The sequence below is a fragment of the Zeus faber genome, assembly GCF_960531495.2.
Source record: "Zeus faber genome assembly, chromosome: 18".
Lineage (NCBI taxonomy): Eukaryota > Metazoa > Chordata > Actinopteri > Zeiformes > Zeidae > Zeus > Zeus faber.
In genome coordinates, this window is record NC_137210.1 from 7,376,058 (window position 1) to 7,448,146 (window position 72,089).

The following is a 72,089-nucleotide window of genomic DNA, read 5'->3' on the forward strand; positions in this document are numbered from 1 at the left end:
GAACCAACGCCCCCCCCCCCCCCCCCCCCCTTCCCTCCTCCTCCTTCCCCAATCCTTCGGGTCTGGCTTCAATATGGGCGCCTGTGTACTCGCATTGTGATGATGTGGTCAGGGAAACCAGATTCTCTGAAGTGTACCTTCACTTAGCCGTTCTATTTCTTCCCTGGTTCTGTGGGTGTTTTTGTCGCTGCCGCTCATGGCTGCCATTCACCGCAAAAGGGCGCGGTTTTTTCCATCTCCCCCACCCCCCTCCTCCTCCCCCACCAACTCCACCCCCCACAAACTTCTCGCTGACCTTAAGCGAACGGCTTGAAATGCGAGCGAGACCTGAAATCACTGAGTACCCCACCCCACCCCGGAGTGGATTCCATCGTTGTTCTTTTTTTTAAGTGTGTGTGTGTGTGTGTGTGTGTGTGATCAATGTGATTGAAGGGTAAACCTGGAGATGCCTACTGGAAACATTCCCCACCCATCTCTCTCTCTTTCTCCACTAGCCCTCCGTCCTCCTCCCACTTCCACTTCCACTTCCTCCTCCTCCTCCTCCTCCTCCTCCTCCTCCTCCCCACCTCAATTTATTATCTGCCCTGTGATCCTGAAGGAGTCAACGATCCTGACCCAATTAGTGCAAGCCTTCCAGGCGAGCGACGGAGGAGGGGAGACGCCATCATGGTCCAGCTCCCATATCCTGTCATGTCGCGCCCCCCGCCACCCACCGCACTGGAAAGGGAAAGGGAATTTTAAAAAAAACACACACGCAAAAAAACCCCTGAGATGCTAATTAATTAGCACGGGCATCTTGGTCGGCGATGCTTACTCGGGAGGAGAAGGAAAGAGGGAGGGGGGGGGGGTATCAATGGTTCGTCAGTTCACATCAAGAGACCCCCATTGTCACCTCCTCCTCCCGGGCACGCCGGACACTCACCCTTGTGCACCCCACCATGGATACCCCCGACCCACCCCCCGCCGAATCCCCTCTAAGCCAGTGAGCTGGGCTCGCAGGGGAGCGCGTCCACGGTCACTCCGCAGGACAAGTGGGAAGTCGGAGGGAAAAGTCCAAAATGGTAAGTGGTGGAAAGGATGGCGAGGAGGAGGAGGAGGAGGAGGAGGAGGAAGAGGGATAGCGGCCCCGCTGTATTAACACTCCCAGCTGATTGCCAGCGAGCTGAAGGATTAGCCCGGCAGAGCACTAGGTGATGTATTCCTCCTGTGAATATACAGTAGAATGACTTTAATAATTGAGTCTCCTTATTTGAGATCATTAGTGAGCCATTAGGCATGGCAATCCAGACCCTTAGATCATTGTAGGCTTCTAATTAAGTTAAAATGCTGATGCCGGGACAGGCACGGAACCAGTGATGTACTGTGTACACGCAGAGGGGCTGAGGTTAATTGCAGACATAAATGGGAAATTATAGCGTGTACACATTTCTAATCGGGTTTCACTTACAACTGCACTCAGGGACACACCCCGAAACACTTAGTCAAGAAATGTACAATAAATACTATACGGTAGAGACACAGAGCGCACGAGTCGTTCCCCATGTATTTACCTGTGGTTCTTTCAGGGGAAACGGCATATTTGTTCATTAACGGTGTCATATTTCATTGTAAGGGATTAGGTTTTAGCGGGTTTGGAGGGTGCCGGGTTGGTGATTTGTCCAAAGAATTCATCTGCAATAACCTGTCTCGCTAAACTTTCGCTTTAGTTACTCTCTCTCTTGGCTCCTTTCCTCCATTCTCGACTCTTTACGGAGTCGGCGTTGATCCCGTAAAAACTCCGTAACCGCGCCTCCGGTGACACCCAGTGAATGACCCATGCGCAGTTCACCACCCACCTGGAAACAAGACGCCCCAATCTGGAGGCAATTACCGTGACTTACCCGCAACAATTTCCAACGACTGCTTTGCTGCACATTTTTTTCTTCCCTCCCTTTATTTACAGCTCGACGACGCCTCGTGACACACGCGTTATTTCTTAAGAACCGAACGGCGGCGTGAAAAAAAGGCGCGACGGCGCCACGTGAGGCCGCGTATCGGGCTTCCACGTACCCATTATTCCTTCTTTCCTCCCGGTAACCCGTCGCCGCGGATGCGTTTGGACGTGGCGGATTAAAGGCATATTTCAAGGAAAATCCTAATGCCTTCGCTCGCGAGTGAGACGAGGATAATTATTCGAAATGATTACGTCAACGCGGATGCTCGTCAGGACGCTGCTTTTTTCGGTTAATGAGGTTAAGTAGTATGCATAGCACGCTCGTGCCGCGCCCGCGCCCTAATGGCATATGGCAGGGCAAGATGTTGGCCATCACAAGTCATCAAGTGTTCGCCGGGCCAAGTTTTAATAAGTGACGGATACATCCCGATAGATACAGGCGCGTTTTGACCTTAATAATGAAAGATCCCCTTCGAGGCGGAGCGTATATTAATTCGAGGAAAAAAACCCGAAATGAAACAAAGGAGCCTCCATCGTGCGGAACGTAACCGCTCCGTGCTACAAAGGTGGAGCACTCACAGCTCGCTTGCGTTTCGGTCTTTGTGTTTTCATGGCATGTTCAAGCCGCAGATAACATCACTTCAGCTCCCTCTCTCTGTTTCTGGAAATACCAGCTCTCAGAACACCGCAGCAGCGCAGACTAACACGCCTGGCACCCTGACAATACCTTTTGGATGCAATTATGCTCTGAGAGGCCCCGGCGCGGATCCCTTTTTTTTTAGGGCAAGGAGGGGACTTCGATCCCACCTCGGAACACTCCGTCAAGAAGCCCACTGACAGCTTGGAGCGGGGCCCCGAGCCGCAGTCCTTCCATCTCTGTTCCAGGCCTCACTCCCATAGCGGGCCCAGCAGCCTGCGGCCTGCTGCCTCCTCCTCCTCCACCCTGCTCCACAAGTCTGGCCCGCCGCTGTCCCCTGGCCAAGCCTCAGCACAAGGAGAACTCGGCAGCTTTTGTCGCTCTCGCTTCTCCCTCCCGGACGCTGCCTTCGCTTGCGAGTCGCGAGTCCTCGTATGCTCCCAGCTCCGAGGTTAAGGTCTCACTTTCCTAATGGAACACCTTCCCAAAGATCTCGCTCCCAACAGGGGGAGGACGTTTCGCGCCGGCACGTTGTTCACCGGGGTCCCGATCGATGCGGACTCTCGGCTTTCGCAAAAAACCAACCACCCTTCCTCCCCGACCGCAGAGAATGTAGTTCTTACATGAATTCCAGTGTGGATCTGGGTTTTCCCGTGCCAAGCTCTTCTGGTTTCCCTTCCCCTGTCACAGCTCCAGCTCTCCGCTCAAACCTCGAGCCCCGCGTTACTTTTAGAGTCGATTCTGCAATGCCCGCTGTGTTGAGTGTCAAATTTTGCGGTGTGGGGGGGGGGGGGCGCCTTTTGGTTGTGGCCGAACCTGCGCCGTAAGAAGCACCTAAAGACAGGGTTCACGAAATAACATAGTGCTGCTGCCAGAGCTGAAATGAGATACACCTTCAGCCAGGGGCCAAAGAAATACACATGAAAAGAAATAAACCCTAGAACAGTCGTTCTCAACCTTTTTTCGTATCAAGGACACTCAATATGATGTCTATGCATTAGGCCATGGACCCCATTTGATAAGATATTGTCTCTGGGAGCCCCTTCCATAACTGCCCGTGTCTTTACAATGCAGGAGATAACAGGGAAACTATGACCAGAACAGTCATTATCATACATTCTCTAATGTTGCTAACCAAGGGAAATATTGGTGAAGTTTAGAAATCATTGTGCTGGGAATGGGATGCCCTGGAAGCTCTTGAGGGACCCCCTTGGGTGTGTGTGTGTGTGTGTGTCTGTCTGTCTGTCTGTCTGTCTGTGTGTGTGTGTGTGTGTGTGTGTGTGTGTGTGTGTGTCCACTGCTATCGAGGACAACAAATAAATGGTTTTGGGGAATTGGATTCAATCATTTTCCCTTTGTCTTTGTCTTTGACAGAGTCCTTGTGTGCTCGTCGAAAAACCTGATGTCCACTCAGGGCATCAGCATCGTCTTCGGCCCGACCCTGATGTGGCCCGAGTTGGATTCGGGGAACATGGCCGTCAACATGGTCTACCAGAACCAGATCGTGGAGTTCATCCTCATGGAGAGCCGCGAGATCTTCAACTTCCCCCGGGATTAGCGCTGCGTGTTCCCCGCAATGCGGGACTCCGTCCAACCACGTCCTAGAAAGTCTTAAAAGTCTGTAGGTTTTTTTGTTTTTTTAGGAGCCGTGTGTGTTTGCCGGAAGACGCCGAGCTGCCGATGCTTCTGAAGGTCTGAGAAGAAGATCCGAGAGAGATGCGCTGACAGGTTTCACTGTTTGGATATGTTTGTACTCCAGAGCCTTTCTTTCACCTTCATTTTTTTCCTGGGGGAGGAGGGTTGGGGCGGGGGTGTTGACTGGGAAAACAGGCCTAATGGCTCATGATCAGTTCGTAAACATACAGTACCTCCCGATAATGACATTCATCTGAGTAGAAACATGTACAGGCTTGATGCGAATACAAACAGACGTATTTAAAGGCATATCTTTACCGGCTGCAGTTTTCGCCAAATGAAGTCCCTCTATCCCCGCGTCCCGGGTCTGCCCCTTAAGCGCCAACCCTATGGAACGTCCCTCCATTTTTTGTGTATATATTTTTTTTTTTGTTTGTTTGTTTTTGGGGGTTTTATTTCTTGCATGGTGGTGCGAATCACCGCCAAGACCAGGGCTGTCCCCACCGAGCCCAGCATCGGAGGGGCGAGCGGCTGCTCAGCCCTCCTCCGACCCCCGCCCCCTTCCCCCCAAAAACCAAACGCAATTAAAGTGCAGACCAGCGTAAACTATGTATCGTAAGCGAGGCGCAGTTTAGGGATAAAAAAAAAAAACAGACGACAAATTATCTTCCCACAAATGTGAATTTTGTGGGGGGGGGGAAGCGTGTTCTTTTTTTTTTTTTTTTTTGCTGCATACACTATTACATTGATAATCTTTTATCTGGGGGGGTGACATGCCTAATTTGACAATTTTAAACTTTGAACAAGGCTTGATGAAGGCTGAATAATGAACTGGAATTAACATAGCATTGCGTCGAAACAAATCATGGTATCCAGATGCTGCGTTATTACTGTGTTATTAACTGTGCTGCCATTTGTGTCAATGAGCAATTGAATTTTTTTTTTTTTATGAAATGAATGACATAACATTATTTCACATGATCAGAGTCACACTGAAACAAGTGTTAGTGCTGGGAGTGGATTGGGAATACATATACTGTATATACTATATATACAGTGTGTATGTATATATATATCAGCCATAATATTAAAAGCACCACAAATAACCTCATATATACTGTATGTGTAGCTTCCCCTCATGCCTCCAAAACAGCTCTGACCCGTCATGGCATGGACTCCACAAGACCTCTGAAGGTGTCCTGTGGTATCTGGCACCAAGACGTTAGCAGCAGATCCTTTAAGTCCTGTAAGTTGTGAGGTGGGGCCCCCATGGATCAGGCTTGTTGTTCCAGCACATCTCACGGATGCTCGATTGGATCAGACCCTAACCCCGACCATCCACGTGATGTCGAAGAAAACGTGTTCAGACGTCATCTAATAATAATAATAATAATAATTAATAATAATAACTTAAATTTGTATAGCTCGATTAAAAAAAACCCAAGGGACAAGGCAAGGGGGGGTGGGGGAGAAGGAAAACAGATTAAGGGGAGAGAGGTGCAGGAAGAAAACAGACCAGGCCATCTTCTTCCATTGCTCCATGGTCCAGTTCTGACACTCACATGCCCAGTGTAGGAGCTGCGGCTATGCAGCCCCATGCACTGTGTGTTCTTAACCCTTTCTATCATAGCAGCATTCACTTTTTCAGCAATGTGTGCTACAGTAGCTCTTCTGTGGGATCGGACCAGATGAGTTAGCCTTTGGTCCTCATGCAGATCAATGAGCCTTGGGCTATGACCCTGTCGCTGGTTCACCGGTTGTCCTTCCTTGGAACACTTTTGGTAGGTACTAACCACTGCATACTGGGTACATCCCACAGGACCTGCCGTTTTGGAGATGCTCTGACCCAGTCGTCTAGCCATCACTATTTGGCCCTTGTCAAAGTGGCTCAGATCCTTATGCTTGTCCATTTTTCCTGCTTCCAACACATAAACTTCAAGAACTGACTGTTCACTTGCTGCCTGATATATCCCACCCCTTGACATATATATATATATATATACACACACACACACACACACACACACACACACATATATATACACATACTGTATCCATACATACATACATACATACACTAGATATGTTGTATATTGTTAACTAATGGGTTTTTTGCTTTGGAGAATAACTCAACTTTCCATTCCTATACAATAAAGCCGTTGATCATCTGTGATACACTATAAACTGGAGGTTGTATTTCTTGGCAGCTTGACCATTAAAATGGATTGTTTTAATTACTTTTTGTATGTAGTAAGAACATGGGTCTCAGAAATATACTGATATAAGGCTACAGCCCTGTCAGCGGTGGGCTGACAGGGCTGGTTAAAATAAGCGATAATTCAACACTAAGGTTTCTCAATCTATTTTCATCCACCTTTCCTCGACTGATGTGTATTGATTTTTAGTGATTTTAAGAGCAATAAAAAAGGTGATGCTGTGCGTAGGCTTCTTCCACACTACCAGATCTGTACACAGTCAAATGTTCAGGCCAAGACCGAACCTATGATTCTCACTTTCTCTCTTTCACCCACATATCACCCACTCTCGTATTAGGCGTGGGGCAAGGAGATTGCTTCCGATAATTTCCGATGACGGACGAGCCCTGGTGGAAGGACGGCTGACTAATGGAGCCCTTCCTGGAGAAAAACAGTCAATCAGGGTGTGGAGCCGTGGACCTTGTGGTCTGATGATGATCACAGGGCTCCTATCGCGCTGTCTGTCAGCTCCTATTCCACATGCCTGGCCCTCAAAAGCTGAACGGCATTAAAAGATGCGACCATTTTGGATATGTCGCTGCTTGGAAGCCGTGCAACGTTGGAGCCGCACAACATGTCGGGAGCATTAAAACTACTAATCCTAACCGCTGATGTACTCGAAGAACACTGGTGGCTTAAAGCTCACGGTTCAGTCACGGCAAGAGCTACCAAGATGCACAATTTATAACGGTAATAACGGTTGCCCAGGGCAACCAGATTTGGGCCACTGTCAACCATCTCATGTGGTCTGGTCGATCCATGGTAAACCACTTTTGACCACAAAAATGGTGAAATGCAATACAAATGACTGATCCTACATAGAGGATGATTATCGGTCTATTATAAAATGATTAAAATTCGGCTACCATTTTGTCAGTCTTGGCAACCAACAGTTGATGCGTGGCAGTTGCCAACTTGGCAACCACTTCTAAAAAGTTAGCGGCGGGGCCCTGGTGATTAAGCTTTCAACGGATGTCAAGGTAGGAATTATGTCTTTTTTTTTTTTTTTTCACAACTGCCTGTGGGATTGACAGCGCCCTCTGCTGGTGAACAGAGGTGGAGAACAGGTGTTCTCCATCACTCTGCCACGGCCGCATGAAACGCCCTCCCAATGCCTTCATTGAATTTTAGCTTTCTGTTCCGGTGGCTATTTTGGGGACCAGTGTGGGGAACGCCAGGTACAGCGTAGGGGTTTTAAGAAACTGCCTCATCCACCCCGCCTGTTCTCACGGGGCACATGGGAATTACCCGCACTCTTCTGATTAAAGGGACGGAGTTAAAATCTCTAATGATATCCACGGCATATTTTTTGACAGTTATTCTAAATCTTATGGCCACCCCCGGAGCGCAAAAGGCCTTTTGACTGGCACCGGTTTACAGCCCACAGCGCGATACAGATCGGGGCCGACGGAATCCGGGCTCCGTCCTAGCCGGCGCGGGTGCGCGGTTTGAGCGATCTATTATTATGGCGGAATTGTCAGTCGAGCGGAAAGCCATTTGGGAGTTTCCGCAGGAGCCTACCTCTCGGACAAAACAAAGCCGGGAGTCAAAACCCAGATCTCATATTCAACCAGGCATTTCCACGGCGGCAAATGTGATTTGTGTAAATACTGTCGAAAAACCTTGCTCCGTCAGCATATGGATCCAGTGCACAAATAATCCCCATGGAAAAAAAAATACTATTGTGGCCGTGTGGTGCGGAATGACAGTGCTTCACATCAGTTTCAAATCAGCCCGGCGCTTTCATATTGGCTAACAGCAGTTTCTTTTTACTGTATACCCATTAAAAAAAGCCCAATGCAAAGACTCTGCCGGTATGGAATTTCTCTCTCTCTCTCTCTCTCTCTCTCTCGTGCCGCGATAAGAGGGTCTGTAATTATGGGTAAAAGCCATTTTTCTGTATTTTATTATTCCCTAAATCAGATGTCTCATGCCTTGGCAAGAGGCACTGGGAACGATGGGGGAGAGTGACATACTTTCAAAACTAAACTCGCTCTGCGGTCGTGTGTTGCGCTAAAGCTCGGCAGAGGAGAAGGGAGAGCAAAAAGAGAGAGGGAAGAAGGGGTAGAATGCGCTCCAGCTTTTGGGCGACCTCCCTCCCTCCTGGCACGGAGACACTTCCGAAAGACCAAAAAGCAAATGAACAAACAAAGAAAAAAGGGCGAGACCGGCGGCCTTGGATCCGAAGGGGTTAAACGGGGTCAAACACTGATTGTTTGATTTTGATTATCTTTTTCTTTTCTGCATCCAACATGGCTGCTGGAGTGAGTGTCACCAGGAGCCAGCTAGTAATGTGTGATGTGACGGTGGCTGTGTACCTGTTTAACAACCGTTCGGACTTAGGACCAGCTCTCTTACCAGTCGGTATTGTACCGCGGCGTATTGTACGCAGGCCGGCGCCTCAGCGTGAAGCATCTTATCGTGCATCACCCTTTCTCAGCCTCAGTCTCGTTCGTTCTCACAGTCGTTGAGGATTCACTACACTAGCATTCGCAATCTCCAAGACTGAAATAGCGTTGAGGGGGCGGGTCCTCGCTTATCGACCAATTCGCTTAACGACCTAGTCGTGAGAACGGAACTTGGTCATTAAGTGAGGAGTACCTGTAGTTCACAGTTTCAATTCAACACATTTGAGAAACACGATCTCACAAAATGTCAAGCAATACGGACCATAATGTTGTGGTGGCGGGGCGGTGTGGTTTAAGCAGCCACACCTGTCTTGGGTCTAGGTCATTGGGCCGGGGATCAGGGTGGCCGTACACCTATTGCTTGTTAGAGTTATCAGCGAGCAACAGGTAAAACCCCCATCCCCACACACACACACAGGGGAGGAGCCCTTGTCATGACATGTTTTCCATCGGCTCCGGGTTTGTTCCACATACCCGACTCTCTACAATAAAACCGGTGTGTTTTCAACCCCATCACTGTATGTCTGTGTCGGAGGGCCCTGAAAATGCCGATCGGATGGCGTGTGGCAGGCGGATCTGCTACAAATTTCTTTAGGAGGGATAATGCAGGTGGCTGCGCAGGGGGCCGAAGAGAAGGGGGTACAGTAGCTCCATCTCCATAGTAAATACTCAGGACATGCCCACTTTCTCAAGTCACACCCACTCTCTCAGCCCATGGTTTGTGTTGGGAAGCTACAACATGGCTGATAGGCTGCTTAGAGAGGAGCGAGAGAAGAAGCCAAATCAGACCAAAACCGAAAAGAAGAGTGGTGACGGAGCAACAACGCGCCAAAAGAAGACACGCCGTCGGTCAGCTCCTCCTCGAGCTCCCATGTAGCTACGAGACACGGGATGACACAACCGCCGCCATCTTGGAAGTGTGGGAAGCGCGGGCGCTATGTTTTGGGTGCGAGCGCCAAAAGAAAGCCTCTCTGCTGGAGCAGAGCTGCTATTTGGTAAAACAACTGTCGGGGCGGCTGCCTTTTATTTATTTTTTATTTTTTGGATCGCCCTCCCTTTGTTCCTCTCTGGAAGACGAGGCTCGCGGTAATGGACGCCCGCCCACCCCGCCCGCCCGAGTTAGAAGAGAGAGAGGGAGAAACAGAGAGAGAGAGAAATGAAAGCGTAGCAGTAGAGTGTCCCTGCGCTGAGGCGTGCCACGTTCTAACCACCGGCCCCCATAAAAAACAAAAACGCTCCGGCAGCTCAATATGGCGGCATATTGATAGCATATGACTGTGTCACTTGAGGACAACTCCTTCGACTTCTTTCGTTTGCCTCCCCCTTCCCCCCTGTCCTATCAGGGAACACCGGCGTAGCACGGGGCCCATATGGAAACGGTAAAAAAAAAAAAAAAAAATGGTCGTCGTCTAATTACGGCACCTTTTAATGCCGCGTCTCCCAGGAGGAGGAGGAGGAGGGAGGTCTTCCTCCTCTGAAGCGCTCGCGGAAAAATTGAGGCTGGTCTCCTCCCCGCTCCCCTTTTATTAAATCATGTACCTTTCAAGCATTTCTTTTTTTTTTGCGTATTCAAATCATCTCCCGAGATTGCGGGTGACAGTCGGAGACGCCTTTGATGAGTCAGTCTCCTTTATTGCAGCGTTTAAGGTTGTTGTTTTTGTCCCTTCGCTATTATTTGTGGTGTCGGGCGTACAAAAAAAAGGGATTTCAATGAAATTTCGAGATGTTTTTTCTGCTTTATTTTTGGCATTAAAAAAATTGATATTATTGGGATTAATGTTATGGGTATAGGGTATACATTATAAATATGAATTGTTAGTATACAGAAATTGTTTTATATATTCTATTTCTATTTTTGGATTTATTTGGCTATAGGTACATATTCAACAGTTTTTTACTTTATTTAAAATTTACTTCACTTTTTTATATTATTTTATTCTCCTTGTTTCAGCATTTTTTTTAAATGCTAATCATCTGTAGTGTAATGCACCAAACCTCACCGTGACAAATTCCTCACATATTTTTCCATACCTGGTATTACTGCTGCTGATATAAACTCTCTTTGTAGTAAGTATAAAGCACAAGCTATTTGTTATCAATACGGAATAGGCACAGGCCGTCTTTCCACATGGCTTCGTCGGGCAATTGCCTGGAACCTCGTATGCAAGGGGGGAATTTGTGGATTATTTTTAAATGTATTTTTTCAAAAAAAATGTTTCCTTTGCCACGCCAGACAAAAAGTGTCTCAAAGAGATAAGTTGTTGGATGAGAACTTCAGTGTTGGAGGACTTGGAGGTTTGATGGCAGGTAAGGTTTTGAAAGCCGGAAAGGCAAGTTGCATGATGGTTCAGACGCTGCCTGTCAGCGTTGGCGTCGCAGGTTCGGGTCCTGATTTTTCCATCCAAGTCCTGTTTCGCGAATCAAGTCATTGGAGGAGACAACAAAGTGTCCTGCTGGGGTCCAGCTTTATGATGAATTGCCCCTGGCCCTAATAGGCTCTGTGCACACCACTGCACGAGAGCCATTGGTACTTTTACTCCATTTAAAGGTCTGCGTATCGCACCACTGATAGCTAGATAGGAAGGAATTGGCCCATTTACCTGTCTATATCATAGCAAATCAGGTATATAATGGAAATTGCCCATGAAAGATGTACAGTAACGTAAATAAATATAAATTAACAAGGAAAGAAAATATATAAAAACACATCAGGGTTTGCTAATTATCCTCAACAGGTCGCCACTATTTACATAGGAGGGAGTGGTTCAGGATACAATCCGTGCACAATCTTGAACAAAAACTCTTTAATTCTATTTGGAATTACATATTCATGAAGGCAACGGAAAATAGTGTCCCAATGTTTTCTATTCAAATAAATCCATTTGTATTTGCAGATAGGAGTACAAACAGGATCAAAACTATTTCTAATAAAAGAGTGAACACTCTGTCCAGTATACACTGATCAGCCACAACATTAAAACCACTGACAGGTGAAGTGAATAACATTGTTCATCTTGTTCCAATGGCACCTGTCAAGGGGTGGGATATATTTGGCAGCAAGCGAACAGTCAGTTCTTGAAGTTGATGTGTTGGAAGCAGGAAAAATGGGCAGGTCTTGTGAGGTGTTCCTGTTATGCAGTGGTTAGTACTTACCAAAAGTGGTCCAAGGGATGACAACCCGTGAACCGGCGACAGGGTCATGGGTGGGGTTCACTGATGTGTGTGGGGAGCCAAGTCTAGCCCGTCTGCTCCGAAACCCACAGAAGAGCTACTGTAGCACTAATTGCTGAAAAAGTTAATGCTGCTATGATAGAAAGGTGTCAGAACACACAGTGCATCACAGCTTGCTGCGTATGGGGCTGCGTAGCCACAGACCAGTCGGAGTGCCCATGCTGTGCCCAAGCTGCCACCCCTGTCCACCGCTGAAAGCTCCTACAATGGGCACGTGAGCGTCAGAACTGGACCGTGGAGCAGTGGAAGAAGGTGGCCTGGTCTGATGAATCACGTTTTCTTCTACATCATGTGGATGGCCGGGGTTAGGGTCCGATCCGATCGAGCATCTGTGCGATGTGCTGGAACAATGTTTTGACTGATTGGTGTAGAGAACCTATCAGTGGGATCTGTCTGGGCCTTGAGTCCTCGTCTTCTAAATTCAAAGGGACCTTGACAATGCTCATGCTAATAAAGCCGTAGCTTCTTTCACCAACGGGACGTTGGGGCTGGTTTGACACCGGCCCCGTCAGCCACTGGCGTACCACAACAGGTCCTTCCGGGCGATGTGGACTTAGTTCCTTATCCCGCACGCGCACGCACACACGCATTAGCATAAACAAATTTCCCCAGAACCAGCGTGGCTTTGTCCTCCCCCCCCCGCCCTTTCTCTTAGTTTGTCGCTCCGTGCTGGAGGTGTTGTTTCGGCGCCGCAATCAGACGGGCCGCCACGGAGCCGAGAGGACGGAACCCGCCGCGCCGCTGAGGCGTGAAATTAATGTCGCTGTTCTTTGTTGATAATCCACCGGTTTCCCAAAAAGGGCCCCGAACCAACAAACCAACAGTTTTTCTGACTCCTTTTTTTTTTGTGGAAAAAATTTTCTTCCCTCTCTCTTTCAACCCCCCTCACACACCCCCAGCCCACCCCGTTGTTTGTTGACTGAAAGGAAATTCTCATTTCGGTGTTGGGCAATATCATCGGCGAATAGAAGAAAACTATGCAGCCGCAGCCGGATAATTCCCATATTTATTTATTTTGTCGAGAAATTGCATTAGCCTTTGACACAAGACGAGGAGGCGTTTCAGGCGTTAGTGAGTTGTTTTCCTTGAGGTTCTTTACCAAAGTGTGAGGCTCAGACGAGCGAACAGGCTGCGGCTTGGGGCCACGATCAAGTCATTCACGACCTCCAGCCACGAAGAAAACGACGACGATGATGATGATGCTGCTGCCGCACTCGTCTCATCCAGCAAACCTACACATTAAGGAATGAGACGCCTTGCCTTCATTTGACCCTCGGCGAGTAACAGAACAGAACAAAAAAGCTTTAATTACAGAGGAGAATCATTCTCATTCGACTGTATGCGTGCGGAGAGGGATGGGGAGTGACAACAGGCTGGAAATCCAACACCCCAACAAAGGGGATAACACTCCGTCGGTTCCGCCGGGGGTCCGGGGAAGGGGGGGGGGGCGTAGGTTCTGCCAAGGCTGCTCAGTCTTGCTTCTGCGACCACAGGGCAGCTTTCGCCTCAGCACCTACAACCCTCCCTCACGACTTAGCCCATGGAAATAATAATAATAATAATAATAATAATAATAACAACAAATATAGCTACAGGCAACAATACATGGTGTCCAGGTTAGTTGGTGTGACGTGTGACGAAACGATGTACAAGCTGTATTTGCAATACTGAAGAATTGATTCATGTCAATGTTATAACTAACTACAATTCAAGATGACATGCAACCAAATTACTTGTCTGTAATGAAATGTAGCCTTGTGTTATTATGGCAACAAATCTGGCTTTGTTGTTTTGTTTATTGCCTATGACACCTCTTAAGTGGGATGATGATGATGATGTCACTGAGCTCCTCAGGACAAGCCGCTGTGTTTGCTCTGCATGCACCACCATCCGGAATGTCCTGTGTCGCGCAATGATGTTGCAGCACTTGATGCAATGGCGCAGTCACGATTCTGCGATGACCAATCAGTAGTCTGCAGTGTTTTGTCGTGGCCTTTGGTTTGAGAAAAACACAGTTTTTTAACTAACTTCTCCTACAAATATGGACCGATGCGGATCAAACTTGGACCACAGCATGTGTGGACTGCCCCAAATACAACTATCATTCATTCGTGTCCGTGGGTTTGACGGTTCCTGAACGTCAGACACTTTGACATGTGATAATGAATGGGTTCCCGCCCTTCAGGGTGGAAACCTAATAATAATAATAATAAAAATAATAATAATAATAATAACAATAAGACGATAATAAAGTAGCAAAAATAAAAAAAAGCGCCCAGGCCCTTTTCAGCGTCTTACGGCACTGAGAAGCAGCCACACAGTGAATTACTAAAATAATAAAAATTATGAAAATTGTAGAAAGATTTCGGAAAGGGCTTGAACAGGAGTCCAAACAAGGATGGGGAGGCAGTCTTGAGTGACAAATCAGAAGCTGACAAATCCTACTAAAGAACCAACACACATATATATGTATATTACTGAGCCCTAATAACGCACAGGCGACACATGACACCAGCTATTTAAAGCGACATCTATTAACAGGCCAATGAAAAAGGTTTAATGTGTTCACCGTTTTATGGACTTCACAATAAAAGCTTTATGAGTGGGGTTGGCATTTTCACAAACTGGGAGACTCACTGCATTGTTATGGAGGGGTATTTTTTTTTTTTCGTTTTACGGCAGCATTGGGTCACGACCCCGGGTCCGTCAGAGGCGCTAAATGACTGATGATGTGAGACTCGTGAACAATTCGTCCGTATCAATCAAAATCTTTGAAACAACTCGAGAGTCGGTAGTCGGAGTCACCCCAGGCAACTGGCAACTGCGGCCGCTGGCGTTCATTCGCTCTGGAAAGGAGAGAGAATGTCGTCATGCAGACTGAATAAAACGGACGAGGAGTCGGAAAAATCGAAGAAATCTTTTTACAGCCACTCGCAAAGAGCCGAATCTCCAAAAAGAGCCTAAAGTAATGTGAAATAAGGTGAAGGAATTTGGCATAATTCATATTGAATTTAAGTGACTTATTTCCACTTCGCATTCCATTAAATAAATACATTTGACAGAATTTGACGGGGGAAGTGACTCTTCTGACTTTTGTTACACCGACTGAATCAAACTGGCGAAGAAAAACCAAACAAATCTTTTTTTTACCGAGTCACCCGTGAAGCGCTGAATCTCAGAAAAAGAGCCAAACTTTTCCTCACCGATGTGGTGGGCAGATCGAAAATATGAGACGTGGTGGGCAGATCGAAAATATGAGACGCACCTTAGCACACTCGAGCGTACTCGGGAGCGTTTTGTTCTTCTATCTTTTAATAAAAGCATTGCTTGACTTCACACAGCTGGCTCGGGCTCGGGCTCGGTGGAGTCGTAACGCGGAAAAAGAGGAAAGGTGGGGGTGGCCTTTGGATTCCTCTTATGAGCTCACAACAGCCCCGTGGTGTTGGGCAGAATGTGCAACCGTGACCCACTTTAGACGCCGCCGTCGACGATGGCGGCCCCAAATCTGAGCAGAGCGTCCCCGCACATCATCTGTGGGAAGGGCAGCATCTGCAGGCCTCACGCTGGCACTGGTACAGATCCTTTTTTGCCATATGTGTTAATTTCTATTTCTGGGTAAATGGCTTCTGTGTGCGGCTGTGCGTCAGGCCTCGTATCGCTTGTTAGAAACCTCCTCCCTCCTGAGAAGAGAACGTACAGTCCTCGTCTTTGTTAGGGGATGAAAGATAATATAGTATTTGTGCATTTACAGTAATATAAACTCAAGTTTAGCATGATTAGACAAAAATCTCAGTTTTAAGCGATTTAACCAGAATCGGGGGCCCTCCTTTACAATTCGTTCCTTTTGCTCCCGTTGTTTGTTCCGTCCGGACAGAATGTACCGGCGGGTTCAAGTGAAGCAGACGACTTTGTACGGACGCAGGCAAAGGGATGACTCAATGAATTTGCGGAGAGACAAGACGCGGAACTGAGACGACGTACGGGAACGGGGCAGCACGGACGGGGAGATTAATGCGGATCATCGAAGAGTGGTCACGCAGCGCGCCGCCAACGTAACGGCATTTAGACCTTGATTATGCCGCCAGTCAAATCGACCAATCAATATTTCAGATCGGATTATGAAGTGCAGGGCCTTGACTTTGGTGTTACACAGACGGTCTCCTCGAGCTTTTAAACCACTTAAACCAGATCTTTTCACCTTGATGTTTGCACACAGCGACCAAGGAAAATCAAGATGGAATTAAAAGGTGTAGTCATTTCCAACAATGGAATTGAATTATCTTAATACTAAATACACTTTAACCGTGGACCTTAATCTATCAATATGGACATTTTCTACAGTTATTTTGGGGGAACGACTGCAAAGGGACCTCACCCAAAAATATAGTGTTCCTAAGATTTACACCACGTTATAATGAGATATTACATAAAAATGTAATAACTGAACCCATTTATGTTCCCTCCCAATCCAGGCAAGTTGGTGTCACTTTAAAGTACTATATTCCTAGTATAGGTCTTGGGCTTTGGGTTAAAATATAACTATTTAAGTAACTTAAAACCAAAAAGTTGGGACCTTGAATTCATCGGACCGTGAGACTTTTTCCTCTGCTGTTTTTTGGGGGGAGATTGACTTAGACTTACATGATTTGGACAGGACTAGGAGTCCTCTCCTTTTCATTTTTTTTCCATTTTGTTTTTTAAGAAAGAAACGGCTTCCACAGCCCCCAAAACTTGCCAAGAACGTGTGAGATGGTTTGTATGTGATGTACGGCCGTGGGCTTGTTCTGAGGTCGCTGCTTCCTGTGGTCAACCTTCCGCTGTTAGTATAGTCGTTATGTATTTACAATAATTTAACCAAACTTGTATTTCATCGAAAAACACATAGCTCGTATTTGGTGTGCTAGAAAATGTACTTAAGATGTGCTTAAATATATAAAAATATATTTAATATCTAATATATATATTTTTTTTTCTCTTATAATTCTAAGTATACTTAAAGAGGTCTCTGAGGTCCTCAAAAAATGTTTTTAAAGATTTTTGCTGAAAATACCACCCAGATTATACCTCCGAGCCATTCCATGTGTCCAGTCCACCCTGTCTGAAAACAGGCTTTCAGTGGGAGGAGCCACCCACCTGAGACCCCTAGTTCTGTGAGCCAATGGGGTTTAGGGCACGGATTCCGGATTCCGAATCCCAATTCCAATGAAGTTGGGACGTTGTGTAAAATGTAAATAAAAACAGAATACAATGATTTGCAAATCCTTTTCAACCTATATTCAATTGAATACACTACAAAGACAAGATATTTAAGTGTTTGGGAACTGAGGACAATAATTGTTGAAGCTTTGTAGGTGGAATCCGTTCCCATTCTTGCTTGATGTAAGCCTTCAGTTGCTCAACAGTCTGGGGTCTCCGTTGTAGTATTTTGCACTTTATAATGCGCCACACATTTTCAATGGGAGACAGGTCTAGACTGCCGGCCGGCCAGTCTAGTACCCGCACTCTTTTACTACGAAGCCACGCTGTTGTAACGCATGCAGAGTGTGGCTCTGCATTGTCTTGCTGAAATAAGCAGAGACAGTCCCTGAAAAAGACGCTGCATGGATGGCAGCATATGTTGCTCCAAAACCTGAATGTACCTTTCAGCATTAGTGCTGCCTTCACAGACGTGCAAGTTACCCATGCCATGGGCACTAACACACCCCCGTACCATCACAGGTTTTTGAACTTTGCGCTGATAACAATCTGGAGGGTTCTTTCCCTCTTTGGCCCGGAGGACACGACGGCCACGATTTCCAAAAACTATTTGAAAGGTGGACTCGTCAGACCACAGCACACTTTTCCACTTTGCGTCAGTCCATCTCAGATGAGCCCGGCCACAGAGAAGCCGGCGGCGTTTCTGGGTGTTGTTGATGTATGGCTTTCACTTTGCACAGTAGAGTTTGAACTTACACTTGTAGACGTAGCGACGAACTGTGTTCACTGACAATGGTTTTCCAAAGTGTTACCGAGCCCACGTGGTAATATCCTTTACGGAATGATGTCGCTTTTTAATGCAGTGCCGCCTGAGGGATCGAAGGTCACGGGCATTCAATGTTGGTTTTCGGCCTTGCCGCTTACGTGCAGAGATTTCTCCAGATTCTCGGAATCTTTTGATGATATTATGGACTGTAGATGATGAAATCCCTACATTCCCTGCAATTGTACGTTGAGAAACGTTGTTCTTAACCTGTTGGACTATTTGCTCAGACAGTTGTTCACAAAGTGGTGAACCTCGCCCCATCCTTGCTTGTGAACGACTGAGCCTTTCGGGGATGCTCCTTTTATACCCAGTCACGACACTCACCTGCTTCCAATGAACCTGTTCACCTGTGGAATGTTCCAAACGGGTGTTTTTTGAGCATTCCTCAACTGTCCCAGTCTTTTGTTGCCCCTGTCCCAGCTTTTTTGGAACGTGTTGCAGGCATCAAATTCAATTAGTTTGAACATTAATTATCTTGCCTTTGTAGTGTATTCAATGGAATATACGTTGAAAAGGATTTGCAAATCCTTGTATTCTGTTTTTATTTACGTTTTACACAACGCCCCAACTTCATTGGAATTGGGGTTTGTATTTACCTACACTGATTTCACCTTATCAGTCCACCAAAATCTGTTTCTGAACAAATTTGAGGCAAGAAATAGGCAATCCAGTTGCTGAATCTTCACTCATATTAGAAGTACAAGGACTCACTTAAAAGTTTGTTCCGACTTTCACTGTCCTGAGCGGTGCGGAGCTTGGAGCCCCGTGGGATACGGCGGGGCTTGGGGCTTTTTTGTTTCATTCAATTACAGAAATGTTGGAAAAATAAAAAATAAAAAATAAATGAATACATCTTGGTTTTGTTTGGAGAAAGGCAGAACAGATCACGCACCGCAGCCTAAAGTACGTGGACACACCCACACACGCACAGAAAGGAACACACAGCAAAGTACATTTTTATTTCTTCCATCGTCTGCAGTGTTCTCACAGATAATTGGTATTAATTCCCCTTTCTTTTAAGAGATTTGTGCTGGTCTCCGCAGCCAACAGAGCACTTCCTATGATTAGCTCTTAGCTTCAATGCTAGCGGGTCAGGCTGTACTCCAGGCATGAGGGGAGTTACTCAGATTGAGGGTGGTTGTAATTCGAACGTTTCTCAATGCTACGTAGTACTGAGACACAAAGCTGAACAGCTCCTTTTCGGATGTTTTAGGATGTTCTCTGAAAGACAGCTCACAATAAACTGACTGGGTTGTCTCATTTGTGTGTGTTAGTAGGTCCATCAGAGACCCAAATGTATGTGCACTGAAAAAGTGAGTTTTGCATAATAGGTCCCCCTTTAAGTACATCTTAAGTTAGGTTAATAATTCAATATCAATATAATATTTCAATAATAAGTGTACCTCAACTTTAATTACATCATATTCATGACTAGTATGCTAAAGCTGTACTTTAAATTACTACAAAAAATTATATGGTAGGAATATACTTTGAACACACTTTATAGAGTAAAATATATACTTTCAGTACAGAAAAACAAGACTTTCTTCCATGTGGAATCTGAACCTTTTCCGCAATAAGATCTTGAAGATCTTTTTGAAGGATTTCTTTCGAAAAATGTCTTACAATAGATAGGACGGGAGTGAATACTGAGTGATGCAATGAATTTTTCCTCAAATCTGCAAAAATCTCCAAATCCTCAAGTTTAAGGTATTTGATCGTTTCAATTTTATGACAATGAAATGACGGGTAAACAATGGAAAACAAACCAAACCCAGAAACAACATGTGAATCATTGCTATTCGGAAATTTGGCGGAGAACCCTTTTTCTCTTGCAATATTTCCCTGGGATACCCTAAAACTGCCGTGGAGCACTAAACGCTGGTGACAGTGCGCTCTGATGGTATGCACGTGCACGGCAGTGCAGGCCGCATTTACATAGCGCCCTGACAGTGTGTTCTTTCGGCGTCCCCTCCGCCCCGTGATGCCCGTGCGCGGCAGAACCGGCCTGACACACTTTGCTTCACGCGAGAATAAATCGCATTAACGTTGCCACGCCATCTCCTGACTACCAGGTGGAAGAGAATCACCACGGGGCAAAGCTGCTCACCGCGTTATAGCCGCCCGATGTCGCTTCTGCGCTCTCGCGGATCGCACACGCGTTAGCGCTAAATCGCTGCGATGCGTCTTGTTTAGCGTCTGCTTAATTTGTGGCTACGAAGGGTTAGCCGTTGTATTAGCTATCCTGTCGCTTAATATCTCGGAGAGGCTGGATGTGGAATACCAGAGGGTGTCTATGGTTGGGAAAATAAAGGTTTTTTTGTTTTTTTAAAAAGGATGCAAGAAACCACCCTAAACCACTGATTTCAGATATTGAAGCGATTAACAACGATGGCTGACAACTTTCTATTTTTGTGTCTCTAGTTCTTTTTTTTTTTTTCAAACCTTAGTATCCGAATTCACCATTTGACACAGTGCGTAGTGGACCCCTTAATTTGGAGCATGCTGGGATGTCCTGCTCAAATAATGAAAGCGTCGGGGAGTATTCTGGCAGAGCTTGAGTGTGAACAAACTAAGCCAAATCGCATCAAATTAACCAGAAACCCTTTTGCTGGAAAGCTTGTTGCCAGTTCTAAGCGTAAAAAAAACAACCTCTACCCACAAATTCTTTATGCCGGCGTGCCAGGCCGGCGGTTTTCGGTACCGTTTAAATGGTGTGTACACTTTTCACTCTCCTCTTCCCAGTCGAAAAAACGTAGGGCTCAAGTTTGTAAACAAATCGTTAGGGTTTCCATTACCGGGGCACTCAGCGACGCGGGGATGTTCCGAGATGTCTGTATTGACGTCACCCATCTGGATCTCAGTGAGATCCAGGGACACCCCCCCCCCCCCCCCAAAAAAAAAAAAAAAAAACCTGGCCATACAATGCAATACAATATGATATGAATTATGTCAAAAGTAAGCGGGGGCCTCTGGGTCTCCCTCTTGTGTGGCCGACTCTGCAAAAACCCACCGTCGCTTGGTGTTCGAAGCTAGAGGTGCATCCACCCATCCACCATCCACCTCCTCTCTCTTCCCTCTTCCCCTCCCATCATCTTGTGAGGATGTTGAAAGGCACGGGGATGGGGATGGGGATGGGGATGGGGATGGGGATGGGGCTGTGGGTAAAGCGCGCCCCGGGCTACAGCGGCGTGTCGCGCTCGCTCGTGTGGGTGGACAGTTTGATGCTACACGCTCGGGGGGGGGTGGACTCTTACCTCAGAGTCCATTAATAACCAAGATGGGCTCCCCTCCAGCTGCGCCGGCCCCCCCCACCCAAGCCCCAGCCCCGGCAAAACACACACAAACAGACGCATAATGTAAAGGGGGGGCATCGGAGCGCTGCTGGGGGGGGGTGGGTTCTAATTTTCAAACACTTAACTCTGTCTCTTTTCTTCTGGGATCTCTTTCATTTCCTCTCCTTCCTCCTCTCCTCTTTTTCCTCCTCCCCCTCCTCCGGCGTATAAGTGGCAGCTAAGACGGGGATTCTTGGCCGGCGTCAACTACCGACTCCATCGAAGATCAGATTCCCCGTCGCCGCCAGCGACACCTGAGGGAGCCGCGCTTGGGAAAGCGGAGAGAGAGAGAGAGAGAGATAAAAAGACGCGGGGGATAGCGCTGCAGCTCCAACAGGCGGGCAACGCTTATCTGGTTAACAATGGCGCTGTTAACCTATGCACCTCTCAGACGCGCTTTATTGAAGCTGTATCGATGATTTACATTTTGGAAAAGGGAGGGAGCACGCACACGCACACACACACACACACGCGGCTGGCTCGGAAAACCAAACCGTGGGCAGGGTGGAACGCACCCACCCCCCCCCCCCCCTTCTGAAAAAAGGGATCAAAGGGATTTTTTTTTTCTCTCCTGCGAGTAATACACTGATTCCACCATTCCAGTATGTACAATGAGCTGCCATGCATTAACTTTCACAGAGAATTCATCTTTTTTTCCTCCGCGTAACGCCTTCAAAGAAAGTGGAAATCGGATTGACTTTTGTCGGAAAAGAAAAAGAAAAAGAATTACCTTTAATGCGTATTCTTTAAATCTCGAAAGAACATGAAGGAAATCCAGTTGAAACCCAGCAGATGTTAAGAAATGCAAAGAAGAATGAAAAACTAAAAACAACAACCGCTCATTACTGGCTCTCTCCAGACAGTCTGAGAGGTCTATTCGGGCAACAAAATAGAGAAAAAATTATTCCAGAGGCTCCCAGGCCCAAACCTGGCAACCCAGGTGGAGAGGCACGGAATAGCATGTCAGGCCACAACTTGGCTGCCGCTCTGTCGGTGCGGTAAGAGGGGAAAAAAACACACACACACACACACACACACACACACACACACACACACACACAGGCAGGGTTGCAGCCTTACGTCTTCCAGTACAAAGGATAAAAATGGATACAACCGGATATATGAAGTGGCACCGCCTTATGGGAGACATGAAAGCTTTTACACGTTCTCCTTATTCCTTTCTTTCTTTCCTTTCCCCCCCTTCTGCTTCCCCCCTCAAACCACACACACACATACACACACACACACACACACACATGAAAGAGTCTCCCTCGGAGCACGTGAAGATGGGGGACGTTTACAGGTCCCGACACAATGTCTCCAGTGCGGGGAGGTGGGGCTGGCTTTGATTTGGAGCTGGAGAGGTGCACGAGACTCGCCGTCTGCGAAGCGCAGCCACCGCCACCGCGGGTTTGCGGCCAGTGGCGGCGTGTCAGCTGATGACGACGCCGCAGGGGCCTCCCTCGCTAACTGCCCTGGCAGACGCCCGTTTGACGGTAAGGGCCTCTGGATCCATCTCGCCGCCAATGGAGTGAGCCAACACGCCCCCCTCCCTTTCTCCCCCTTCCGGCCCGGTCCGGTTCGGTCTGGTCAGGGACCAGAGTGGTGTTCCTCTCGGGTTCCCAGTAGGTTCCTAAAGCTCTCCTCCAGGGCTGCCCAGGAATAGGCGGCGGTGTCCACCTGGAGGAAGCCCCAGGGCGGGGAAATTAGGAGCTGTATTTTTGGGACCGGATAAATTCCACTTTCTGCCACAATTGGAGCTACGTTACCTTCACGCGGTGTCTTCTCGCCGTGTCTGGTCTCTTGCAAAAACCCTGCAGCTTCTTACACAGCTGCTCAGGTGTAGAGTACAGATATTCAGCTTCAAGGGGGTGCACACACGTACACGCGCACACGCGCACACACGCACACACACACACACACACACACACACACACACATCTTTAATGGAACAAAAACCTCAAAGCACCAAGCCAGATACGGCTCACTTTTTATAATTAAAAATACATATTACGCTGAACTGGGACAGGTTTTACATAATTGAACCCATATTCTTTTTAAAGATTCACATTATTTATGCAAATCTAATTGAGGGGAGAGAGCCCGGTTATGGACTTAGGAATCAGGTAAATTAGGGCGATATCTTGGCGCCACTCGCGCTCATTTACAAAGGGAATCCACTGCGAGACTTCTTCCTTTCTCAACTTTTTTTCGCAGAAATAGCACATCACCTTTAAAGGCGACGGGTCCTTGACAATTTAATGGGATGTCACATAGGGCGCGCTTGTCAAGAAATAATTCACGTTACCTGGAAATATTTCCGGATACACCAAAGCCTTGGGGCAGAGCGGATAGCAGCCACAATGCACAGCCTCTAACCTACAGCAAAAAAAAAGGACAAAAAAAGTGCACTGGCATTGCAGTTACCACTGATTTGTTTTGACCCCAACTTATAAAAAGCCATTTGCAGAAAATGTCTCTCATAGCCAAAGACGTGCTGAACCCCCTACCACAGCTGAACTGGAAACAGTTTCCAATAATTGCTTGAGCTGTACGGCCTCATCGCGATTGGGTGCCATTGTGGCACTGTTGACACTGGTCTCTATTCATGGACATTTCATAGTAAATGCTGTTCCGGACAGACGGGTCGACGGGGGGGATCCAGACGTTTCCCGGCAACGCTGTAACGTAGAGTCACATCCTGTTCTGGAGCACCCGAGGAAGAAAAGCAACTCATTTAGCTAGACGTCGACGCCAACCGAGCGGCTGGAATGGACCTAAACCTACTGTCACAAAAGGGAGACGGGCCAAATCCTAATAGGTTATTAGTTCATTGTTACAGGCGGTAAGTAGGTAACAATGTGGAAGTTCTGCGTGTGGATCTCTTCCCAGCACGAGACTAAACTTAAACTTATCGGAACGCTGCTGACCACCATTGTTAGGCGGCGTAATCATTTTCCACGCCAAGACCCGTTATTTTCACGAGGTGACGTACAAAGAACTGGGACTAGTGATGAAAACTTTTGCTCTTTTTTGGAGATTTGGCTCTTTACGAGTAACTGTAAAGAGATCGGTTCAATTTTCCGACGCTTCATTCGTTTGTTTCAGTCGTTGTAACGAGAGTCAGAAGAGTCGGTTCGGAGTTTTGAATGGAAGAATGATTCAATTCTGTCAAAATTATCTATTTGATGGAATGCAAAGTGTAAATCAGTCACATTCAATATTGATTATGCCAAATGCCTTCACCTTTTTTTCCCCATTAATTTGATCTTCGGTAATTATTTTATGTTCGCGAGTCGAAGATTCACTCACTCACTACCCTCTCTCTCGCCCACTCACTGTCGAGTCTCAGTGAATGCCTGTGTGACTGGCTGCAGTTGCAGAGTTGCGAATGACCGACTTTCCCGACTCCTGAGTCCTGCCCCTTAAATGTGCAATCTGTAGAATTTACAGAACGGACTTGGTAGAAATGGAATATAACATTCATATGTATGTTTTAATTTGTGTATAATCCCATGAAAATAAGAATCGTTGTGTTGGCGTTAGAATGAGACGTTTTTATCTATATAGGGAGCAGGTACGCTTCACAGAGGCCGCCATGTTGCTCCGCCATGAGGAGGGGTATTTAGTCGGTTCCCATCTGCAACCTCACCGTTAGATGCCACTAAATTCTACACACTGCACCTTTAAAAGATTTGTTCGCGAATCTTGCATCACTAACTGGGGCTGACCAAACTCTTTGACTCGCAGCAAATTGCCATGAGTCGCACTCCGTCTAGGGAGAGGTAACAATTTGCCGGATGTTAGCAGCTCAAGCTAATGCTGAGCACTGAATTAATATATGAATATTCTGGGGACGTGAATCCGTCTAATTTCGAGGTGAGAGGAGTCCACAATCCCCCTGTGGCTTTCAACAACAGGCAGGGTCTACGGGAAGTGACTTTTAAGGTCAGTTCTGTTGTCACGGCGTGATGTGTAAGCGCGCAAATGGTTATCAGGCTTTTCATCTCAAATATAATTAGCTGATCATTTGCGCTGGGTATAATTACTTCATCACTGTGGGGCATGGATAGGCGTCCGCTCGCATCGCCTGTGCGTAATTAATCAGATTAGTGGCTGAATTCAACAATAATGAGGACGATACGCATTGGCGACACCTCAGCTGGGGCGATACGAGTGGACCGCAGCTGCTCTCTAGGGGCATTGGCTCTTCATGTTGGGGAGTGAGGTGACGACTTTGCGACGGTAGGGGTTTCAAATCTTAGGCGACGTTGACGAAAAGCAAAAGGCTTTTCTCTCCTTGGAGGGTTCGGTCTGTCAGGCAGAGAAAGAGCGGAAAATGAATAAATAAGCGTCTGAGACGTTCACAATGTTTCCCTCCACCTGAGAGTGGCGGTGGGGCTGTGTGGAAACGTCTCCCGTGTGTCTGTCTCCAACTCGGAAAACAAAGCGTGTGAATGAATCGGGACGCTCACATGCGCTGACAGGCATAGAGAGAGAGAAAACATACGCCGCAACCGCTAAAGTTGACTATCAATAGAGCATGGTGGGTGGGCTTGTGTGCCATGGTTCCCCTCGGTTTCGGATCAAAAGGAGCGGGAACATGATTGGGAATGGTTTGGCCCCAAACAGAAACCCCCCCGCCCCCGCCCCCCGCAAACGCAGAAGGACAGTCTTTTTTTTTCCCAATTCCATAATTAGCTACAGCAACTTCATTACTGCTGGTTTCTTGCCATGGTTTTTGTCTTTTTGTTTATTTTTTGTATCTGCATGAGGGGAAAGAAAAATAATTTTCACGGTAAACACAATGAATATCAGTCTTTGTCTCCATTTCCAAAGTTTCAGGCTTGTCTGCCAACACTGAAGCTGACACTTTGGCCACGAACACTACAAATGACTTCACTTGATATCACTTTGCAAACTACAAATCAATTAGTCATGCACGTTTGTTCCTTGGTAGGCGTCAAGCTATTTTTCTTTTTTTTAAAACCTCCTATGTGATTTGTCATACTTTTTGAGACTGAGGTTTATATTTTTTTAATGTTTAATGCCCCCGGCTGAACGCCGTTGTACCTCGACAACCGTTTCATAAAAAATACATTCGAGAACCGAGACTTCGAATGGCTCCGTCTTCAAATGTGAATATCTAGAGCGCACGTAAGACGCCTCACACTTTTGAAGACGTCTTCATTTCAACCGATTTTACATTCACAAAATGGGGGCAACCTGGAAAGATGACCACTCCAGTATGGACCCAAGCGAGTTGACAGCGTTACCAGGGCTGATATCACTGTGGAACCAACTCACACTCCATTAGGCGCTGAGTGCGTTCGCATGCACACTAATACTCTGATTACTGAGGAATAATCATGCTGTGGCAATGATTCGATTGAAGTGTTTACATGCATTAGCGCGATTATGGCAGCCCGTTTGCACGTTTCTTAATCATCGCGTTTCTCCCCGTCAAACTTAAACCCTTGGTTATCAATAGTGTAATTTCATCTAACTTTATCTAGTCTGGGGCAGATTTCCTTTTTTGACGGAAAATGTTTGGAGTCAGTCCGTGAGCACCGTCTTTACTATATTGACTTGAATGCACATTTTCTGGTTGATCTGATTACTGCCTTAATCAGAGAACTGCCTTGATAGTGGTTCAGTGGGACTATTCATGAGCAATAAAGTAGCAATACGGAGTAACACATGTACAGAGTAATTGTTGAGGAGCTATTTTCCACACAGAGTTAGAAAAGTGATCAAATAATATTTGAATATTGATTCCTTCCGTAACATTAGGAACATTAGCGAGATGTACAGTATGTCGGCAGAAATACCAGGGCTAAAGCAGAAAGGCCAATATATTATTTTCTCTCTGAGTTGTAAGAAGAGACATTGGTGTGGTGTTGAAGAAGTTGCCAAAATTGTTGCCAAAAAAAAAAAAAGGCAGGGGGGAAGACTTACAAGTACGTTTACTTAAGTTTCTTCTCACATTTGTCAAAGCCTGTCAAAGCACTGACGACGTCAGCGTCAACAAACCAGACCAGACAAAACCAAACCAATAGAGTGTTCTGGTGAGGTCATCTCTTTGTAGGCCAACCCGTTAGTTAACTCCGCCGTGGCCCCCCCCAGCCAAAACAATTTTTCCCCTTTTCGGTTTTGGATTGAATCTAAATACTGTATGAGCCATGCGGATAACACAGGCACTACTACAGCGTCCAGTATTATGTTGTAGAGGATCATTTCCACAGTGAATCCCACTTTTGAAATGCAGGTTATGAGTAAAATGCTCCAATGGATTGCACCACCAAGCATCAAATTAGACCGCGACCACTCACTAAACCCAAAAATGCTACAATTCAACTACAGTTTCAATTAGGGAAATTAGGCGGTCCCCACCACCAACAATGAAAACAGCATAGAGGAACACAGATATAACACAAATACAGTGAATAGCTATTTCGATGAGTGTCAAGAGAGTCGATGGGCAAGACCTTTTACCAGGAGCATACACACAGCTCCGTCTCAGGATTCTTTTTCGCTCTGATGAGTATCATCTGAGTATGACATAGCATTATATGGTATTGAGCAAAGTGAGGTGCACTCACATGGCCACGCCGAAAAACTCGTGCTTGGCGGTGGAGACCACAACGTCGGCCTGGCACAGCACTTGGAGGTAGTCGGCCTTGCTGGGCTGGAAGCCCCAGTGGAGGATACTCGACTCCAACTGGCCTCTGGCCTCAGCAAAGATCTCTGAAGAAGAAAAAAAAAATGGAAGGATAGGTTGACGAGCCGGTCTCTTTTGCTGACGACAGATATCTTTGTTGCATTTATGATTGCCGTCAACTTTCATGATTCGATATGTCCACCGCTGATTGAGTGAAATGCCAGAGGACTGATGGGCTTCACCGGAGCTGCTCGGTCCGGTATCTCAATCTTTGGGGGCTTTTTTTTTTTTTGTTTGTTTAACTAAGGTCCGTCAGCGGGGCCAATTAGATTTCCATTTGAGGGAATGCTGTTTAATGGAGAATGAAAGCAATGAAACAATGCGGCTCAACGCATTATCATTTGGAAGCCATCTGCCGTGACATTTTGTGTTTCTAATGAGTTCCATGCCGCTGTGTCCTCGCTAGGAAAAGTGATGAGCTCAGGAAGACCGAGAAATGTTCAGAGCAGAGCGAGGCCGAGGGAAAGGGAACGGGCTGTTTATGGAAAAAAAATAAAAAAAATAGGGGGAAAGACATTTTTCATCTAATTTACAAATAGGCTTGCAAAAGGCTGAAGCGTAATCTTTTGGCTTTTTATGACATGCGGGCACAGACACAGTTATAAGGAGGAAATACAGGTGTGGGGTGGGAAGGGGAGGTGAAAATAATCGATACGGTGACCCTATTAAGAAAATCAAAGTAGATTAAAATTGTCCTAATGTGATTGCCTTCCGAGCAATCATAAACGTAATTACTGAATATGAGACAAAATTTACGGCCAGCCCCCGTCGTCTGTTTATGCTTCTATAAAAGTTTACGCCGCAATATAAGAGAGTGTGTTTCCCGTAAGCGGGTCTTTCGCTCCCAGCCGTGGACGGGGGAGAGCGTATTAATTAACTTAACACCGCGCCGTAAATACATTTGAGTGTTCCAAAGTCATTATAGCATCATCAGCTGCAAATGGAGAGTGTGTTTTATCAATTAAAACGTGTCCCGGGGGGCAGGACGCGTTGGCCCGTGGGATGACCTTAACCCTTAATCTAATCTAACAACCCAGTGCAGTTTACAAGCGGGAATATTTACATGCGCTTCGGGTGCGCCGACGTACGCGATAAGCTGTAAAGCCTGACATCCCCTGCGAAACTTTGCAAAGGTGAGGGAGAAGTCAGCAAAGTTCTCCAGGTTCTTCAAGCCATACAAAGTTACCACTGTACGCTCTCATCATGCAACACACCATCCTACGAATGAAGCTGCAAGAGCATCTTTTGAGGGCCTGTGTGTGTGTGTGTGTGTGTGTGTGTGTGTGTGTGTGTGTTCATGCGTGTTCGTGTTTGTGTGTGTTCGTGTTTGTGTGCACCTGGCACATCAGTGAAGGTCTCCCCGAGGACGGACAGTTGAAAGGCCAGGTTCCTCTCTTTCAGCTTCAGCAAGGTCTTGAAGAACAGCTCGGGGTCCTTGTCGTGCTCCCTTCACAAACACAAACAGACAACCCGCGTTCAGATGCCCCCCGTGCACACACACACACACTCACGCACGCACGCCCACACACACACACACACACACACACACACACACACACACACAACGATCCAAGAGCACGTACACACACAAGATAAACAACCTGAGCTGCGTGCGAGCGGGCGGCAGACTGTGGGGGAGATCATAGCGCTCCCTGGAGGGCAATTGACTGTGATACGCGAGGCTGCGGTGCGCCAGGTGGAGGGCTTTAACAAGCCCAACGAGGTCCCCGTTCCGCTGCGTCGCTTGCCGAGGCACTCAGCCTCTACGCGTGCACTCCACCGCCGAGGCTGAGCTCCTAGTTAACACGCAGGTGCCGTGCTCAGCTGCGGAGCAGATGTCGCTGCGCCGCCAGCGGCCCGCCACTCATCTCGACACTCATCTTGATAAAGAAGGGCGGGGGGGCGGGGGTGGTTCAGGTTTAAAACGGTACGCACTGTGACAACTCACATCCGCTGGCACCTTTTTTTTTTTTTTTGCTGTAAATAACAGGTGCCGTGATATGGATAGGCTTTGAAAGGTGATTTGTAAACCTGCTAGTGTTGCTGTTACGTGCTGTTACACAGGACGGGACTGAACACAAGGGATATCTTTGATGTCGAGGCCAAGGCAGACAAGTGGGGTTTGATCTGGGAACTGAAAAGGGTCTGGCTGGCCAAAGTAGGTCTTTTGGGGTATTAGAGTAACATCTAATATGTTTTAAGAAAATCTTACACAGATTTTTGGATCGAATCATCTCTTGCTTATTAATTAAATAGTTGCAGGTAAGCATAAAGGTAAGTGCAATATATTTAGTAAAGGGCAAAGGTATGTATTAGGTAGGAACCAGGTATAAACCATTATTAGAGTCCTTCAGGTCCGAGAGTAAGTTAATTGATTCGGTACTGGAATAAATCTAACTTCAGATAGGTAAGTACAAGGATTGTCTTGGATTTCTCTCTAGTTGGCTTGAAGTATTCTGTTCAGGGGAAGCCTTATTTATAACATCATAAATGGTGCCTCTGATGCAGAAGAACTTTACTCATTTTGACCAAAAAGAAATATATGGATTAATTAAATAAACGTTTATGTTGAAATGTTGAAAAGACCTCATACATTTAAATATAAGACAATTGAATGTACTTTTAATGTATAATATTTTTTGGAAAACTGAATATAAGGGACCTGCCGACACCCTGGTGTTTTGTAATGTTGTCATTGGGGATCTTGGTGGTGACTTGTATAATCTGCAATGTCCTGGGGCTTTGGAAGGTCAAGGTCTTTGGAAAGAGGCACTCAGCCGACATCGATGGTGAATTTGCCAGAGCCCAATTGTAGTGGAGCAGTCTATATAACAGAGTCAGCATTGTGTTGTTCTGTCTCCCGTGTCTCGTCGCAGCGCCTCGTTGGTGGTCAATAACAACAATTAGACGTCTCATGTTGTCGCATTGTTTCCTTCCGTAGGAGGACCCATTATTTGCCCCCCACTCCCATTAAATCGTATTGTGTTTAAGAAGAAAAAACATCTTTATATTTCAAGCGGAAGAAAGTGTGGAAACCGTGTGAAGGTCAAACGGTCTCCACCAAAACGCGGAGGGGGTTGACAAAGGAAGCCCCTCCGGCGCTCACAGTACCTCCGTGGGATTTCTTTAGGTGAGGTATTAGAGGAGGCTTATTTATTCTCATTTCCACCGCTCATATTCACTGGCTTCCCCTGTGGTTAAGAAGCTAATTCCCTTATTTCCTAGCCTTTTTAACTCCTTGCACAAGGCATGAATCCCTATTCCCCCATTACTGATATAGGAGAGGACAATGATTGAATGAAACTGTGATAACAGAGTGCTCCTCTCCCACAACCCCCCTTCCTCCCCTCCCTCTCTGAAGGAAAATGAGTGTTAATTAACGTGTGGGCTATGGCTGTCAGGAGGAGCTTCCTGAGCAAAACCCTGGCACGGGCACGCAGGCATGCGCTGGCACACACACGCACGCACGCACGCACACGCAATACGCACACGCACAATGAATAATATTCATTGTGTGTGTGTGTGTGTGACTGTATATTATACAGTCGTACTATTGCACACACCAAAAAAACAAATATATTCATAAGCAAGGACATACACATACTAAATTGATGGTACAGACACACAGAAGGGAATCTGACACACCCATGCAGATTCCTACATATAAATGCACAAGATGTACACGTGTGTATACAAGTATACTCATAAGGACATATTAAAACAGATGTGTAAACACACACACAAGGATACACACATAAATGTATTTGACGCACCCAAATCTGTAAATACGCACACGCACATAGTACATGCACAAGCCATACACATGTGTACACAGACAAACGAGCACATACACCTCCCCGCACGGCTGCACGAGGCACGGCTCCCTACTGATGACCTAGATCTTTTAATGAGGACCGTTAACCCCCAGCGACAGTCAACCAAGTCTGAGCTGTCAGCCCGCTGATTAGTGGGTGAGTGACAAACAAAAGCTATGTGGCATCATCTCCCCGTAATCACCCCCACTGCCGATGCCCCCGCTAATCTGACGCTAAGGCAAATAGAGGTTGTTCTCTAATCTAAGGTAGCGCGTCCGCTCGTGGTCTCAATGCCAGGCGAGGGCAAGGGCGAGGCTCGGGGCAGGGTAGGGCGGGGTTGGCGGGGGGGGGTTGAGTTGCTCCTTCACACGAGTTGTCAGGTGACAAAGGCTCACCTGGGGGCATGACGCTGGCTTTAAAAACAAAACAAAAAGAAAATGGACCCAAGTCTTGGACTGTGGCTGTCCGACAGATCCGATATGTATTTGGTATTTGTTAATCATCTGCATATAGGGATATCACAGTACACAATACATATGGTGATATCAATATGTACTAGGAGATGTGGATTGAAAATTGGCCATGTGGCTGAGCCCAATCCCCTTAAAAATAACAAACAAACCCTAACCTGATTGATGCCACGCAACGCCTTACCAATACAAGGTCTTACTGGAACAACCATGGGGACAAATGGTAGCATGTTCTACCACAGGGTGTCCAGACACTCCGCCTAAAATTGTCAGATTGGCGGTTTAGGCCAGGTGGTGTTGGCCACGGACACCACCTTTATGAACATGGTCCGACACGATCACCTTGTTCTCACAAGGATTGTCTGTAGGATTGTAAGACTCCAGTGACCACAGGAATCAACATGAACGAAGCTGATCAAGAAATGAAGGGAAGCAGAACAAGAAGGGGTAAAAAAAAGAGAAACAGGAATGATCAAGTGCAGAAAAAAAGTATAGCTATCTTCCGTGGGTACCAGAGAAACCTCATTAATATGCATAACGTACCAACCCAAAAGAAAATAAGATCCTCTCATTTAGAGATCAGTGATTAAATATTCCCCTTTATGTAGCACCCAAGAGGTGTGTTTTAAAATTCAAATACTATTTACTCCAATGCACAATGTGAAATGAGCCCTATCACCAGAAAACCAAACGACTGAAGCCCTAATTAAGGGGACACTTGAAAGACAAAGAAGGGCTTGTTGGAGGAGATATTGTGACAGTCGACTCTAGTACTGTACAAGGGGGGGGGGGGGGGGGGGGTGCATATACACTTTACAGTCAAACATTTGATTAAAAAAAATAAGGCAAAATTTTCACGTCTTAAAAAGCAACCATGTGGGAACTGCCGCGGATAAACTCCCGGGATTCCACACATGTATGGCTTTCAAAGGAGCTAAAGCAGAGCGCGGTGCGAATTAAACGGGAGAGTAGTTAGGGCTGGAGTAGTGGACTTGTTATTTTCATGTGCTTCACTCGTGGAAAACTTACTGAAGGACTTATTGAATTCTGCCCATGAAGAAAAAAAAATAAGGCAGGGCTCTCAAGGTCCCCGTTCGGTTAATTCCAAAATCTAAATGAAAGCGAAACAAATAGAAGTGTTTACACTGTCAGTGCAGAGTCAGAGTCGGGCCACCCTGCCCAGGGGAGGAATCACGCCACTCCAAACCGTCCCGATCCAAGACCTTCATTAGCATCAGTTACAACTTTTTTTTTTTTTTGTGTGTGGGGGTGGGGGAGGGTGGGGGGTTTCATCACATGGTCTGACTGCCGCTTCAAAGACCTTCCTCGTTCTCCAAAAAAGAAAGTCTTATTTTAGTTTTTTGGGGGGTTTTTTTGAGGGCAGGAGGGGTCACTTGTGATGCGATCTGGGCTAATTGTTACCATGACGAACTGATAAAAATTTCAAGCAAAAACATTCCCAAGAAAACAATTAAAGGAATGACTCATGCAGCGTGCGTCTGTTGTATGACTTCCATATTCTGCCTCTTAGCTCCTAGCCGTGGCCTCTGTTTGCTGTTTTATCATCATCTCGAGACCTGGCCTGGGTTGCCAACCAGGCCTTTTCTTTCAGAATGGAATGGGTGTTGCTTTTCTCCCCCGTGCACCGTTCTTCTTTGATGGTTGACCTTGCTTCATTTCCAAATAAAGTGTCGCATATACACTATGTACAACACTCATCGCACCATATTTAAATCATCCACTTGGCCACACAATTGATTTATTGACTTGACTACGTTATTAATCTATTTTGCTAAATATATAATAATATCAATACAATATCAACAATATCAAAGGCAAAGGTTTAGCCGCAAGGTCAGACCTTTGACTCTTCTGCTTTGGCAATAGGTAGGAGGCAGCTACCAGTGTGCCAAATTCTGTGCTACCAAGCCAATCGCTGAACCCTGCTTAACAACCGTCAAAAATGAAACTTTTAAACAGTATTGACTACGCCAGTGACATTTGGACTGCCTTTAAAGAGTGCCAGTTTTTTTTCTGCCTCCCCCCCTCCAGCAATCAGAGCACCACCGGGACGGCAATCCTCTTGAGGTAAAAGCTGATCCTGATCAACCTTAGTGGTCCTGAGCCCTGAGAGCTAAAGCTGTGGTCCATCCAGCACAGTGAGAGATTTAACTTCCCTGTGTGACCCTCCTCCCCACCCCTGCTGTTTAGTGCTACAGTGGCACGAAGCCATCTTCACCTGTAAACATCTGTCCACTTGCGGGACTCTCTTTATCCCCTCCCTCCTCTTCATCCATCCCCCCCAAAGCAAGCCCTCCCCTGGAAAGCAGCGCCTGCAATAAGACGGTCCTGTAATCTGAGGATCCAGGCCACACACAGATTAACAATCTGCAACCGACCAGGACAAAAAAAAGGAAAAAAAAGTAAAGGGCGGGAGAGGAAATATGAGGAGGGCAAAATGGAACAAACTGAGAGAGGCTTCAATCGGGGAGATTAACGGCATCTCTCTCTCACCGTCTCTCTTCATCCCTCACGCCCCCCCCTCTCTCTCTCTCTTTCAGTGTAAATCCTAATTTAGCCCAGAATAAAGCCAACGTTTATGAAGCTTGGATGTTGGGAGCAATAATCCATCTGTGTTTTGCTCAGTTTAGAGGAGATTACATGACGGGTGCTTTTGTCACTGATACAAGAGTAGGTGAAAAACAGATAGCCGGCGCAAACAGAGGGCAGGGGAACGGCAATGGATACCTCCAACAATGGCCGCCAAGCAGCCAGTGCTGTGGACGCAGTGGTCTGTGCGGTTGTTAATCTGATTTACAGTTGTGTTTTGATGAGGAAAGTAAGACCTGCTGCCGAGGAGTCAGCGGGGAAAAATGTGAATCCCTCAAGGAAAGGCTTTTGTCTGTTCTCTTCAACGTCGACAGAGCCGAGCAGGGGACAAACGACAGTCCAAAAAGTGATGAATGTCTCTGAGATGTGCACCTACACAAGCTCATGTTACATCAACAGGTTTTTGGCAGCCGTACCGCTCTACAAACTATTAACTTGATGCAAGATAACAAACAAAACTCGTCCCGTAAAAATCTGGATAGCGCCTTCCCTTGTTGACAACTGTTACGCAAATGCAAGTTATTTTCTGTGACCTTGGTCTGCTGTCAAACAACTGTCTAATCATCACAAGCAAATACTCTTCTGCGGGGTTGGAACACACAGACACAAATGTGGACAATGTGATCATTGGATTATGTTTTTGCGTGACTACTTTGTATTCATTGATGACATGGCACGCCGGCAGAGGGAGAGAGTCTTGCTGGGACGACATGTTTTCTGACTGCGTAAATCTTAGCATGTGCTCTCTGATAGAAGAACAGAAGATCTCCACGTCAAAACGAACTGCGAGTGTGTGGTTCAAAGCCAGTACATGATAATTTTCTTAAAACTCTTTACTTACCACCTGTGGGGCCACACAATATGGAGGGGCTTAGTCTGGGTCTCCGCAGGGATGGAAGGGCCTTGCTGTGGGTCCTCCCCTGGTCCTGTGTTCAGAGAGCCAGGGTCCACTGCTCTGTTTGGGGTTATTAGAAAGGTGGGTTATAGCGATAAATTAATATGGTTTAAACGGCATATATCAAAGTTCCGTAAAGGACAAGAAAGGGACATTACGTTACTTAATTTGTTTTTCATTTGTTACGCCATTTGTTTTACCCGGTGGCAAAATCATTACACCACTCAAAGGGTAAGGTCGGTTAAAGTGGGTCAGCGTTTCGTTGCACAAGGAGTCGGGAAACGGCGCTACCTTGGAGCCTGGAGATGTGAAGCCTCCGTGATGTCATCAACGGCAGAAGCCGCTGCGGGGCAGCTGCGGTGCTTGCGTTCAGGGGTGGGGGTGGGGGGAAGTCCGCCAAGGCTGCGCCGCAAATGTAATAGAATCAGCTGCAGTGTTTGCATACGCTGCTGCCACACACTATTTCGCAACCTCCCCCAGCGTCGTACCCCGCTCTCGAACGACTGAGTCCAACTGCAAACAAAGGGATCTCGGGGCGCTACCGAAACAGCCCCAGCCGCCCCCCCCCCCCCCCCCCGCGCTTTGCTTTCCTTGGATCAAGTGGAGAGAGCGCGCGGAGGAGAACAAGCGTGGAAAGATGCTGATGTCATTGTAAGAGGAATGGGAAACACATTGAAAGCGCTGGCACCGGGGCAGGCCTTCGTGGCTAAGGGTGAGTTTACGAGGGCGGGTGGACTGTATCGGGCGTGTAGAAAGGAGGAGGGGAGTGGGGGAGGTCCGGGGGGCTTTCTTGAGGCAGTCTGGGCCCGGGGTTTTTTGTGTCATTTTTTTTCCCCTCTCTGTGTGGCCGCGGACCTAACCCACGGCTGTCACAAGCTCAACTTTTGCTGAGAAAATAACATGGCACGGCGACGTTATGTTATTGTTATGCTGAACATTCAAGTTTCTAATGAGGGTTGAATTCAAAGATTCAACTATTTATACAACTAAATGTGAAAAGCTTGAGTGACAGTTTCTGCTTGAAATGTGAATTAAAAAGCAATATAAAAGTTAACTATAAGATATAAGATAATGTAAGATATACAAATGCATGCATTCATTTGTCAAAACATGTACGTCGAATTTATGAATTTATTTAAAGAGGGCACCCCCCCATTTAATTTCTAGCCTTGCCTCTCTCAGTGCTTCTCACTGCCGTCAGTAAAAATAAGCACACCTTTGGAGTCTGAAATATTAACAAACCCAATTCAAACGCATGTTCAACTGGGCAGGGGCTCTACCTCTGAGGGGGAAATGGCTTAATGCCTGCTTCCTTATTCATCCCCAGTACCTAAAGCACTTATCCCCTTGATCTAATAGAGCCCTCTAACGGAGACAGAATGACTACCGTAATGGGCGATAATATTGCCTTAGGTGTACAAAATTAGCATAAAAAACGCACAGAAACATAAGGCAGAGCCGGAGGACAAATGTTACACGCTGCCCATCTCCGGCGAGCACTTGCATTATTAGGATCTATAAAGGCAATTTAGAGCTGCGTTTCAGAGACCCAAGTAGCAAGACATTACCTTGACAAGCCATTGATAAAAATGCCAGAATAGTGAGAGTGGTCCGATGGATACATTACATAACTGATATAGACATGGATTCATCTCTCTCAGGCGGGCTCGTTCGGAGGCCTGACAAAGAAGCGCTTGTGGTTAGGTATGACCAATGGTGCTGCCTCGCTGGCCCCTGGGAAAATTGTATTCGATAAGCCATTTTAGAAATTGGATGAAGAGGTTTTGACTAGGGGCTATAAAAACGTGGTTATATCTACTGACAGAGTAGAAGGAGGAGGTGGAGAAGGAGGAAGAGAGAGAGCGAGGGGGAGAGGTACTTAGAGAAAATGCCACCAATTAGCTTATTTATAAATCAACAGCAATTTCTGTGATGACTTTACCTCTGTGCGTTTGATTAAATGTGAAAGGATGAAGGGGAGAGTCAAAGTCAAAAATCATTTGATCTAATTTTCTTTATTGGCAATAATCACGAGTGTCTCTCCCGCTGGGTAATGAAAAACGGCATGGATCTACAGCCACGGTGAGCCTGCACTGTGGACGAGGGCGGTGGCCCTTAAACTGTACAGTGTGTACAAGCAACACAAAGGAAACTTGCTCCCTGTTGCCCCAAAGGAATATATACACCATCCTACAAATTACCGCAATGCTGTCTATATTTAAACATGCTATACCATTTTATTTTGATACCTAACCATTGTAGAGTCAATGCGGCAAAATCAACACATTTCCATTTATTCTTGGACGCTTTTGTCCAAGGCGACTTACATCAGACTTATGGACAATAAATGTGTCCTGCAATTTCATTCAATCAGTATGTGATGTTTAAATTCATATTCAAGACTAGGTATCAGTATCGGCACCATACTGATGTCCAGACGAAGCAGTCTGGACATTATTTCACTTGTATACCAAATAAATAGTTTGCTATATTCCTAAAACTCATGGGACACAGCCGTGAGACGTGCATAATAGTTCCCTCGACTCTTCTGAGAGCTTCATGAACAGGAACATTGCAGGTCAGTCGGAGTGATCTTTGGAAGCAGTGAGTACGAACGACCGACTGAAAGCGGCGTCCGTGCCAGTAAATTGAGCCTCCCCCTGTTAAGGTGGTCCAGCAGCGAATCCCTGCTCCTCAGGACCCCTTGGGGCTTAAACTGGCGCTGGCTTGTGAGGTCAGAGTAAAGGACTGAAAGGTTTTTAAGCATTGAGGCTACTGTCCCGGGGGGACATTGCTTCAAAACAATCTCATCAGCATAAAGCTCTGAATCGCAGCCATTGAACGCAGCTGATGGTGCTGTTGCTTTTGACGCAGGAAGGCCAGTCAGTCCACTGGGGGAAGGACGGCCTCAACAGTGGGGACCGGGCAGGTCATTAAAGCACATTAAGATCTACATTACAGTCATTATGAGCTGACCCTTTAGTCAGAGGAGATGGCAGTCCACTCTCCTATGTCCACTCCCTGACACTTCACTAGTGATGGCGGGTGGAGGGGTTTGAGTTGGGCGTTTCGTTGTTGCGTGGCCGTCAAGAGGCTGTGTGGTCACACAGCCTACGGGGGAATTCCCGAGCCGCGGTCAGACTAAGACGAAAATCGAGACGGAAAAGGGGAGCAAGGAGTTCTCTTGGGTTTCTCAGTCTAGTCGAGAGGCTACGAGGCTCAAAGTGTCAAAAGTGCAAAGAAATCGCGCTCCTTTGGTGGCAGATTCTATTTTGTGGGGTATAAAGTATAATTATGTAATGTGCATATGGCCGGCAAAAATGTGACATCAGGCCCGAGCAGATTACTCCCGGGCCAAAGAGAAGACCAGGCATCTGCCGTGTGGTACCTAGGGGTAATACCCTGAAAAGCACCAAATATAACCTGTTTTTCTCATATTTGCTATCCATTCAGGTTGAGCTGGGAGAGAAAAAAAAATTGAACCCACAAGCTATAGAGGAGAAGGATTTAGTCTAATACAAAAACAAGAGGATATATGAAAACCCAGTACGCCGTACCTAAAAATGGCACGACAATATCCTCGACTGTCAGCATGATTTTGTATTTTTTTTTTTTACATTGATTCAACGCAATAAAAGGTCACCTGGCATTCTTGTTTAACCACATCAAACAATTAAAATATTGCTCTGATTAGAGCAATATTGTCCACGGACTGACATATAAGGTATAAGAAGAAAAAAAACACTTTTAAATTGCAACAGGTATTGGAAAGGATTCAGGCATATGAAACAAAGACGAGACCTGAATCCAAGACAGGGAAAAAAGAGAAAGATTACTCTTGCCAGTCACTGCCACAAAAATTTGCCGAAAGCTGCTGAATCTGCGAGCATGTTTGGCCAACAGATTATTATTTCACTCTCTTTAAACGCTGTGTGTGCATCATCCGTGTACACACAAGAGCCATAAGTCTCCTGAGAACAGCTTTAGGACTCATTCTGTTCAAATAAAAAATAAAAAAATTAAAAAACCTCCCCCCCAACCCCCGGAATGTGTCCCATGATGTCATTCCCTGTGAAACCAGCCACAGTTACATGCTTGTCATTTTCCTTCTTCATCCCAACAAGAGATATATCTCATCCGAGGCCCTTCATAAACATTTAAAATGACGCGGAGGGGAGAAGGCTCTCCGGGGAACACGGAGCCAACTCGGGTCAGGGATGTGGGAATCGTCCTGTCGCCCCAACTCAAAATGGCCGCTGGGCAGGCATGTCGCCCCAGCGTAGTAGCCCTACCTACATGTAACTCGGCATCACATCACTCTTGTCTACGTCCCCACCGGATACACTTGCCGTTATTTGGGTCATAAATGTTTCCGTAAGTTTAAGAGTACAAACAGTAAATCAGTTTCTCACATTCTACCTATGTTTGGTTCAAGAAAATGAGTAAAGTTACCCCGGCCATGGAATGATTCCATTGTTAAGCCGGGTTTGGAAAACAGTCGTTTTTCTTGATTATGTCATCACCGAAGCGACGCCAGTCTCTGTTAGCAAAGGTTTGGTATTAAGGACAAATCACCAATGTGGGGTTTGATCCTTAATTCATTCCTATTCATCACAGTTAGCTCCTCCGACATCAAAGCGCCATATGGACTCAATTGTGGTCGTTCCTGGCACACAAACGGCTGAGAGCAGAGTCACCGCCATACCTCCAGTTTCAATGTGGAAAGGCAGCGAACCTTTTTAGTCCGCGCCTATAGCGCGTCGCTCAGTACTTTCCTAGAACCTAAAGAACTCCAACAGACACAGCAGATGACAGCGGATGTGGTCGCCGGGGGGGGGATTAAAGACTGGAGGTGTGACGTCAAATAAGCAAAAACGAATGAAAAAATAAAAAAGGTGGCCAACAGCTGTTTTCATCATGTCAACGATAGGCTTAAGAAACTGGTGGTGTGATTAGGCTTCCCCCGTTCTCATCAGGCCGGCCCCAAGTTCCCACCCTCACAGGCTGTCCGGCGGTGACTCGCGAGTAATCAAAAAGGAGATTTTAGAAATGAGTGTCAGGTCCTCTGAGGATGAGCGGCTCAGGGTGACGATTGCAGACAGTGGCTTTAGCCCTGCAAGGTTAGGGAAGGCATATTCGTTGTCTGGTCAGGTTACAACAGTGTCACTGTACAGATTAGAATTTCAGATGGCGCATACTGCAAATTACAAAGTAGAGAAATACAGCTAAATCCGCCATATTGTGTCAAAACAAATGTAAACAACGAGATAAAACATTGAGTATTTTGCTCTGTTGTCGACTGCAGATATTTTTGTGGGAAAATCCTATGCTCTCCAAGATGAAAAACTATGATGTCTTCTCTATGTAAAACAATATATAAAAGTCTACAGTTTAATCCAAACCCCAAAGGATAGAATGTTATATCGGTGGACTGATTTTTTCAGCTTAAATTAATGTACAGTTGTGGCCGATGTTTGCATCCTTGGATATTTTCTTTTTAATTACTCACAATTTCTTTCTGAAAATTGTTCAATTGAAAAAATCTTTTGATATCCACATATGCAGTTTGCAGCGGAAAAAAATGGAAAAATACTGGAAGTTGTTATCTGATTTTTAGTCATTCAACCAGTTTGTATGGAGAAAAGTTCTCATTCTGCCATTTTGTGTCACTGCATGTTGAGCATCAATCACAGATAATAAAAGAAAGAAAATACCTTGATGTTCCTGTGTCTAAATGTGTCCAAGGTGCAAAATGCTCACGATCAAGACGTTTAAGGCTCGCGGCACTGTAGCCAACATCCAGCTCGCAAACTCAGCTTGCCGAACAGTCAAACTTGACGAATGTTCAGTGATGCACCGGTGGCTGCTCTGCTGCATTGTGAAATCAGGAGATCAGAAAGTTCATGAAGGTCATGGCTCTTCCAGCAGAACAAAGACCAGAAACACTTCAAAAAGCACCCAAGAATGGTTCAACATGCAATGCTGGACTTTTGCAAAGAAGGGCGGACCAAACTGCCAGCGCAAAATATATTATAATATAATTATAATATATGCAAACGTAAGAGTCCTCTATTTATCTCAAGAGCAGTCTAAAAAAATTAGCTCTTCAACACCATCATCAAGCCAGGTCATGTATTTGTATCTGAACTTCTTCATCTGTTCTTCTTCTTCTTCTTCTGTTTTATGGACTGCATGGCAACTATTTTTTCTTTATTTGTTCTGTTTATTATCTGGAAACATTCCTGTACTCCAGTGGAAGGGTTTTCGTGAATATATTACCTAACTTCAGCAGGATATAAAACAGTCGTCAGACTTATGCCAGATATAAATAAAAAAACTACATTCAGAAATATACACTCAAATAAAATTTGACATTTGGCTTTGGCAACCTAATGTTTAAGACTGGATATGAAAAAATATTATATCGATACCTCAAAATCAAAAGAGAGAACACATCAGACGGGAAGAAAAGTTTTTGATTTGTTCTTCAGTTTAACCATCTTCATCTTGCTGGCGTGAAGTCCGGTTGCATTTGAACTCCTCCGGGGGAACGTTTCAAACAGGATATCCTGCCATCTGCTCCAGGCAGCCTCGTTCCAGGAGTCAATCACACTGAGACCTGAGCTGACGGACTGCTCCGAAAAGGAGCCACATCAATGGCTTTTAAAAGTAGCCAAAGACCATTTTCCTAATCAACTTAAAAGTAGCTTCAGCTATCTGCAGCGAGTTAGGGGAGTTAATGAAAACCGGGCATCAATAGGGAGGTCTGAAGAAGAAAGGGGCAGGAATGTCTTATTCTTTAAAATGTTCTGAGCTGAAATCTGCATTCATATCCTTTAAATTGAAGAAGACGACACATGCATTTACATAGGCGCATGGCTTTTTGTCTTCGTGCTCATCAATTGAAAAGGGACCAGTAACAACCGATTCATCATCAAAGTGAATATTTTCGGGAGAGAGGGAGTAATGCAACAAAGCCCCTAATGATGATAATTCAATGACCCTCTCTGTTCAGCACCTGACTGTGTCCACCTCCCAAGGGGTGAGGGGGAAAAATAAACATACTTGGCCTGACAAGTGCACAAAGGCAATGTGAATGTGTAAAAAAGGCAGTGGGATCCCCTTGGCCTGCCAGAACTTAGCACCTGCTGATCACGTGATGGCCCCTGCATTGATTCGATTACCCTCTGCACCATACCAGTGGATTGACAATACTCAAAGAAAAGTCAATGCCCTGCTGTTCTCCCATGATAAATGTGATGGCTTTGTCTCCCACAGCAGGTTTCTGCTGGCTCAGGTCAATCGCTATTAAATTACAAAAGTCCACCCATCAAAAGGCGATTGATAGATGGGTACCGCAAAAAAAACGAGCCGACCGCAAAGAGCGCTCTCGCCACGTTGAGAAAGCAAGCACAGACTTTCCAAGAGGCCTATATAGACTTCGGCTTTTCATCAAGGAATCTTGAGATGTTAGAAAGAACGGGAAGCAACATATACAAAATACCTATGCAGAGAAGATCATCTGGTATCCCCCCACTCCCACCCGCCCCCATTTCCTCATTTGTTTCTCTGAGCGTTTTCTTATATTTTCAAAGAGCTGGACTAACTGTGTTTGGGGGAAAAAGGACCGCGGGCATGTTGAGGGATTGTCGGCCATGCATATAATCGCTTACTTACACTCTGTGAGTTTGCTTTGGATCAGGCAAATTACCATCTGAAAATGAGCTGAAAAACACTCTGGGCGAGAGGCCTGCGTCATCCGTGGCAGCTCACTTTCAGTATTTCTTACCCGGGCAAGTACACATAACAGAAAAAAAAAACAAAAAAAAAACACGCAGGGGTCCACGCAAAACGCGACTCGTGCAGCATTAGATGATGGTCGAAGAGACATACATTCCCCGGTGTTGGCATTTCCATCCTACTAATAAGAGCGCGAGGGTTCACAATAATATGTGCATTAGAATGAAAAGACAAGAATCTAAGCGGTCTTTATGGATTTCAAATCATGTACAGATCGGCTCCCTCTACCAAGGAAGAGGCCGAAGAGTGAAAGGCTGCGTGACACAATTACTGCAGGCGGGGTCGCACAAACACGCTCCCACACAAGTTTCGTGGACAGGCGTCTCTGCGGGCGGCAGGGAGGGGGACTGGGTCTAAATAATTAGCTATAATGCGGCACAAGAGTATATGCGCGGAACAATATGTGCACTTGGGTGAGCCGCTGAGAGGCCTTTCATCTCTTTCTCTCTGTGTCGGGTCACCTCTGAGAGTGGCGAGGCATGAAAGAAACCAGCCCCCGATCTGCCGAACAACAGCATTGTGTGTGCCAGTATGAATTTTTATTCAGCCAGTGCCACGCACCCCCTTTTTTTTTTTCAAAAGAATGGGGATTATAGTTTGTTTTCAATGGCTCTGTCTCGCAATAAAACCCAGCTGCCACACAAAGCCATTCATCTGAACTGAAACCTACCTGTTTCGCTCACGCTCCCCTACGACGCGTCTTCGGCCGGTTCTGAACGCCGATATTCTCCCCCTAATTGTGTTGGGATATCGTCGCTTTCATGTGAAGAAGTGGCTGCTGTTAATTTGGCCCCTAATGGGAACCAGAGCCTCGCTGCGGCTCCTTGGCGGCGCATTGTTTTGGAACAGAGCAATGAAAATGTACCACCCCTTCTCACTGATCCGAGACAAAAGTTTACGAAGGCGGACCTGGATCCAATTGATCCACGATGACAGTTGTTTCGCAGTCCCCACGAGCATGTAATTCTATTTGGATAAGTAAACACACCGTTATTAGTCAAAGGAACTCATATTAAGGGGCCGCGCTTAATCAAACAACGCTATTAAGGCGGCCAATGTAACCCTATACCGAATGGAGGAAGAAAAGCGAATGATAGAATAAAGAGTAACTAGCGATCGTGAGGCTGCTGCGATCTAATCGCTCCAGATGGAGGAGAGAAGCCAACTCGGAATATTTCATTTTCTACGCAATTATATCCCTTAATCCCTATTCACAACAGCAAGAGGCGAAACAAGACTAAGTGTTGCAGTGTGCACCCGCCACGGGGGCCGTGATGGATCCCATAGCAACACCATATTCAGCTCGGAGTTCCGTTCCGATTTAGACCTCGAGCAGAACTTTTCAGATTGACATTATTCGTGCCCTCCTCAGCTACCAGCTTTGAGATAATGATGAAGAGGTGGTTCCACATATGATGACCACGGACCTTGTGACATCGGGGAGCCGGAGGGGGAAGTGGACAACCCGGCATCTGGGACGAATGAGCGTTGCCAGGTCTTTGGGCCGATGGTCGGGCATCTTCTTCATGAAGGACGAGATGGAGGACAGGAAGGACTCCATGTTGAAGAGGGAGTTGAACGCTACCACATCTGCCACCAAGCTGAGAGAAGAGGAAGAGGGAGGGGAGAGGAAGATGGGAGAGGAAGCAGCGCGTGGCCCGAATCGGGTGTCTTAGTGAGAGTTATTCGGCGCTGCACTGTTCATCAGCGGCTTCAAATGGGAGCCCATTCTCTTTCATTATGAAAAGGCAGGGCTGCATTATAATTCAAATTAGCAAAGCAATCTGGCTTCAATCCAATCAAACGTCTCTTAATGATCCATTCGCTTTGAGAAGCATATTATTTAATGCTGCCATATTTGACCAGCTTAATGACGTTAAAGTGGATGGAGTGGGTCGCGCAGAGCTGAGTTATTGACATGTTGCCCTATGCAGATCAACAACAATCAGTTTTCTTTTAGAGTGCCTCTCTTTACTGTTAGCCCCCTGATTAATGGCACCGCTGTCGCTCGACAAGAGTGACTTCAATTACCCAGAGAGCATCATGTTGGGCGGCGGTAATTAACCAATCATGTGCGCTCTGACATGCTCATTAAGACAAACTATTACAGTTGAGTAGTGTTTCTTTTCCTTATGTACAAACAAATGGGTAATTAAGGGTGCGCTTAATTTTATTTGCTTATTGCTCATCTTATTGTTGTTTGGGACAGCTTTGCTTTGATGTGTTTTTCTTTATTATCAACATCATTATTACTATTGTTTTAATACTCTTTAAAGCATATTGACTTCATCGTAATTGATCGTCTCGCATCGAGGGATATGTTGTGCGGCTGCCTCAGAATTTGTGTTTTGTCTTTACCAGGAGAGGATCTGGTTGTAGCCATACTGGAAGTCCCTCTCCTGGCCCTGGCGCACAGGGTAGACCAGCTGGTTCTCGTGGAAGTAGAGGACCTTCTTGAGGCGGGCCAGGTCGGGCCGCAGCGCCACCAGCTCACACAGGTTGAGGACCGAGCTGGCAAACAGGACCCTGAGAGGGAGGAAAGCGACCGAAATTCATGACTTGGAACTGTTCCTAATGTAATTTTAATCGAAAAAAAAAAATGTTATTAAAAAAAAAAATATATATATATACACATACACACACACACACACACACACACACACACACACACACACACACACACACACAACTGGATGGGAACATGGTGATGGATGATGGCTGCTGCTTGAATGCCGCCGCTTTCTGTGGTCGGGGTATCGAATCACCTGTATATTATTCTATATTAGTAATATAGAAAATACGAGAAGCAGTACCTCTTATACAGAGGTATAGTCAAAGAATGCTGCGACACACACACACACACACACACACACACACACACACACACACACACACACACACACACACACACACACACATGACGCCATACTGTTACCGCTCAAGAGAAGAGCCTTTGATGCTCTGCATCTCCCTAAGTGACCCCATCCCCTATCCTCCACTTCAAACCTTGGCTCAGCCCTTCATCACTAAGCCAGGGCCAATTTTTGTTTTTTTACTTTTTCTCTTTTTTTTTAACCCACGAGCGAGTCGCTTTGATGTGGCTGGTCCACGAGCCATCGCTAAGATCACGTCCCCCTGCGTGCCTTACAGACCTGGGATTAGCCCAATTTCCTGGCCCTCGCCCGGGCCCTCGTTCAAAAACTAAAAGAGGCCTGCAGGACTGCATGTAACAGAAATCACCCTCACCCTCTAAACTCCTCGGTAATGCGGCGCTCTTGACTCAAACCAGATGAGAATTCTCTATTTTTACCTTGCACGCTGCCAAGAATAGTCCAAGGGGACATCCCGCGTAGCGAGCGGTTATATGTTCAGACCTGCAGGACTCGCTGAGGCAAGAGAAAGAAAAAACTGAGGGCAAGAGACATTTGCTTTAAACTCTCCTGTGTTTAAATGGGCTAATATATTTATTTTATTTTACTTAAGCTTCAAGTTGTTGCAATAAAGGAGGCAGAAGGGAAGTTAAAAAAATGGGCACTGAAAGTAAGACAGGAGATAAATAATTTGTTATAAATATGGTAAATTATATATATATATATATACATATATATATATATATAAATATATCACACACACACACACACACACACACACACACACACACACACACACACACCGATCAACCACAACAATAAAACCACTGACAGGTGAAGTGAATAACATTGTTCATCTTGTTCCAATGGCACCTGTCAAGAGGTGGGATATATGAGGCAGCAAGTGAACAGTCAGTTCTTGAAGTTGATGTGTTGGAACCAGGAAAAATGGACAAGCGTAAGGATCTGAGCCACTTTGTCAAGGACCAAATTGTGATGGCTAGACGACTGGGTCAGAGCATCTCCAAAATGGCAGGTCTTGTGGGGAGCTATCCGGTATGCAATGGTTAGTAACTCTGTTGCCAGTGAACCGGCAACAGAGTCAAGGGTGCCCATGGCTCATTGAAACATGTAGGGTGTGAAGTCTGGCCCATCTAGTCCGATCCCACAGAAGAGCTAATGTAGCACACATTGCTGAAAAACATAATGCTTCTATGATAGAAAGGTGTCAGAACACACACAAGTGCATTGCAGCTTGCTGCGTATGGGGCTGTGCAGCCACAGACCGAGTGCCCATGCTGACCCCTTTCCACCGCCAAAAGAACCTACACTGAGCATGTGAGCAATGGAAGAAGGTGGCCTGGTCTGATGAATCACCTTTACTTCTACATCATGTGGATGGCCGGGGTTAGGGTCAGATCTGATCGAGCATCTGTGAGATGTGCTGGAACAACAAGCCTGATACATGGGGGCCCCACCTCAAAAATTACAGGACTTAAAGGATCTGCTGCTAACGTCTTGGTGCCAGATACCACAGCACACCTTCAGAGGTCTTGTGGAGTCCATGCCTCAACAGGTCAGAGCTGTTTTGGCGACACGAGGGGAAGCTACACAATATTAGTGGTTTTTAGTGGTGCTTTTAATATTATGGCTGATCAGTGTATACACTGTATATGTTAAATATTAATTAATATTAATATGGTCAATTTTAATATTTTACTGAGTATCACATGCCACCACTAGGCCATGGTGTCACTCCATAACACTGATGTCTATATATACTATATGACTCATATATTCTATATACACTGTATGACTCTAAAACATACTATAGGTACTCCTCACTTAACGACCGAGTTCCGTTCCTAGGACCAGGTCGTTAAGTGAATTGGTCGATAAGCGAGGACCCGTGTTATTTCACGGTAAGGGGGCGTGGCCATTGCGAACGCTAGTGTAGTGAATATTGACAGACTGCGGGAACGAGAGTGACTGAGAACGGTGATGAGATGAGATGCTTGACGCTGACACACCATGCATGCAGCGCGCACGCCCTGGTATTGTAAGCAGAGCACAATACCGACTGGTCGGATAGCTGGTCATAAGTCCGAATGGTCATTAAACAGGTAGGTCGTTAAGTGAGGAGTAGCTGTATACTGTACAATGTATGCCTTAAATATTCTATATACTATATATTATACATACTATATATTATACATACTATCTATGACTCACATACTGTATATACACGATATACTATATGAATCGTTTTTACTCAATATACCATATGACTCATACATATTATGAACTATATGACTTATACAGTATATACTATACCGTATATGACTCGAAGACATACTATTACACTCTTATGTAAACAAAATATACCATATATGACTCGTACATATACTATAATATACGTATAACATATGTATATATACTATAACTAAATTACTCTTTCTCCTATGTAACTTTCCACAATTTCTGAATTAAAGTAACTTTCAAATTACACTACAAAATGTTAGTTAGTTAATGTTCCAATCATTTATTACATGTAACTCCCTCTTCATCTATTCTTTTTTAGCACTCCAAACTAAAAGTTTTATGCGGTAGGACTTTCATTGTCCACACATTGTCAGGAAGACAATGAATGTCATTCTTAGTCTGTGAAATTCCCTCATATATACGTGAACGTCAAAATGAAATGTTATCAACAAATGTCATTTCAGATTTAACAAGAGACATCTCTGGTTTCATCGCCGATTGCGGCAGAAGAGCGCTCACTAAAATGGGAGATAAGCGTTTCAGTGACGTTTCAGATGGCCTAAGGGGCCCTACTGCTCTCCTCAGGCTGCTTGAGCACTAACAACTTTGACAAAGGTAGGCGAGAGGAGAAGTGGTGTACGAACGTGTCGCAAAAAGCAGCTTTGTGTACTCGTCGGCTGGGGATGAGTCAGTAGAGCGTACTGTAGGGCCTTCCCCCTCTTCCACACCACAACGCTACGGTAACAAAGAGTGCAATGACTGGCGGCCTCTTTGGCGATATCTGGAGTTTCAAACAAGATGCAATGTTTAGGTAGTTTCCAATAAAGAGACGTCAAAACAGACATTTTTAGTTGTAACAATAGTAAATTTCCAAAAGACGTGTGTTGGTTATTTTCAGTCATTGATTTGGGTGCTGTATTTGCAGCTATCGGCATCTGTGCCCACACATAAAAACTCACTAAATACTTTTTCTTCACCAAGACCACGCTCGTATATCCACACTGAATTCAAGGAATTTAACTGAAATTGAAACAATTCAAATAATCAATTGCAATTAATCATTGATCATCGTAATTGTGTAGTTAATCACGGTTAATTGCAATTTCAAAATGCACTCAAATTTGACCATAAAGAACTTTTTCTATTTAACATTGTGTTACAGCCATACTGTAATTTGATTATTGACAACAGAAATATAAAATTATATTGTTTTTTTTCTTAAAATTCTAATTTTGCTGTGGTCTGGCAACCCCTTGGATATAGCACTAAGTGTATACCTGTACGAGGGGCTGGCTGGGATGGCCTGCATGAAGTGCAGGGCAGCAGTCCTCGCCCTCCAGTGCCATTTCTTGGCGGACAGAGTGTAGGCCACGCAGCCGTTCACATTCTCTTTCAAAAGGTCAACAAGCTGCTTGTGGGAGCCTCCGTAGAACGCCTCCACTAGCAACACGTTCGGGGAATTCTGTAAATAGAAGAAAAAAAGAAAAAAAATAACATACAAAAGAAATAATTATTTCCATCGACAAAAATCGCTGGTGACGGACAAATAATTGTTAAATATAAGCATTCACATTCCTATATCCGCGGTACACAAAAAAAATATGTGTGTCCTAAAAAATGCCATTATGAAGCCTCATTTAGTATGTTCTAGACTACAATGTTCCAGACAGCGTAAGAAAGGTCTGGTGGGGAGGACAGAGGGGGCCGTGGAATAGGAGGCGTGGGCTCCAGTCTTTCAGACCAATCTGTCTTCCAGTGAATTCCCTCCCCATGATTTCCAGTCCACTTCTACGGAACACGCTGCTCGATGTTTTATTCTTCCATTTAGCCACCCACAATGGGGAGTAATGTATTTGCAGCACTCAGCGATTGCCCACAGACTTTTCAATCAGTCAATATCTAGGTCCCTTCAGCTCTTAAATGCAAGTCATATCTCAAGTAGGAAATGAGCTGTGCAATCTCTCCTTCGACATACCAAGGCGCCGGTGGGAGGCTGTTAGCGGATGGTTTAAATACGGCGGGGTAGATTTGGGCCGACAGCCTTTAGACCCTACAGGAGGTGAAGCGTGCATTCGTCTGAATGTTAAAGGCTGACTGGAGATAGGAAAACATTGTCCCATCTATTGTAGCTAAAGACTGGATTCTATCCATTGCAATTGTTGAGCGGTCAAAGCTCAGTCAATGAGGCAGTGTTGAATCGAAAAATTCACATTCAGTGGACTACATATTAAAGATGGTGCAGTAAGGCATATTTTAGCAGGAGATGAATAAAAGAAAAGCATTTGGCTCGCCCAACCAATGACAGTACTGAAAGCAAGAGTCAGCAGGGGAGATTCCATTTGTTCCACCATCTGACTGGAAACGGACCCGATGTTGTCTCACCTATTACCTTTCGCCCACTGCTTCACACACGGGAGGCAGTCGACACCTTTCCATTTCAGACGTCAGAGACGCGACAACAAAAGGGTTAATGTCATTGAGCTCTTCCGCGCCCCCCACACACACACACACAGACACACACACACACACACACACACACACACACACACACACACACACACTGGTGTTGACAGGGAATCCCCAGGTCATCACACACACCACTCAGGAATTAACAACCGAAGGTTTGACGAGTCATTTCCAAAGCCATCTGAGGAGGCTGACGTAGGGTGAGTCAATCAACTCAAGACTCCATTTTAGTGTTTGCTTCCCTCAGAGATATTGCAGTGCTTTCTTTCCTCTTCCTCTGCTGTTTCCAAATTAAACTTCCGCTAGAATACTGCTTTGAAAAGTCATCGCATAGATATTGTGAGGGATTCTAGTATCATAATTGCTAATCGAGCCAATAACCTCTTTGGCCGTGACCTATTTTTGTTATTATTTTCATAGCATTCAGGTTTGATTATGCGAAAGTCAACTAGAGTTGACTATTGTCAACTCTAGTTGACTATAGTAGCCTTTGGTATTTCGATGTTGTTATAAATTTCTTTGTAATCTAAATTAAATAGTTGTGGATATTTAACTGCAAAAATAGATTTTTATACAATTTTCTCTCGCCATTTTGTAATTTGTTTTGTAGCCAATCGCTCAGTTGAATTCTTACACGGGGTACTAAAAAAATGTTCGAGCCGATATTGTGATATTGATAATATTACTGTGATGCGAAATTCTTAAACAGCTCCTGGCCCTGATATCCATATAACAAACAACCCCGCCCCCCCCCAAAAAAAAAAATCCCTCACTTGACACAATACTAAGCAACGGGAAATAATAATCAATTGTTGGAGCCCACTCGGAGCACACACAGACACACACACACACACACACACACACACACACACACACACACACACACACACACACACACACACACCCTGAGGTGTTGTAGGATTTCATACAAAAAGCGCTGGATTTACATAGGGCCCAGATAACGCAAGGGGAGGGCAGGCAGCCAGTGCTCCCTCACTTAAATGCGTAACGACGTCACAGTGAGGACGAATCGTGACCATTAAACTCGTCACCAGGAGCTCTAGCAACCCCCCCCCCCCCCCCCACACACACACACACACACACACTCCCCACCCCCAACCACCATGACGCCCTCAGGAACCGGGCGGGGGCCAGGGCCGGGGATGGGGATTGCATTGCGGTGCCCGCCGACAAACGCTGATCGCTCGAGCGTGCGTGCCAGATTCCGACACCTTCCTTTTGGTCCCTTCGGCCATTCGGGGGCCTAAACAGGATGTGTGCTTGTGCGATTCTGCATTCGGGTGTGTGTGTGTGTGTGTGTGTGTGTGCGTGCAGGGTGTCTTGGGGTGTCATCATCTCGGATGGGGCCTGACAGGGAGGAGGGCTGGCTGAGATCTGTTCTCTTGGAGGGTTTATTTTTGCCTAGCAGGAGATCAGATAGAATATTTCCTCCAATACCAGCCGCCGTGGCGAACGAAAGCGGCAAACCAGGTCAAAGTTAAAAGGCTGTCGAAAGTTCGTGCCGCGTCCAGAAAGAGGCGAAACAATCAGCCACGACGGCAAAATAAGCACCTCCTTGACTCAAAAACTAATAACCAATAATAAACAAACGGGCCGTATTAATATTCATGGAAAATCTGTCGTGGATTATCATTTTATGAGGCCTAGATATTCAATAGCAGTAGGGTTATTGTTCGTCAATGGCAAAAACAAAAACACTGATACAAGATTGTAAAGGCGTAAAAAGAAAATAAAGGTGCGGTAAAGTCAAAGCGTAAAAAGTACATCTGGAGGAAAATAGGTTCAAATGCATAATTATCCCATTAGATTAAAAAGTCACGAGTACTAAGCTACTTGAAAGGAATCAATTATTTATGATTGAAACATCTTGGGAGCAGAAGGGCCAATCTGAAATAGGCTACATACCTAATGCGTCTAAAAATACCTTTGGCCATCTAAGGGATTTATTTTCTTTTTTTTCGCTTGTATTGCTCTGAACAGGACACAATGAATTTTGACGCTTGAAAAAATCAAGACCGGCAAAAAAAAAAAAAAAGAAAAGACGAGCAGCTCGAACCAGAAAGAAAAAACATTGACTAATATTGTGTCCTCAAAACCTTTTAAGTCAGTGTTCTCATGGCAGTGCCCTTTCACTTTGACAATGCATATTTAAGCGGCTTCGCCATCAGGCAAGGAACGTGTAATGCTATTCATAATTCCTTTGATCTCATATTAGAAATGGGGAGGAAGCTCACATTTGCCACGGATTAAGGTTTTCAAAGCGGCGAAATGAGTGAGAAGTGACTTTCCCTTCTTTTTAATTGAGGGAGTCGTGCCCTTGTACTTCACAAGCGCCGGGCTTTATGCGAAAGCTAATCATTTAAAGATCCACTGAAAGAGACTCCCGCTATAATTACAGACGCATGGACATGTGCTAATCTCCCCCCGTGCGCAGGGATAGGGCGGAAGCTGCGACGACATACAATGGCCTGAAAAATGAGAAAGGTCCATCACGGCACCGATGAAATTCTATGGTTCGGTATGTGTGCTTTCATGTTTCAAAGCCCAGTTCCACGACATAAACCGGAATGTAAGTCTATATAGATATAGATATATCTATATAGATATATAGATATATGTACACACATATACAGTATATACTGTACATACATACACACACACACACACACATATATACACATACATATACACACACATATACTGTACATACATAAACACACACACACATATATACACATACATATACACACGTGTGTGTGTGTGTGTGTGTGTGTGTGTGTGTGTGTGTGTATATATATATACAGTATATGTATATACACACACACACACACACACACACACACACACACACACACACACACACACATATATATATATTCATATTCAAATCAGTTATTCGTGGTGCTCAAGGCTAGAAACGGTTTGTTGTTAAAAACATTCTATCCACAACTCCCTACTTCTCATCTGTGACAATGATAATAGGGCTGTGATGATCATGACATTTTAGTTGATGATTGTCATAAAAAGACATTTGCGACAACAATTAACAGTTTAAATGTCTTTTTTTGCATCATTGTATTAGCCTATTATTTTGACGACTGTTATTACTGTATGCCACTTATATTAGTAATTCTGCATTACTGTAACTTATACAGTAAAAAAAATCTCCTTACATTTTGATGGAAACATGTTGTGGAATCTGACGATTTTACAAAAAGGTCACAATCTGCTCAGATAATTGCGATTTGCCGATTATGCGATAATTGAGACAGCTCCAATTAATATACGATGAACGCTTTAAAGTCCAATTACTTCTTAACGGACTTAACTGAGCGAAGGCTTTGTCAACATCAGATCCTCACACATTGAAATAAGTTAAACATCTGCCTCCGTTATTTTAATATTAATAAGGGAAAATGCTTTCCAACTGCGATCTTTTGGGCACTATTTCAATATTTTGACAGATTTCCTGTTTTCTTGCTTTCTATATTAACTTTTAGCTAGTTTGTGGGGCCTGCATTACAGACAGACAGACAGACGGACGGACGGACGGACGGACGGACGGACGGACGGACGGACGGACGGACGGACGGACGGACGGACGGACAGACAGACAGACAGACAGACAGACAGACAGACAGACAGACAGACAGACAGATAGATAGATAGATAGATAGATAGATAGATAGATAGATAGATAGATAGATAGATAGAAAGAATAATAATAAAGTAATAAGAATACAAAATAGAAAGAATTGGCAAGATTTAATTTGGCTAAAAACTAACTAAAATTAAAAAAAAAACAGCAAACTACAAAAACGAAATTAATTGTAAACAATTAACCTCTGTATCAGTCAAAAATAGGAAATTATGCAAGTTTGCATGTATATACACTGATCAGCCACAACAATGAAACCACTGACAGGTGAAGTGAATAACATTGTTCATCTCGTTCCAATGGCACCTGTCAAGGGGTGGGATATATTTGGCAGCAAGTGAACAGTCAGTTCTTGAAGTTGATGTGTTGGAAGCAGGAAAAATGGACAAGCGTAAGGATCTGAGCCACTTTGACAAGGACCAAATAGTGATGGCTAGACGACTGGGTCAGAGCATCTCCAAAACAGCAGGTCCTGTGGGGTGATCCCAATTTGCAGTGGTTAATATCTACCAAAAGTAGTCCAAGGAAGGACAAAAGGTGAACCTGTGACAGTCTCATGGGCACCCATGGCTCATTGATGTGTGTGGGGAGCAAAGTCTAGTCCATCTGGTCCGATCCCACAGAAGAGCTACTGTCGCACAAATTGCTGAAAAAGTTAATGCTGTTATGATAGAAAGGTGTCAGAACACACAGTGCATCACAGCTTGCTGCGTATGGGGCTGTGTAGCCACAGAGCGGTCAGAGTGCCCATGCAGACCCCTGTCCACCGCTGAAAGCTCCTACAATGGGCACGCGAGCATCAGAACTGAACCATGGAGCAAGCGGAACGTGTCCTGCTTTGATGGTCAGTTTTCTCCTACATCACGTGGATGGCTGGGTGCGTGTGCGTCGTTCACCTGGGGAAGAGATGGCACCAGGATGCACTATGGGTAGAAGGCAAGCCAGCAGAGGCAGTGTGATGCTCTGTGCAATGTTCTGCTGGGAAACCGTGGGTCCTGGCATTCATGTGGATGTTACTTTGACTCGTACCACCTAACCAAACATTGTCGCAGACCAAGTACACCCCTTCATGGCAACGGAATTTCCTGATGGCAGTGGCCTCTCTCAGCAGGATAATGAATCATTGCTCAGGAATGGTTTGAGGAACATGACAAAGAGTTCAAGGTGTTGACTTGGCCTCCAAATTCCACAGATCTCAATCCGATCGAGTATCTATGGGATGTGCAAGAACAACAAGCCCGATCCATGGGGGCCCCACTTTGCAACTTACAGGACTTAAAGATCTGCTACTAACTAGGGATGCAGATTTAAAGGAATTTCCCTAATCGATAGTTGTTAATGTGATCATTGATTAACTGATAACATAAAAGCTAATGACGTCACCAGGGGTGGCGCCATAGTGCGCACCTCCAAGGGTTTGTGCCTTGGCGTGAGGGGAGTTTATCCCCATAATGGAGAAGTTCGAGGCAAGACTCGCTGAACTGGTTCGCGCATACAGGAATATTTACAACCCCTGTTTGCGCAAATTAAAAATGTATCTTCTTGCCATCCTCTGCGACGTAATGAGTCGGATAATACAAAGCAGATCTTTTTTCCCCCTCTTCCCGTGCCACTCAGAAAGCGGCGTTGTCCCGTTCCCCGTCGACCGCGATCCACCTGAACGCAGCATCAATTGTTGAGCAACAACGAGATGCTCGAGTTTTATACGCGTAGCCGCGTTTGTTGATTGTCATTCTTCCGGAAGCCTCTGTCGACTTCACGACTGCCCCCAGTTCCGGTCGGTACTACTACTTCTACTTGCTGGCTGGTGTTTTTTTTTCTAAAAAATGCCCTTCGCCCCAAACACTCCCGCTGATACAACAACGACAAGACCGCAGATCGTTCCGTTCTAATCGACAAGACAAAATCGCAATCGATTAAATTCTTATTCGCAATCAATTGACGGACGATTAATTGTTAATATCCCTACTGCGAACATCTTGGTGCCAGACACCACGGGACACATTCAGAGGTCTTGTGGAGTCCATGCCGCGACCAGGGAGAGCTGTTTTGGCGGCACAAGGGGAAGCCACACAATATCAGGCAGACGGTTTTAATGTTGTGGCTGATTACACACACACACACACACACACACAGTGTGCACCAGTGTGGATAACAAAAGCGTTATAACACCAGCAACCACCAACAGTTATATCCTCTTTCACGTCTTTAAATCCTCAAAAGACGAAAACAGGGACTTGTTGGGAGGTGAGCGTCGCATTCGTCACATGCCACTACTGAAAGGCGAACTGGGGGTACGGTAACTGACGTCTTTCCCATTTTGAACAGCACAAAACGAGCAAAAAAAAAAAAAAAAAGGATACACATGTCAACTCGGGCCCAAGTCAGCGGGTTGAAACGAAAGTAAACGTTTCTTAACGGAGACTAACAAGCCTGTACGTGCGCGTCCGCACGGCGCCGGGCGAGCGACGCGCCCGCCTCGCCGCGGTCACATGGAGTGAGCGGCGCCGGGCAGCACTCACCTCTTCCTGCATGCTCCGGATGGGGGGGGGGGAGGGAGAAGGACGTCCTGCGTCAGACGTCATCACGTACGACGTTATGTCGCCGCCCCTCACAGTGTCATAACCAGAGCGCTGCCATTTGGAGCCTTGACGCTGAATAAATTCCCTGTGATATATTCGCCGTAAAATAATGTTTCACCACGACTCTCCCTATAAGTGAAGTACACTTCATATTGTGTATTATATATTATATTATATATATTATATTGTATGATATATATATTAAAGGCCTAATAAAAGCTGTACATAACTTCAGCATTGAACCGTTGGGTCACTGAAAACCTGAATCAAATTCTTTGTACTGTAAGTGTAACCTTCTGGGCCAAAAGAGCCGAATTCAGATAGGCCTATGCAGCGTATTTTAGATGTTTATGTATATATTGTATATCGATAAAAATAGGACACATTACAGACAAACTGAAAAGGATCTCATAACTCAAAACGTATTTGTTTGGGTGTGTTTGCGCGTGTGTGTGTGTGTGTGTGTGTGTGTGTGTGATGAGAAAAAATAAATGGAGACACTGTACCCTTTGTAATTTGAGTGTTTAGTGTTGCCACGCGGTGACCTTTTCACCTGCCTCTATTTGCCTTCATTAAGCGTGTTCAGTCAGCGGGGTCAAGGATAAGTCTCGGCGATTCCGCCGCAAACTGTTCATGGACAGCGTGGCCGTCTGTGGCTTGTGGCAATTCCATCTCGCGTCAGTGTTTCCCAACTTCAATGCGTCTTAGCTAATTCTGTAAAAAAAAAATATATATATTTATATATATATATATATATATATATATATATATATATATATATATATATATATATATATATATATATATATATATATATATGTATATATATCGAGCTGGCAGAGAAATCCGCCGCATAAACATTAGAATCCACATCAAAAGGTAAAATGTCGAGCGCAGAGCCATCACACCAGCCACGGGAAAAAGTTATAAATGACATCCAGAGTGAGACGTGAGATTATACAGTAGACCCAGTTAGTCAATGGAGGCATCGCTTTAATTAGACTTTTCCTCATTTGAGCGTGAGCCTTACAAGCTTGTTAAAATGTGCTCCCCGTTAAGAGATTTATGTTGAGGTCTGCAGTTCTGTCGCACTCCTATTGTCTATCATGAGGAAGAAAAACATGTGGTTGCTGTTGTCGAGGGCACTTACGGTTTGGAAAGGTCTCCTGGAAAATACAGATAGATTTATCACTTCAATCAACGAAGTTGCTAAAAATAACAAGAACTGAATTGTTGTATAACCGCTATAACCACTTCTCAACATTTAAGTGTCAAGCCTGCGTCTCTTATATTGTAATAACACTGTAATAACACTACAGACACTGTAATGACTATGTCATAACTTTGTAACTACACGGTAATCAGCCCATTTTTACTCCACTATACTATAACACCTATCGACTACCAATAATTTATCCTGTGCATAGAATCACATTTTATATATCATGTATTTTGTTTATTTATATATATTTGGCTGTTTCTGTTCTGTATTTCCATTTGTGTATATTTGGCTATATTTATATCTTTATAATTTTATTTATTCAATTTATTTTTTGAGTTCTTATTTGTTAAGCTGTCACGCTTTTTTGTAATGCTAATTGTCTGTAGAGAAACATGAAAAATTATTCATATATGAAAATGTACTCGGTAGAATAAACTCATTCTGATTCTGTTTCCAAATATAGCATGTTCATATTTTTCTGTGGATTTAGATTTGTGGTATATGACAAAAATACATGAATAAAAAAATACACTGACAGAACGATGATGTGGCTTAAATGCAATGAACCGACTGTTGTTTAACCGTTTTAATGAAATAGAAATAGAAGGGGTACAAGAAGAATAACACAGCTTTATTAAAATTTAATTTGGCTACATTTATTCGAGCATGGTCATTTCCAAGAGAAATTAAAAATTCAATAATACTTCAGACATTTCAGGAATTTCATCAACAAGTCCCTCTTCACCTCTTCAGCGGGATGAATAAAGTGGATTTCTTTTTTTACTCTCAAAAATACAGTGTTTTCACAATATCGTATCAAAAGTTCCCCAAATTTAGAATTTCCAGTAGTTGAAAGGAAATAAAACAAAAAGAAAAAAAATCGAAAATTTCCAAATACCATAGACGTTCTCTCTATTCATATTTCACTCCAATAGTCAATGACAGAATCCATTTTTTACTAAAATATATCTATTTGTTGAGGAACTATAATACTGTACACTACAGTATGAAATAAATAAAATTAGGAAATATAAAATGAGTCACATAAATAAAATGGTAATCTTAAAATAAAAATGAAAAAAAAAGAAATTTATGTTGGAAAAATCAACAACGACAACAAAAACAAAATACAAAAAAAATAAGTAATACTGACAAATAAGTCATGGAAAAAATACAGAAAAAATTGCACAAACATATGTAAACTAACAAACTGCCGTCTATCTATGCTAATACTGACATAGGTACTTTTTTTTTCTCGAAAAAACAAGGTGAAATATTTATTTTTTTGTTTGTTTGTTTGTTTTAATACTGAAGCCAGAGCAAAGAGAACACGGGTCAACTCTGATTTACACTGTACAAGGATGGCACTTTGCAGAAACGCACGGGTGAAAAGGTTTTGCATATAAGGCTTTCTCTTGAGAAAATAAAACACGAAACCCAAAGGCTCCCGCGCTTTACACCGCTTTACACCGCTTTACAGCCCTTCATTATTTTTTCTCCCCCCCCCGCCCCCACCCCCCTTGCTCCTCTCCCGTCCATCGTTTTGTTTTGCTTTCGTTTTGCCTTTGTTTGTTCTTTTTTTGTGTGTTTTGTTTTGTTTAAGACTCACATCCACATTATTAAAGTCACACAGGTTTAATGTGCCCAAGAACACCCACCCACCCCTCCGCCCCGCCCCGCCCCGCCCCCGCCAACCCCGAAAAAATCGTGCGGTTAGTTCGCCTTGCAAAGAAAACTTTTTTTTTTGAAAGGGTGTAAAAAAAATAGCATGAAATAAAACCAAGGACGTCACAGTAAGTGGCAAGACAAAAAAATACGACGACACCGACGAGACTGCTACCGAATCTTCAAGCATGGTATGAAATATCCAAAGGCTTCTCTCTCTCGCTCTCTCTCTCTCTCTCTCTCTCTCTCTCTCTCTCTCTCTCTTTTCTCCTCCAAAAGTGTTTTTTGTAGTGATTAAAGGGGAACTGGGGAAGCAGGGTCAGAGTGCAATTTCCAGGTTTTTTGGGGCATGAACACGATGAGACACAGAAAGGTTAAGAACATTATAGCACCACACAGCTTTTAGGCCTTTATAATACTGTACATTAAAAACAGCTTCATTTTTCATTTTAATTATAATGATAATCATTATTACTTCTCTCTCTCTCTCTCTCTCTCTCTCTCTCTCTCTCTCTCTAGTCTTTATTTTTTGCATAACGTGGATTTTTAAACAATCCCATCCAGCTTGTTTCTCACAACTCCTGATGTTGGCAGTCACCACATTGCAGCTCCAGTCCATCTTTACAATCTCCGGAAACAGAAAGAAAGAGAAAAAGAAAAAGAAAAAAAAAAGCAAAGCGCTCCACTGAGGCCTCGACTTTTCGAAATGTACGAGTTTGGCGTTTGGCTGGAAGAATGAAAAAAAAAAAAAAAAAAAGGGAAACGAAACAAAACGACATGACAACTATTTGCTGAAAGCTTTTTTTTCTCTTCTTCTTTTTCATCTTCTTCTTCTTCTTCTTCCTCTTCTTCTTCTTCTACTTCTTCTGCCTTTCCGCCGACGTTCTGCCGCTCTGAGGTCAGTCCGCCTCCTCCTGGTCCGACTTCCCGTCTGTTTTCCCTTCTCTCGAGCTCTCGTCCATCAAACGCGCAGAACCCTTGCCCTCGCCGCCGTCCCTCGCCGGGTCCATCTGCCCGCCCGGGCTCCTGCTGTCGCCCTCGTCCCCTTCCTCCTCCTCCTCTTCCTCCTCCTCGTCCTCCATCATCTCCATCTCCATCTCTATCCCCCTGCCTCCCTCCCTATAACTTGCTTCCCGTCTGTCAGTCACCTCCTTGTACACCTCGGCCGCCGCCGCCGCCGCTGCCTCCCGCTCCCGCGCCTTGACGCCTCCCTCGGTGCCGTCCCTCAGGATGGTGCCGCCGGCGTCCTCCTGCTGGTCCTCGGGGTCCGAGTAGCCCAGGCGCCCCAGGCCCTGCAGGTAGGCGGCCCGCCTCATTAGCAGCTCGGTGGGCTCCAGGATGCCCTTGTCCTCGCCGTCACCCCGGGCCTCGCGCTCGGCCGCCTCCCGCTCCTCGGCCTCGCGCTTGCAGTATGAGTAGCGGTGGTTCATGTGCTGCGAGTACGACCCCGAGTGCGAGAACCGCTTGCCGCACTTGTCGCACTGGTACGGCTTCTCGCCCGAGTGCAGGCGCGAGTGCTCGATGAGATGGTGCTTGTGTTTGAAGGCCTTCTTGCAGATCTGGCACTGGTGTGGACGCTTGCCTGCGGAGAGACAGGGGGAGAGTAGGTGTTACTATGGTGACTAAGAGCGCTCTCAGTCAGTGACAAAACGCTAAATGCTAAAACACAAGATGCCGGAGAAGAAGGGAAAATCACTCATGGCACATATTTAGAAAACATGGAATGCCTATGCGTTCATCTATGTACATGTCGCTTAAACATACGCCGTGAAGCGCCATCATCCCCATTGACAACAACCCCAAATGACAAGCCCCCCCACCCTCCCAAAAACGTTTGAGCTAATTTTGGAAGCTTGTTTGGGATCATTACTGGATGTGGTCTTCGTCTGTGACCGTGGCAAATATAACCCTTGTGGGAGATGTGGGGGGCGGGTGGGGAGGGGCGGGGGCAGTGGCAAGTGTAGAATAGGATGCCTGGAGAAGTGGGCGAGGTGAAACCCAAGCAGTCTGGCCATCTCTGACACCGATGGGAGCGTGTTTTCATGACATCATGGACCAGATTAACAAGCTGGGGGGGGGGGGGCAGGATTAGACATTCCTCCGCCCGATAGTATGTGGCGGGCGCCGTATTTGCGGCGGGAACTTCACACCCGTAAGTTACCCCTCCTCACGCACACACCTTCGCGTGTACTATCGCCAGCCTTCTGGGTTTACTACGACTCAGTACCAGCCATCTGACTTCTCTCTCGAACAGGACGGGGCTTTCTGGTGCCAAACTCACGAGGCCTGTGCGCCCGACAGCCTTCCAAGGCGCACATCCCACGCACACATGCACACGACGCCTTCCGTCCTGTGTGTGTGCCAAAAGTCACACACACGTAGACACACACACACGCGCTGGAGACACACGAGCGCGCAAGCATCCAGGCGAATCCTAAGCCACAAATAGCCTTGGAATGCATATAACATCTTCCATAGTTGGCATAGTTAGAGTGCCCCAAACACATCACACACACACACACACACACACACACACAGACATACACGCGCACAAAAGCTCGGTAGGGTTAAAATAAATGAGACGGCGGATTCCTCGCCGAGCATTCCCGCGCCGACTGACACGGTGGATGCGAGGCACAGATGATGCAACGCAGTGAAAGAGAGGTAGAGCGGGTCGTATCTTTGAAGGATATTTTTGTTGTTATTAAAGAACCAGAGAGGTCATGACCTCAAACTCTCAAACTTGGCACCGTGTGCAAAAAAAAAACCCTCACCGACTCCGATTCTCCGAGTCTCAGAAAAGCTTTAATACGCGTTTGGGAACGTTGCAATTTGGTCCATTCTGCCCGTGCTGTTGAGCAGAGACACTCCACCTAAAAAACCTCCTTCGGACGCCCCTGCAGGCTCTCTCTCTCTCTCTCTCTTTCTCTCTATCTCTCTCTCTCTCTCTCTCTCTTCCCTACCCACCCCTCGCTCCACCACTCCAGCACACAAAACGCGGCATTAATGGAACGCCTCAGGAGATTTTGTTTATATATATATATATATATATATATATATATATATAATTTGTGGCACTGTATGTTTATGTAACCCCTCTACCTATGAAAAGATCCCTACCCCCCTGTTGAAAAACAAGGAACATGTTAAAGGCCATGGCTTGAAATACAGAGAATCAAAATAAAGGAAAAGAAAAGAGAAATCATTAAATATCAGAACTACAAGGGGGGGGGGGGGGGGTTGCTACGGGACAAAAACAAATAAAATGAAGCAGCAGGGGGTGGGGGAGGGGTGGAACAAAAAGTTTTTTTTTTTTTAAAGACAGAAGATATGCGTGGGGGGGAGAGGGGGAAGGGGGGTGGTACAAAAGCATAGGGGGTCGGGGGTAAAAAAGAAGTGTCCAAATGTTATATACCTGTGTGCTCATATTTGTGTCTTAGGAGGGAACTGGTCTTCTGGAATGTTTTGTCGCACAAGTCACACGCGTACATACCACTTTCAGTCTTCTTAATCTTCTTCCTGGAGAGGAGCGAATCGCTGTCTGTCAGGTCCTCCAGGCCTGACAGATAGTCTGCGGTGCCGTCCAGTAGCTCCCCCTGCGAGAGGCAAGCAGATTTTTTTTTTGTTTTTCTTTTGTCAGTGCCAGGCCGGTAATCCACACCTGTCACCTCAACCCCGGAGAGACACCCTCTGCTCCCCTCCATGATCCCAAGTCTGGACAGGGCTTAGCAGCGACCAACCTGGGTAAGTCCCTCCCAGTCAGGAGACACTTGGGGATAGGGGGCAACATATGGGGCTTTTTTTAAATGCTGCGTTGTGGGGTTTTTGGGGGCGATGTGTTTGAAAAGCAGACAGCAACTGTGTAAACATTGCTAATTTGATTAACATGGGAGGTTCATATAACCCATGTCATTTTCGGTGGCCTTTTCAAAGGAGTTTCTAAGAGGTCGAGGGTATAAGCAGGTAAAGAGACTATTGGAGGAAATATACTTTCTTGAGAAAACCTATTCGGCTTAATGAATGACTGATACTCATCTAAATGTGCTTCATTGAAAGGAGCAAATATTGTAGAAATAACAAAGATTGTGGTCTTTCTTCCAGCTTACCTGGAAACCTGGTTTTCGTTGATATTTTCTCCTCTGTTGCATTTCTGCAAATGTTGCCGCCCCAGTAGCATAGGTGTAGGCCATGTGGGGCAAGAAGCTCATTGGGTCCAGCCCCGGGTAGGGCCTAAGGCCTGGGATGCTGGCCTGGGCCGGAGTCATGAATGTGGGAGGAGGGAAGGCTCCATGAGGTGGCAGGGATGTATACATGTGACCTCCGGCAAAAGGATTGATACCAAAAATGGGACTGGTGCTCTTCTCGAGCGGATGGCCAGTGTTCCCTCCAGTGTTGCTTTCGGAGCCAAGAAACTCCTTCTTGATATTAACCAAATCCAGCGGCCTGTTCTGTTCTCTTGTGGGTGTCTCACCATTGCGTTCCACCCTGAAGCCATTTAGTTTGGGACGCTTTTCCCCAGTAGAGATTCCCTTGTTGTTGGCCATGTGTTTTGGAAGGGACAGATCCAATGGTGCATCCCCATGTGCATCCTCGGAGGCTAAGCTGTTTGGGGTATAAGAGCTGCTCTGAGAGTTTTTGGAAGAAGTGGAGGAGAGATTTAGGGGTGATGGAGTGCTGCTCCTCAAGTGGTCCATGGGGTCTAGTGGTTTATCACCTGTCTGTCTGTTGGCTGTAAACTGGTTGGCCTTTAAGAGTCTGTGCGAGGCATCACCATTGGTGAAGCCTCCATGTAAGTCCACTGGAGCAAATGACATTTGCTGCTGTACCAAGGAAATAGGTGACCTGTTGAGGTTGTGGTTGACCTCTGGGCCGCTGCGGTCCCGTGGGGGTGACCTTTTCCTCATATTGTTTACATGGCTGTTTTGGTTCTTCCACTGGGAAAACCACTCTTTGACAAATTCTTGAGGCAAACCCACAGCAGTAGAAATCTTCAACAGTTCCTCTGAGTTTGGCTCAGTGTTCATGGCAAAGTAGGCCTTAAGCACTGACACATGATCTTTGAAGGGATTGGTGGGACTGGTGGTTCCCCTCTCAGACAGAGCACTGGATATCAGCGCAGTTTGCTGCTCTGATGGCATCATCCCCCTGCGGCTGACAGGTCCATTTTCAGCCGGCTGCAGAACAGCTTTGATCTCCTCATTCATTTTGCACATGTAGCGCTCATGTTGGTGCAACGGGATGGGTCCAGGGAAGGTCTCCTTGCAGTACTGACAGGAGAATGGCAGGAACTGGGACTGGTTGTCGTGAGCCTTATTTTCATGGCTGAGTTCCACTGAATGGTTTTGCCTTTCCTTCTTGATGTCCACTTGTCTTTTGGAGTCATCAATTAGGCTCTTGGCTTCATTGACTTTCTCCAGTGTGTAGTCTATGATACTTTTAGTTGGGCTGGTCTGGCCCACTACCTGGAAGCTTGCCCTTGAGGAAGAGAGGGCCAGCTTCTGCTCCTCCATCTGGGCTCCCAACTCTTTCATGTAGGCCCTGAGCTTGGAGATCTCCTCTGGGTTCCCATCCATTTTTTGCCTGCACACTGTGTTGTCCACTATCTGGAGGACCTTCTGCACCTCACTCAGGTTGTTCCCAAGGGAGCCAGCGTAGCCCAGAAAGGGTATGTCCAGACCCATGCCCCCCAGTTGCTGCAGAGGGCTCTGCGAAGAGCTGTGGATCCCCAAGGGGCTTCCGCCCCCACGGCCAGCTCCATTCATGTATGCTCCCGGTCCCCCAAAGCCATGCTGAGAAGCAATCAATAGCCGGTAGTCGTTGAAGTCCATTGGCTCTGGCTTGATGTCAAGCTGACTCTGTTGGTCTTGTGTGCCTAGGGGACGTCCATTCTCTAGCTTGTGACGGAGCTGGGCCAGTGCTGGGCTGCCAGGAGAGGATGTGGTAGAGTTAGGGGAGGAGCCAGGCTTGGCGTTGTTTCCATTTCGTACCCGTCCATTGACGGCAATCAGGCCAATGCATTTCTTGCTGCTGATGTGGGAGCTGTAGGATCCAGAGTGGGAGAATCGCTTCTTACAGTTGGAGCACTCATATGGCTTCTCACCTGTAAGTCAACAAAAAGTGTATTGTGAAATTAATTATAGCAGAATTATGTGACCTAATCATGGGCATACAAATGACGCTTTTACCATTTGTTTATGATTTATATGATTTCCTTATATCCCCATTTGAAATCCCCATGATTTTAAGATTTGTTTTATTGTTGTCAAAATGTTGTCAAAAAATAATTACGTAGAAAAGCAGTTACGTAAAACACTGTAACAGTTATTAATAGTCAGTTGTGATCTAACCATGCATATGAGTGTGCAGAAGACCCAATAATCATGTATGAACATTTGCATTTCTAATCAATTTCCATCCAGCCCCTTCAACATGCTGGATGGGCTATGATTCCCTTCATGTGGTGGAATTACTCAGTTATGAAACAGGTCTCTAAAATCGAATGAGTCATTAACTGACAGGGGCAAAAAAATAATCTTATCAATTTCCACCTTCCTGACATGAAACCCCTGTCATCTACAGTCATTTGAATTAATTTCGCAATCAAGGGCAGAAGCCAGTCATGGAATACCCACCACTGTGAATGCGGAGATGTTCCTTCAGGTGATGCTTATATTTGAAGGCTTTCCCACACTCGGTGCATTTGAACTTGCGGTTGCCAGCGCCCTCGTTCAGCAGCTGGGGCTGTGGGGGAAAAGAACAGGAAAGGAGTTTTAATTTCCGTCGTACACATTTGAAAAGCAGCGAGACCCGCCAAACAGAGAGTGAATAAAACAAATGTGATCAGTTATTTTAATCTTGCATTAAAAGTACCCTGAGACCCATGCTGCGTGCCAACCAAAGCTCTTTACATACATACATACACAGTTCTTCTGACTGCACATCTTAAAATCTTCCGACTGCTAAAGAAACCCACTTATCGCATTCTGGAAAGCAGTGTGTGGGCAGAATGTGTTCAAAGGTAACGGCTTAGTGTAGGTGCATTTCCTTCATTTGAAATTCAAATAGGCAAAGATCAACAAACAAAAACACTGGAAAGGGAGATGCAGTCCCCTGAGCCAATGCTAAAAGTTAATGCAAAATGGGTGGGATGTCTGCGCGCACGCCTGCTTAAATCCCAGCATCGGGAATCAGACATCACTTTTCGCTCCAGATGCATGAGTGACTGGGATGTGCCCCAAGGAATTTAGAGTTAATATCGAATGTCCTGTTTCAAATCTTGAAGAGTGGCAATAATGCTGCCGAAAATGAATGATGATGAACAGAAAAACAAACCTCATCATACAGTGGTGGATTCAATGCGATTTTTGCACCATAATTGCCCTGTTTTACACCCCTGCTCACCCCTTTGCGCAAAGGGTGGTCACATGACCCCTCCTCGGTCTTCCTTTAACCATTTAACTCAGAGGAAGTACACAAATAAACAAGCACTTAAAGTCATTTGGGGATTATGACTCCGCAGATCGCCGGGGAAAAGGGCCATCTGCTCCCGTTTAAGGCAGTCAGAAGGAGAAACGGGGGTCAGGTGATGGAGGAGCAGGGAGCGACGTTTTTGTGGAGGCAAGTTACTGCTTCTGTTACGTCGAGGCTCGGGCAAATTTGAGGTCCAAAGCTGACAGGCTTAACTCAGGAAATCTCATTGTGATCACGGTATAATTGGAAAATTGAATGATTCACTGCTTATTTATAGGGTCCAAGAGGAGTTTCTGGATGGCCAGTGCCCGTAAAAAACAAGCGGCACATACAGTTGGACCGGTAACAACAACAATGTTCCTATTCTGTGTAAAATAAACGATACAAGGCCTTCCCTTCCACAGGAAAATAAACGCTGGGAATAAAAGGAAACGGCCTATATCTGGGACTATCTTTATTAGTGCTAATTTCTAATCAAATCTGTTCCAGTTCCAGTTCCAGCAACAGCTGATGTAAAAAGTCAGATGGCCCGGGGAAGTCAATATGCTTGTACATCCCACGCGTTGCCTCACTGTAGGCGGAAACTTGGGGAGGGGGGGGCAAAACAAAATGCAGCTGCTAACTAGCAGCACGGGTCTGATTTTTTAAGAGAACGAGGAATGAAAAATGAACTTGTTTTAAAACAGGCAGGGGAAGAAGAAAAAAAAAACGACGGCGACAGGAAATGGACTCCGGCGCTCACTCGAGAGAACAGGATTCCGCAGAAGTGCACTGGCTAACCATGAGGAAAACATTACTGCCGTTTTTTCTAATTGGTGCCATGTTTTTTTTCAACCGGGAATGAGGGCAGTGTGGGAAAGTGACGCTGCCTGTTTGCGGAGGAAAAACAATTTAAAAGCAAATGTAAATAAGGGGGCGGGAGTGGGAGATCGGGGTGGGGTCAGCTGGATAAATGAGATGGGAATGACACCGCGTCTCACCTGATCTCTGCCCGGCTTGTGCGTGGCCATGTGGCGCTCCAGCTGCGTGCGGTGCGTGAAGGTCTCGGCGCACAGCGGGCAGGGGAAACTCTCCTCATTCTTCTCGTGGCGGTACTTGATGTGCTCCTTGAGCGACGTCAGCCGCTTGTAGCCCCGGTCGCAGTATGGGCAGGTCAGAAGCTGGGCGAAGTCGTCCGCGGTGCCGGGCGGCAGGTCTGAGAAAAAAGAGGGGGAGGGAGGGGTCAGATGAGGTTGACTTGGCGGTGGGGGGGGTCAGCTAATGGAGACTAATGGCTCGTTCCTCGGGTGTAACATGAGGAGGCGGTTGATCTGCAACCCCAGAGGCCATAGAGTCGCGCCATCCTCTCTCTGTAAGGCTTGGCGATGAAAAGTTTGGCTCTTTTTGCCAATTCATCTCTTTATGGGTCGACTCAGTTCAAAGATTTGCTCAACTTGCACTCTTTGATTAAGTTGGTGCAACGAGAGCCAAAAGAGTCGGTTTAGGCTCTGAGTTCGCTTCGAAAACGAATCGACTGCGAGTCGTGCGTCACATGATCAGCTCGCACTCAAACACACAAGGCGTGAGAATCAGTTCCAGCTTCCTGTACCCCAGCCAAGGTCTCTCTCACCGTTCTCGTTTTCGTCTTGACCGATGGCCTCTGGCGTGCCGAGTCGGGTCACCTCCTCGGGGGCCTCCGGGTAGATGATGGCCGTGTCGCCGCGCTGCAGGTACTCGGCGATGCTGGCCGTGTGGCCGTCGCTGTCCTCCAGCTTGCGTTTCAAGTACTCGTCCAGCTCCGAGACACCTTCCAGTCCCTTGGCTGAACGGAAAGGAGAGGAAGGAGACGTGAGCGTCAAAAAAAAAAAAAAAAAGCCAATGAAGTTGCTCTTCCTGACCTACTCGAAGATGTTAACACGACCCCGAAAAACAAAACAAACAAAAAAAAAAAACCCAGTCTCTGCTAATTGTGATGAGAATCACAGAGGAAGCCATTAGGGCACTACTTAGAGGGAGCGTATACATTTAAGTTACCATTAATGATATTGGGTAATGGTTTCCACCACGAAAAATAAGGTAATAGAGGAACGATAATTTCACCATTACGTAGTGGGCGCTGTTAAGTGATGGCGAGAAAAGGGAGAAACAAAAACATTTCAGAATAAACATCACTTTGCGCTTCACTTCAGTACTTCTAGTATAGATAGTAATTTGGTTAAGATGCAATTAGGTTTTCGTAGTTTACTAATCACATTGCGAATATTCCTTGACCTCGTTCAAGCAGAAAATGTAATTAGTGGTCGTGAAGGAGTTTAAAGCGCGTCTTCCAGTAACGTTTACCAAGTGTATTTACTGAGACGGTTCAGCGTGTGTGGACGTTGGTGGACGTATCTTGGAATAGCGGGCAAAGCTCGGTCTTCAGTGGTGCAGTATAGTTTATTATAGCGGGTATACTGCAGGGAGGGAATCATGGTGGGGAGGGTTTTGGTGAAAGTTCTGTCACAAAGCAATATTGTTATGTATCCTTGCACATTTTTTAGTGGGTATTCAGAAATCCCGCAGCTTTCTTAGTGGGTACATGGCGTATACTGGCGTACCACGGAAACTACACCATTGCTTCTAATGTTATCTCCGGCGGCTCACTTTCCCTTTTGGAAGCCCACACCTCACCCGATCGAGTCATGCCTTGTTTGCTTTCAGACACAATCAATATGAGCCTGTTGCAGTTGGAAAATTGACAATTTATTGTCTCTTTGTAACCGAATTGGAAAGTGAATCAACCCGACAAATCCGTTTGCTGCCAAAACTCAATTCGGCGCCCCCAAAAAAATAAAAAAAACGCTGTCGGCGCCGCCATCCCGCCTACAACTCATAATTTTCCGGATCCGATGCTTGGAGAAGCATCGTAACTGGCGGCGTGCCGTTGTGTGTGTGTGTGTGTTTCCTATTAGGTAAATCACCTGAACGACACGCCTCGCTGAGCCTGGGCTATTTCACGGTGCTACTGGGTGATTTAACGCCGGCGGGTAGGGGTGGGGGTGATGGGGTTCCCATTCACGGACTCACCTGTGCCATTTCCGATGCCGTGAAGAGACCCCTCTGGCCCCAGCGGCTCATATTCATCCTTCCTCTCATCTATGAAGGGGAGAGAGAGAGAGAGAGAGAGAGAGAGAGAGAGAGAGAGAGAGAGAGAGAGAGGTATTTAATCTACTTCCCCAACTGAACTGTGCCTAACGCAGTTTTCGTTCAAATCGTAAGTATGACCGCGCCGCACCGCTCCGGGGGCTAAGTCAGTCGGAATGCTCCACATCCGAACCAGCAAACAAGCACCTCTCTTTCACCATGGCTCATAACATGAAGGTATTTTTCCAGATAATGATGGGGGTAGTGGTGGTGGTGGGGGTGGTGGGGGTTGTACATATACTGCGCCTATTGTGTTTATTCCTCCTGGGCCTTCTCATGTGACTGCTCCACAGGAGTCACAAGCATCATAAGCTGGCCCTTCAAAGGAGGGCCCCGCCCCACCCACTACCCCCCACCCCGACACCTCCACGCACCCACAAACAGCCGGCCGACGGAAAGCAAGAATGGAAAGCAGGGACCACCAGCACCCCCGCCCCCATAACCCGCACTCCTCTCCTCCTCTACTGCTTGACTTGCTTTAACTTCCTTCCTCATATGAAAAGGAGAGCATCAAACAGGAACCTTCTCGGTGGCCCTGGCGCTCCCAGTTTGAGTCACACCGGTCACAAGATGTCATGCTGTACGGACATTGCAGTTCATGTTCAGGCAGCGAAATAAACAGAGACAGTGGTGTCGAAGCCACGAACTGACAAAGGATATATTGTTAAATAAATGAAAACAAAAAATAAAATAATAATCATAATAAGAAGAATGAAAACAATAACAATAATATTTACAATTAAATTAATATTTATAATAATAATTATAATTATATATATATATATATATTCACTATATTTGCTTTCTTGATTGATTAGAATGCAGCCATTTTAAGAACAGCAAAGAACACAATCAATTAATAACTTCTCTTATGCTGCTCTTATTCATTTACTTGAGTTCTGTTCAACTTAGAAAAGTTCCAATTGATTGAAATTGTTTTTGAA

The 72,089-nt window shown here is 45.6% G+C and overlaps 3 protein-coding genes across 3 annotated transcripts in view; 1 reads left to right on the top strand and 2 right to left on the bottom strand.

Moving 5' to 3' along the window:
• arhgap15 (Rho GTPase activating protein 15) overlaps positions 1-4,413 on the top strand; it is a gene marked incomplete at its 5' end in the record, with an annotated part of 54,774 nt that extends 50,361 nt beyond the window's left edge. Inside the window, one exon of the mRNA XM_080019525.1 lies at positions 3,945-4,413. Within this exon, the coding sequence (XP_079875651.1) occupies positions 3,945-4,128 (184 nt within the window). The 3' untranslated portion in view covers positions 4,129-4,413. The remainder of the gene's footprint in view (positions 1-3,944) is intronic.
• Positions 4,414-22,813: 18,400 nt separating this feature from the next.
• gtdc1 (glycosyltransferase-like domain containing 1) lies at positions 22,814-57,578 on the bottom strand (the record flags this gene model as incomplete). Its single annotated transcript, XM_080019526.1, has 11 exons — positions 22,814-23,136; positions 23,226-23,317; positions 23,765-23,835; positions 28,059-28,203; positions 29,515-29,624; positions 35,914-36,027; positions 36,259-36,369; positions 45,195-45,368; positions 46,126-46,293; positions 50,177-50,361; positions 57,474-57,578. The coding sequence occupies 11 exons, from the start codon at positions 57,576-57,578 to the stop codon at positions 23,047-23,049; spliced, it is 1,365 nt and encodes a 454-aa protein (XP_079875652.1). The 3' UTR covers positions 22,814-23,046.
• Positions 57,579-60,552: 2,974 nt separating this feature from the next.
• Positions 60,553-72,089, bottom strand: part of zeb2a (zinc finger E-box binding homeobox 2a) — a 38,302-nt gene continuing 26,765 nt past the window's right edge. Inside the window, exons 4-10 of the mRNA XM_080019718.1 lie at positions 71,029-71,097; positions 69,593-69,784; positions 68,964-69,178; positions 67,146-67,254; positions 64,620-66,613; positions 63,929-64,109; positions 60,553-62,095 (exon numbers count right to left, since the gene is read on the bottom strand). Coding sequence (XP_079875844.1) covers positions 61,413-62,095; positions 63,929-64,109; positions 64,620-66,613; positions 67,146-67,254; positions 68,964-69,178; positions 69,593-69,784; positions 71,029-71,097 — 3,443 coding nt within the window. The 3' untranslated portion in view covers positions 60,553-61,412. The remainder of the gene's footprint in view (positions 62,096-63,928; positions 64,110-64,619; positions 66,614-67,145; positions 67,255-68,963; positions 69,179-69,592; positions 69,785-71,028; positions 71,098-72,089) is intronic.